Source organism: Phaethon aethereus (assembly GCF_964289735.1).
Source record: "Phaethon aethereus genome assembly, chromosome: 10".
Taxonomy (NCBI): domain Eukaryota; kingdom Metazoa; phylum Chordata; class Aves; order Phaethontiformes; family Phaethontidae; genus Phaethon; species Phaethon aethereus.
In genome coordinates, this window is record NC_138586.1 from 276,735 (window position 1) to 345,799 (window position 69,065).

The following is a 69,065-nucleotide window of genomic DNA, read 5'->3' on the forward strand; positions in this document are numbered from 1 at the left end:
TGCCGCATACGTGTGTGCAGGCACGCGGCCGCGGTCCAGCTCGCCCTGCGCGCCCGTGCTCCAGGATCCCGCCACGTCCCGGGGCTGCAGCAGCACCTTGCGCGTCCTCGCAGGCCACCCCAGCCGCCGGGACGTGTCCAGCTGCAGCTCTGCACGGACCCTCTTTGGGGGCACCCTGCCACCCCCACGGCACCCGCTTTCTCTCTCCCCTCCTGCCTGTTTCTTAAGGTTTCGTCCTTATTTCAGCAGGCAAAAGCGACCACCTTCCTTGCACCTCTCCTCCCTCTCCAGATCCCAGCTGTTCTTCCTCTTGTTTTCAGCCAGCTACTATCCTGGAGCTAAAAATAACAAGGAATTTACAGCCCTCGACCTTGAACTTGGCCAAGTGCAGTGCTCCTGCTTTGTGCTGTGTCAGCAAAGCGCTTGATGGCTCATCCCCTGGGTTTTCCTCGCATCTCTGCAAGTCTATGTTCCCCCCCGGGGGCACAGCGTTGGGGTGCTGGCCGGGTTGGTGTCATCTGTGAGAGGTGCTGCAAGTGGTCGCCTAAGGGGGGTGAGACGTGCCGTATGGGCATGGGGGAGCTGGGCGGTGTGTGATCCCAGCAGTTCAAGTCCCCAAGACGTCATGGGATTTGGGTTTCTTGTCCTTTCAAGTCACGTATTTTCACCGTCTCTCTAGTGACATTTCCTTTGCGGATGTTTTTAGCGTATATTTAGAAAAGTTTCCAAGTTTTCCCCACCATAATTGGGAATGCAGGAAACTCACTATTTCTGTGTCATTGTCTTTAAAAGGAAAACTGAGGTTGTCACGTAATTACGGGACTCCTGCAGTCAAAACCTTCAAGAAAGACACCCCACCCAGCTCCATCAGGTTTGCAGCGCTTCTTGCTATTTCAGCGACATAACGAGTCGTCATGTCCATCCACTGTCAAAAAGGAGTTTGGAGCCTGCTCCCCCCGCCCTAAGGAGGATCAAAACCTCAGATCACTTGGGGTCTGCGCTGAGCGAGGGCCACATCTGACCCTGCCTTGTCTGTGCCGATCACAGAGCTGCTGCCTCCGCCCCAGCTGGGCTCTTCCAGGGCTCTGGGGCAGCTGTGGTCACCAAATCCCCCCTTCCCTCTCTCTTCTCTTCTGTGTCCCCACCTATCCAACCCCCTGGGCATCCCCGCAGTCGCAGTCAGCACAAATCCGGTAGTTAAGGGTGAATTTAAGGAAAAGCACAACAGTGCTGGAGCTGCACTTTTCAGAAGTCACTTGAGTGCGTAGGAGCCTCCGTCTTGCCGACAGCGAGGGAAATGGCTTATTGAAACCACGGCCCTTCACGTGCCTGTTATGTGGGGCAGACCTGCTCCGGCTCAGGCAGGACTCCAGCACGGGAGATGGGGACAGGGAGGTGCCACAGCTCTGCCGGCCACCCTGCAGCACCCCTGGGACACGGATGCACCCACTGACACACCAGCGAGGCGTGTGGCATCCAGCCCCCTCGCCTTGCCCTTCTTCCCCCAAAAAGAGGTCACTGGTCGCGGGCTGCGTGCCCACCCCTGGGAGGGGACGGAAAGGACCAACCCTGGACCTGGCCGTGTGGACACGGGCTCCGCGCCAGTGCAGAGCGCTGGCTCTGGATGAGGCCAGCCTTCAGGGAGCACTCGGCATCTCGCGGAGGATGGGACAGACCACCAGACTGAACGGGAACGTCCTGCTCTGCTCCCGCCTGCTTTTGGAGGCTGTGACATGGAACCAGATGGATATGTTCATCCATCTAGGCGGATACGGTGTAGTGTGACCCGGCCTTCCCCTTCCCATGGTAACCCCGGTCCTGCTGAGGGGTCCCACCAGGTCCCCCAGGATACAGTCCCTGGTGTGGGACGGGACCGGTTCCTATACCCGTGTACCCAGTGACAGCACAGCGTCAGGCTTTGTCATCCTCTCCGTGCCCCAAATTAACACACAGCCCGCTCAATTGCTTCCTTGTGGGATGAGTTTGGAAAGTGTCCATCATCCAGAGAGGGAACACGCTGACATTATTGTGGGTTGACGGCACAACCCTTGCTGTGAAAGTGAAGCCAGGAGCCCCTCCGGCAGCTCGGTGCCAGGCTGGGCTAGTAGCAGCCTGCCTTTCTCTGCCTGGCTATGTCTCCCACCTTCCTGATGGGAGCAAAACTGTGGCTGGCTGCCCTCCTCCAGCCATGCCCAGAGGGCTTGCGAGTAGCCCGAGGCATGGCGGGGTGACACATCGCATCGTCGCTGTGATGCAGGGCCCCATTCCCAGCCTCCCTGCTGGTCCCATCCCTCTGTGCCTGCTCGGAAGCGAGTGGTGGGGGTCCCCGGCTAGCCCCCATCTGGAGGGGCATTCCCGAGGCAGCCTGTCCTGGGGCCACTGCTTGGCTGTGAGTCAGCGGTACGTGGGCACGGAGCAGCCCACTGAGCTCTCTGCTTGCCAGCGCGAACCCCGTGGTGCCTGGTGGCTCTGCCCGTGGCCGGGGTTATTTAGGAGGAGGTGGCTGTGGTGGCGGGGTGGCAGTGGCCAGGCGTCAGGATTGAGAAATGCCTTCCCCCATCCCCAGAGGAGCAGCCAGCAGAGAGGAGCCCCTCGCCTCTTCTTTCCTCGGTTTCCCCACCATGGGCACGGGGGTGCGGCTGGGACAGCAGCGGTGGGAGGGATGCAGCAGCCCAGCCCACGGCTCGGCCTCTGTTCCTGTGGCCCATCTCATGCGGGGATGCCTTCGCGCCCTGCCCGTGGTGTCTGGAGATGGGGCACACGAAGCTGTTCGAACCAAGCAGCCTGGTCTCATTTCGCCCAGCCCAAATGCCTCGCTCTAGCTCCTGAATACCTTGCTCCAGATTTTGACCCCAGGCAGCCCCAGGAGCCCATAGGAGCATCCAGTCCCTGCTGACGGGCGGCATTCCCGCCAGGGAGCCCGAGGGGAGGAAACGCTGGCCGTGATCTGCCTGACGTGGTATTTTCTCTCGCCGTTGCTGCAAGCGGCTGCTCCGCTCTTCCCTGATCGGCTGCTGACATCCCTGCTGCCGGTGCTGGTATCAGCCACGCGCTGTTTGCAGCCGTGACCGTGGCCTCGGGTGCCTTTGGGTCCCCAGGAAGCCGACCCCACTCTCGCCTGGTCTTAGCCAGCAGCAACCGGCATCCCAAGGGGTGGCTGCGAATGTCCCTGCATTTCTCAGTCGTAGCTGCTTCTGGTGCCTGCTGTCCTCTTCCCCGCTTGGCCCGGGGAGGCTGGGAGCGGGCAGCTGGCGGCTGTCCGGCTGCCGTGGTTGTGAAACCCATGAGTCAAGGCACCCGGGGGTCCGGCACCAAAACAACAAGCAGCTCCCCGGCCCTTTGGGGGGCGGGTGGGCGTGCTGGGAAGGGTGGCGAGGGTACAGGTAAGGCTGCAGGCAGGCAGTGCTGCTGCTGTTGCCCAGGGTATGCTGCTTGGGTGTTTTTTTGTCGGTGTTCTTTTCCCAGAGCAGGGGCAGTGAGGCTCAGCTCACGGGAAGGGAGCCCATGGGGAGCGGGAATGATTCACTGGCCATATTAAGCAGATTTATGAGGTTATTTCTCAAACGAAGGCTGAGCGTGTGTGTCATGCCATTCTGGCCCCGGCTGCATCACAGCACTGCTGCCAGCAGAGAGCCTGCCAAACCTCAGCCCTTCCACGAAAACAACTTCAGTGGGCAATAAAACTGGGATAAACACAGCAGCAGCGGCTTCGGAGCAGGTCTGTGCACGAGGCCATGCGTGTGTGCTTCCCGGGGCCAGGCTGTCTGTTGTTTGCAATCCATTGTGATGCCCTGGGACGCTCTTTGGGGATGGGCCGAAGGAAATCCTCCAAGCAGCAGGGTAATATTTCTGCAGCTCCTCTCTCCACCAGCACCACCTCTTAACCACGAGGGTTAAACTCGGGTGTCCATCCAACCTCTCCTCGGAGGTGCTGAGACTTTCCCATCGCCAATAAGCTCTCCCAGAAAACAACATCCATCCACCTGGATGGAACACCAGTGTCCCCTCAGCTGCCTCCCTGCGGTGCCCACGCAACCCTGCGACCACCAAGGCCAGCCCGGTGGCACTGCCTGGCCCGGGATGAGCCAGTGAGCTCTTCTGCTAAACTAGCAGAAAACGGGTCCTGGGACGTTCCTGCCTGGGATTCATTTTAAAACTACTAAAGAGGTGACAACCTTCCAAGAAATGTGTCTCTGGGAAGCTGCCCAGTGGGAAAGAGGACAGAGCCGGAACATCACAGCAATGAGGGAAGATTGAAAACAAGCTAGGATTAAAATATGACTATATATATAAACACACTGGGCAGAAAAGCCAGTGCTTCAGCCTGTGTTCTTCATTTGTTGTTGTTGTTTTTAATCTTTGATTTGGAAACTTGCTGCTATTTATAGCCCTCCCCTTTCCCCGCAGCGGTTAGCGGCGCTGATCCCTTCCAGATGCTGCTGCTTTGCAAGCCCACAGCCTGTGCCAGCGGGGCTGGGGGCCGTGGGGCAGCCAGCACCGTGGGGAGCAGGCTGGGGGTCGGGGGGAGCTGCAGCACACCAGCCCCGCCAGCGGCCAGCTCTGGCAGGGGATGGAGCCCCGGGCAACCCCGCTGACCTTCGGGGAGCCAGGGGTAATTTTGCAGTGTTGCAAAATTGAGGGGTTTTGCAGGATTAGGGGGAGCAAAATGCCAGCGATGCGTCGGTGTTGGGGTCTGGGGGCTGCCAGCTCCTCGGGGAGCCACAAGGGATGCCCAGGGAGCCCAGGCTTGGCTTAGCAAGCGACAATATTTCTTGCTGCGATGTTTTTTGAGACCTGTTTTACCATTGCCAGCTCCCAGCTGACGGAGGCTGAAGAGCTCCCTCCAGAGACCCCAGCCCTTCCCAGGCAGCCCCAGGTCCCGTCTGCAGTGGGGGCTGCCTGGCAGAGCTGGGCCCTGCCCGGGCAGGCGGGGGAGCCGATGTGGGGCTGTGGGATGCCCACCAGCTCTGCCCCACAGCTGCTGGCCAGTCCCAGCCCCTTTGGTCTCAGCGCTGCCAGCAATGGGGGCTGAGGCTGTCTGGGTCGCCTCTCCCCGCCTGCTGATGGACCAGCTGAGGAGGGGACCCCTCCAGCCCCATGGCAGAGCATGGGCACCCCAGCTGCACTCGAGTTTGCCCTCGGTGCCCACAGCGGCATCTCTGCTCTCCATCCCCACCCGGGGCCGCAACCCCCCCCAGGCAGGAAGGGGCGAGCGGCCTCAGCACCCGCTTGCGGGTTCGCTCCTCACGCAAGCTGTGCACGTGTGGGGAGCGAACCGCAAGCGGGTGGTGAGACAGCTCACTGGGGGGGTGCCGGCTGTCTGTCTGTCTGTCTGGGCCAGAGGAAGCGCTGGAGGTGACGCGGTGCCTGCAGGAAGTCTGCTTGCCCCACCGTCTGCCCGGCAGCAGCGCGCCCGCTCGCCTCCCGCGCGGCATCAGGCGCTCGTGTCAGCTGGGATTGCAGCCGTGCCCCGCGTCCCACCCCAGGGACAAGCTCCCACGTGCGGCGGCTGGTGAGGATTGCCACGCTGCCGCCGCTGGGTCCGCGCCTTCCCTGGCTGGTGCCCGTTCCGCGTCCTGGCGCACCTCCTGCCCTCTCCTCTTTCCAACACAGTGGGAGATTTGCAAACGAGCTGAACACGAGGGGGTGACGGGACCCTGGGGGGCAGCAAGTGCGAAGGGATGGGTGTTCAGGGCAGAGCAGCATCCCCAAAAGGGTGGAGGAATCCCCTTTCCCTGAGGCAACTACCCAACATCCCCGCATCACAACCCCCCTCCCTGTATCCTCGTCTGCCCTGGAGCTGCTTTCTGGACAACGAAAGCTTTTGCTGCTGTTTGTTTGGGAGCCATTTGGCTCTGCTGGCCCTTAAGGGGGCAGGGATTTGGCCAACTGGCAGCAGAATGGCTTTACTGTCAGAGTGCAACAGCGCGTCGGGATGAGTTGCATCCGCAGAGCCCGGGGTCCTGGTTGCCTGTGTGTCCCCAAATTGCTCTCAGGATGAAGAGGTTCTAGCAAGAGCCCAGCTTGGCACAAGCCCTGGCTCTCCGAGCCGCCCGCACTCAGCCGCTCGTCCCACGGGCATCCCCGGCTGCCCAGGGACCGGATGGCTCCTGGGGCAGCTTGGCATGAGCACCGCTCCTGCAGGCGGATGCGGAGCCTTGCGAACACCACCCTGCCCGGCGCCGTGCAGCGCGGGCTGCCCGGCTGTGCTGCAGCGGCGGCCAGGCGTGCTGAGCTTTGCGCTGGAGGCACTGTCCCTCCGCTCTTCTGGCTCTGAAGGGCCTGCGGGGCACACTGGGGCGGGGTGGAGAGGGCTCGATCCTGTCCCCAGCTGGTTTGGGGACACACTGCCCCATGCCCTCCAGAGAGCTGGGGGGAGGCGCGGCATGGGCACGGGCTTGGATCCTTGCCGCGGTTGTCCTGAAGGGGCTTGCACCATGGCTCCGGCATCAATCAGCCCTGGGGCGGTTGGGACCCGTCGGTGCCGCGCAGTTAAGCCCTGAGCTCATGCTGAGACGCTGCAGGGCCGCCTGACAGGTGATATTTTCCACATTCCCTGGAAAAAGCTGGTGTAAGGCTCCAGCCGCAAAGTGACGGGTGCTGCTCGTCACACCGTGGCCTCTCTGCCAGCCCCTGTTGCCCAGGCTTTGCCTCATCGCTGACTTCTGAGCTCACTTCCCCCAGCTCCCTGCTCCGCAGCCAGACCAGGTCTGTCCGGAAACCCCACGACTCTGGGGCTGGCCGGGGCATGGGGCTGGGCAGAACATGGGGCTGGCAGGGTCCCCGTGTGTGGGGCTGGGGGGCACAAGTGCAGGGCAGCACGGGCAAGGACTTGGGGATGAAGATGCAGATGGACGGGTGATGGAGCAAACCATCCCACCGCCGCATTCACACGTGCACCTAAGCAGCCCATGGCTGCAGTGCTCCAAGGGACCCCAGTGTCCCCGCAGGGCTTGGGCATGCCCTCGGCTGCTCCCTGTGCAGGCAGCCCTGTCCCTGGGAGGTCCCTGCTCTGTACCACGCCCTGTCGACATCTCACCCCACCTCGAAAGGCTGAATGAGTTGTAGGGTTCCCATGGAAAATATGAGTCTGGGCTTCCCTGCTGGCGCGGGGAGGTTTTGTGGTGACTCAGTGGCTGGTAGCCGGGGCAGCAGCACACAAACAGGCAGCGCTGAGCCCGCCGCGGCGGGGGATCCCAGCTGGACTGGGGCCAGGCGAGGAGAGGCCGTGGGGACCCGGGGGAGCTGGTGGTGGTTCCTGGTCCCTTGGCCAGGGGTAAGCACGGGGGTAAGGAGAGACTCGGGGTGTCCAAGCACCAGCCTTGGGCTCTGCTCAGAGATGGGTGCGGGTCCAGAGCCTATCTGAGAAACCCCAGGGAGCAGATCTCAGGGGTGCAAGCCGGAGGCTTTCAGGGGCCCACTGCTGCCGTGTCCCGGCGTGGGCAGAGTGGAGCTTCCCTGGGACAGTCCCTGGCTTCCCCCGGCTGAGGTGCGGCAGCCCTGGGGAGAGGCTGGGATTTTGGGTGCAGTTTCTCCGCTGTTCCTTTGGTTGGGTGCTTTCAGTGGTTGGCAATGGCCAGGAATACGGCAGCAGTGATGTTTGGTCCTTTCCCTGCCTTCTCAGGAAAACTGCTCCTGAAAAACGTCACACCCCAGCCCTGCCTCCTCCAAGAGTCCTCCGCACACAAGCAGACCAGCTTGTGGAACGCCTGTAGCAAGCTCCCACCCTGGGAATCGTGTGGAGAGGGGTCCCAGGCAGCCCCCTCGCCTGCCACCGGCTTGTGGGCACGGAAGATGCCAGACGACCGACAGAGAAGAAGGCCACAAAGGCGTTAGTGGCCCGGTGGCCGTTGCCTATAGGGAGGATGACAGTCTTGTCACGCAGAGGTGGCTGTGCACCACTGAGCACCCCCCGCCCCACCGCAACCACCTCGCCCAGCACCCCGTGCCCGGCTGTGCCACGGCTCTGCCGCCAGTCTGGGCTGCAGAACAAGGCTGTTTGTTTGTTGTATTTTGTGCATGAATTTGAGACGAAAAAAGGAGCGGGGGGGAAGTTAAGTGCCACCAAGCAGAATTGGTGGTTGCACCGGGCACATGGCCCTTCTGGGCTCGCCCTGGCCAGCGTAGCTCTGGAGTGGCTGCAGAGACTGGCCGTCAGCAGGGGATGATGCAGAGGAGTTGGCTCCATCAGGGATGCTCCTGTGGGATTTCACAGCCTCCTGTGGGATCGTACAGCTGCCTGGAGCAGGACAAGGTGCTGCGCTGCTTGCAGAGCCCACTGTGGGCAGCTCTGGGCCAGCATTTGAGCCAAGAGTGGGTTTTTAGGTCTGGTATCCCCTGCAGCCTTCCTGCAGACTGCAAGAATAAGATGTCAGACCCCCTGGTGCCCAGGGCTGTGGGGCAGGAAGGGAGAGCAAGAACTGGAAAAAGAGACTTTTATGTAATGTGAGTTTAATAGAGGGGGATTAGCATGCACTGGGGCACACCATGAGTGGGTCGGGAGAGCTGATCCTGGGAGGCAGAGGGCAATTTGCTCCATCTTTGCCCAGCTTACCCCACTCCTGCTCCCCTGGCTCATGAACCTCTGACAGCCTCAGCTCTGCATCTCCCCCGGGTGCCTCGACAGCGGAGTGGGGTTAACCTGAGGGCCCTGGGAAGCATTTCTCTGGGAAGCAGGGTCCCTGGATGGAAAGGAAGGCAGGCTGAAGGAGCCTGGAGAGAGGTGTCTGTGCCTGAGTTACCGTCACTCACATAGCGGTGACACGCCGGGGGTGATGTATGGCATGGGCTAAGCCAGAACTGGGCTGGAGAGGGTGGGGACACCCCATCTCCGAGCCTGAACATGCTGAGCGTGACCCAGGCTCCGCGTCCTGCGACCTGACGGGTGCTTTGGGAAAGCCAGAGATGCCCAGGCATGGTGAGAGGGTGACCGGGGAAGTCGTGTCCTCGTCCTGGCGGGGAGCCAGGCGGGGCTGGGGCCAGTGGCCAGCACTGAGTCATGGCCAGGAGAGGCTGGAACCGCGCTGGCCGGCGGACCGCAGGCTGCTGACGTCGTGCTCACCCCATTTTGCGGGAGGAAGCAGAAAGCGCTGAGCTGTTGCCACAGCAACAGCTGTTTTCCTGCACAGCCCCGGGGAAATCGTGCTCCCACGGGATGTATTTTTTTGGGCTGGTCCCTCCGCTTGCCCACCCCTTGCACGCACTCCTACGTCTTCCTCAGGGTACCACATGGGCTGAGTGGGCAGCAGCGGGTTATTTTAGGGATTTTCAAGCTATTTTGGGCAGCGGCTGTGAGACACCGTGGGCAGGCGGGAAGGGCCAGGCTTTGGTTTCTGCTCTCAGAGCAGTGGCCGGGTTGGGGATGGGGACGGCTGGGGCAGGGCAGGGTGGAGGAAAGCCCTGGGATGTCTGCGCAAAGCAGCTGAAGGGGAGCGGGGGGAGCTGCCGTGGTCGTGCATGGCCGTGCAGCGTGGCGGGGAGATGGAGGGAGTGCTGGAGAGGCTCCCGCCCCCCCGGGAACACCGACCGGGAGGCAAGGGCTGCAGGACCAGCTCCCAGCCGGATCCAGCAGCCATCTTGCCTACAAGGGACCGTGGTGCTGTGGAGAAAGTCCTCGCAGGGCAGCCCAGGGCTTTGGGGTCATTTTACGGACCCTTTCCCCTCCCGCAGCCTGAGTACCAAAGGGGGATGTAGCTGAACACAGCTGCGGTGCCTGTCCAGAGAGTGGGGGGACTTGTGCTGCGGACGCCACGCCAGCATGCCACCCAGCCTCACCCGTGCCTCGGTTTCCCCACTAATCCTGCCCCCACCCGGGCACTGCATGAGGATGAGGGTGCCGACTTGGGAGCACTGAGGCAGAGTGGGGGGCAGAGGTTGCTCAGAGGGTTTGTTCGCAGCCTCCCTCACTCGGGGGGGCTTGTGGTGGCACTGGTGACGCTTCCGTGCGCAGAGTGCCCGGGCTGAGCAGGCTGCCGTGTGCTGCCTTCCTGCAGACGCCCTTTGCTGTTGCTCAACCGCTTCCACCCGAGCGCTTCCCCCGGGCGCTGGGGCACGGGGCCGGCTTTGCGCAGCCACTTTCCGCCTCTGCTCCGCTCTTTCCGCATTCGGGACACGTGCAGTTTTCACTTTCGGTCTTGTAGAAAAGCCGTGTGTGGCCTGCTCGGCTCCGGGCAGGGATTAAAACCGCCATGGGGGGGAGGTGGCATCGCCTGGCTCCCACCAAGGCCTGCAAGGAGGGAGCAGCCTCGGCTCTCGCTCCTGCCACGTGCTGCCCTGGCACCGGCCGTGAGCAAGTGGGTGGGCCGGTCCCCTCTGTGCCAGGCCGTGGGGCTTCCCCGGCGCTCGGCTCCCCGGGCCGGCGCGCCCGGCCGGGCCGGCTGGGCCAGGTCTGTGCCGGCGAGGGCCGGGCACAGCTTCCCAGCAGGGAGAAAAAGCTTTGCTAGGGATAAGCCCGTTGCTCAGGGTGCTCAGGGAAGGAAAAATAGAGACGGAGGAGCCTGCTTTGATGAATTTTTCTCTCTTCCTCTCTCATTTTCTTGGTCAAGCCAGATGTTTTCATGACTGAGAAGCGAGTAATACAAAAAAAGTTTGTCTTTTCAGCACAAAGTCAACACTTAATGGCAAACAAGCCTGCTACGATGAAGATTGTGGAGCAAGCAATATCCCCCAGGGTCTGCAAGCACCAGCCCCAGTGCATGGGCTGTGAACAAGCCCCCTGGGACCGGTTCCAGCACCAGGGAGCTGAAGGCTGGGGAAAACCAGCGCCCGTGCCCACGGCAGCCTTCCCCTCCGTGCGTCTCCGTCTCTACCTGCCCTGCTACAGGCTTCTTGGTGGCATCTGGGTGGAAGCAGCCACCGGGAGAAGCCCAGAGACACCCACGTCCCCTCCCTCATGGCGGGCACGGTGCCAGGGGCTGTGCCGGAGAGCTGTGGGCATCACCAGGCGCCGGGGGCAAGAGAGCAGCGACCCATTGCTCAGCCCTGGGGATTTTTGCACTGCGTTTGCTGAGCTGCTGTTCCAGGCAGTCCAAGAAGTGGCTGGGTTTCCAAGAAACCCCAATGGCACGAGCTCCACCAGCCAGGCGCGCCACAGGTTGCGTGCCAGCTGCTAGCTGAGAGAGCCGGCAGCAGGACGGCGGCGTAGCCGTGCCACGGGCACGGCGGGCAGAGGCCGACGGATGGCATAGCATCAAAATTAAGTAAGGAAAAAAGAAGCCGCCGCGCTGATCCTGCTAGGAGGGGGTAAAGCAACCGGAAAGGAGCTGCCTTGGAACAGCACACCTGGGACTGCCTCTGCCTCGCCGCCTGAGCCCGGGCACGTCCTCCCCAGGGGCTCCCCCGAGCTCGGCGGGGGTCCAGCGCGCTCCGGCTCCGAAAGGAGGGGCTGGCCCTCGCCGGCCCCGGCGCAGCAGGGGAGCGGGCGGCAGGGCTAGCCGCACGCCGGGGGCAGGCCGGGCACCGCAGGCCGCCGCGCTGCCAGCCGCGCCGGGGCACGCTCCTCCCGCTCCTGCCCCGGCTGCGTAAACAAGTCCCGGGAACCCAGATCTGAGTCATCCGCTGGCTCAAAAACACCCAAACATGGTAACAGGCCGAGCAACAGCTCCAGCGAGGCCGGACCGGAGCTCGGCGGCGGTCCAGGCGCGGAAGCGGCTGTGGCAGGGGCACGGTGCCCGTGCACAGCTGGGGGATGCAGCAGCCGCTCCTGGGGCACAGGCCGGCAGGGCCACCCGGCGGCACGGCGCGGGGCCCCGAGGCCAGGCGCTCCTGCGCCGCGCCGCTGTACCGTCCCCCGCGGGTGCCAGCGTGCCCCGATCCCGCCCGCGCCGTTCACACGCGCAGCCCTGGGCACGCATCTTGCCCCAGCCCGTGCAATGCGCGAGCGGCAGCTTCAAAGCGTGTTCCCTCTCCCGGGAGGGGGACAACAGACGTGATGAGCATTAACTGTGTGGCAAACACCTGAAGAGACCAGCTTTAAACAAAAAATGAGCCCCGTTCCGCATGCCTGCCTTCGGCAGCAGCACGACGCTGCTGGGGGCAGAAGCTTGCTGGGTGCCTCAAGGCATCTTGATCCGGAGGTCCAGAGTTTAGAGGGTCAAAGCAAGGCAGGGGAGGGTCCAGAGCGGGATCCAGCTGGCTAGCTCCAGCTTCGAAAAATACAGGGCACAGAACATCGCAGCTTTCAGCCCAGACGTCCTCCCCACCAGGCTTCCTTCACGCTAGTCAAGCATCATCTGTGGGATCTTTTAGACCTGAAAACTGGGGGATTCCCAAAAGACACAAAGTTAGCAGAAGAACACTGCCGGTTTTCGGGTTTATGGCTTCAGTTAAAAATAATCAGTCCTGATGCAAAAATTAAGCTTGAAACAGGAAGAAAATGTTCTGGTTTTGGTGTGTCTGGGAGCTGATCCCCCTTGGAAGTGGTTTGGGCTGGAAAGTACCTTCAGCTTCTTCCTCAGCTCACCCGGGCTCCAGTGCTTTGGTCGGTACATGTGGGGACATGTGTTCCCCACTTCCAAATTATCTCTAACAACTAAGGCATCTGGATGGGATGAGTGGGGGTTCAGGGTGCCTGGACGCTTTTGAGGGCTGGCTCCTACCCCAGTGCTGAGGCCCCATCTCTGGAAGCTGCCCTGGAGGAGACCACCCTGCCAGCTCTCGGGCTGACGGAGGGTGGCAGAAGGTGTGAGAGCTGGTGGGCAGAGCAAGACTGCTCAGAAGCAGCTTGCAGGCTCATGGGAGGACGAGGAGGAGGCTGAAGACAAGCCTGCAGAGCTGTCTGAGCCACAGCAGCGGATAACCCATCAGCGATGGGAGCCATCCCAGCGACGGGGTGCAGTGGGAGAGGCTGGGAGCTGGGCGACCAGGCCAGCCGCAGGGTTCGGTTTCTCTCCCCAGCCTTCCTCATGAGCTTCCCGGCTCCCTCAGTCCTGCTGCGCTGGGGACGTAGGAAGGGAATGGCGTTTTTGTCCCGGCGCCCGCTTGCCTCTGCGATGGGAGCAGCAGGCAGAGAGCAGATGTGCTGGACTTACACAGAGCGCTGTGCCGGGCTCCTGGCACCCGGCTGCCCCAGATGCCGCAGGGATGAGCACGCCGGGCAGCTGGCCCGCAGCCGGGGGGGGAGCACACGGCCGGGGACCTCAGGGCACCCTCTGGGCCATGAAGTGATCCCGTCGCCTCCCCAGCCCCGGATCCTGGCCCCACTTGGCCGCTGGGGTCTGAGCTGAAGGGACCCCGGGGTGGCGGAGGGGGAGCCGGGGACGGTTCTTCCAGCCCTGGGCAGAAGCGTGGGGGATGGATGCAGCCCGGGGACGGGCACACTGGCTGCCAGACCCAGGTGCTGGTTAGGCACCCATGCACTGCAGGGGCATTTTCTCTTCTTGCCTGAATCCCCGCCAGCCCTGGAAGATCTAACCCGGCCCCAAGCCAGTGCCTGGATTAATTAGTATTACAGCTTTCCCATGGTGCTGCCGTGCTATTCTCAGCAGCCTCTGGCTGCCTAATCACATCCCCATGTGCGCATAGTCAGGCCCCACAGCTCTGCTCGGCTGGCAGTGCCCGTGGCTCGCCAGCAAGCCGAGCTTTTGTACCGGGCAGATAGAGGGGAGGTGAGCTGGCAGAGATGACTGGGGTAGACTGGGATCTGCTGGGATTCAGGACTGGGGAGGTCAGAATGTAGCTGGATAGAAACTTTCCAACAGAGCTTGTCTTTTGATAGCAAGCACATTTTGTGCAGGGCTGTATCAGCCTGCTCCGGTATCAGGAGAGCATTGGCGCTGCTGGCATTTTTGTATGGAGAAGCAACGTGTCTTTTTAACAGCTCTGACATGGCAGAGCTGTGATTCGGGTACCGGTGGGATGCCCAACCCAAGACCCTGGTGGAGGGTCTCCGTGCATGCTCACACGTCCCCGCATGTGTGCTCCTTCCCCCCTCGGCACGACGCTGCAGCCCCAGGGCGGCGGGGAGGGCTTCCGGGCAGCCCTGCTGCCGCAGCAATCCCCTTAGTTTAATCCAGGCCCGGCTCAGGGGAGGGATTTGCTCTCTGGCTGAGAAGGACCTTCCTCCCCTCTGCGCGGCGGCACGGCGGCAGGGCAGAGGTGGGACTGTCCAGAAAGGCTCCAGGGTGCTCCTGGGGCTCAGCCGCTGCCTGGCCCCGCGCTCCGGCTGTCCCGCTCCCCCGCGGCACCCCGAGGCGAGCAGGCAGCCTGGGGCTGAGGCAGTGAGGGCAGAGCAGGAGGGGCGGGTGACCTTCGCTGGGTGTGGGGTGCCTGTGCTGGGTGTCCGTGCGCTTCTCACAAGTGTGAAATTAGGGAAGAGTGAGCTGTTACGGGAAACTGGGGATTGTTTCCCTTTGCCCAGGGCAGCTGGCAAGTTTTTGGGCAATATTGGTTCCCAGGCACTGCTCCACCACACCAGGAGATTCGGCACACCCGTCTCGGTCTCTAGTAGAGCTGGGAGCCCCAGCCACGCAGCAGGACCCCTCCCGAAGGGAGCCGAGCCCGGGCGCTGCCAGCTGTGCTGCGCGCCAGCGCTCACGGGGCTCAGCTCTCTGGCAGCACCGGCTACGGCTGGAGAGGTGCTGGCACTAAGCCGCTGTCCCAGGGTAATCCCTGTCCCTCAGCAGCACACAGACCAGACCTGCTTACCGCACAAACCCCTAATTCCCTAATAATCTGGCCATTAACGGCAGCGTTTGCTGGGGCGGGAGGAGAGCTGGAAAGCCAAGCGGCCTCTTCCTATGAGCAGGACATCCTCCCTGGCAGAGGCAGAGCTCTGGCCAGTGACACCGGCCCTGGCTGTCCTCCACATGACACCCTGCCAGGCCCCTGGGGACGGGGTGAGCGCCTGGCAGGGCGCTCAGGAACGACCCGGGGAAGAGGCGCAGGCCCTGGATCAGCAGGGTGCTTTGGAGCTTCTGTCCGTCTCCAGCTCCATCTGTCTGTCCTGTTCAATCCAGACACCAAGGCACCTGCAGGCAATAAAGCAGAGTCCCAGGCTGTCGGTCCCCTGGAGAGAGGGGACAGACCGCAGGACAAGCACTTGCACTGAGTAGGTTCCCCTTCCCATTGCGCTTCCTGCCCTTGAGGCGGCAATTTCTAAGTGGAATGATAATGGCGATGATGCCAGCAATGATGCAACTGTAGCAAGCAGTAGCTGTTATTGTTATTGTTGTTGTTATTGTAATAACAATAATAACAATAATTACCCTGTCTGCCAGAGCCTGCAGGCAGCCAGTTGCTCGGTGTTTTGCCATTCAGACTCTTTACAGCGCTGCTGCCTGGATCCCAACCCCACTGCCTTTGGTCCCAGAGCCCCCGGGCTGCGCGGGGGGCCAGGGCTCTGGACGATATCAGCACTAGTGATTTCCATCCCATATCTGCCGCTGGACCTGAATTCCCAAAACGCTGTCACAGGCAGCTGAGCTTCTCACACCCTGCTCTCTTGCAGCAGGGTCTTACTGGCCTCTCCAGAGCCTTTAGCCATCCCAGAGGCCGCCTGGGAGGACGACGAGGCTTTGGTCTCTCTGAGCATGGAGCAGTGCGCGTGCCCAGAGGGACGTGCGTGTGTGTGCCGGTGTGTATGGGTGCAGGGCTGTGTGCGTGTCCCTGTGTGGGTGCAGTCTCCAACAGTGTCGGTGACACCAGGGCCAGCAGCAGCCCCGCCACCAACAAACAGGCTCTGTCTGCCGGGCAGCCCCAGCACCGTCCCTCCTGCCCCCAGCACTGCCCACGCCACGGGCTGGCACAGGGACCCAGGCACGTGTCCGTGCACTGTCCCACCCGGCGTGGGACGCCTGTGGGTCTGTCTCCCTGGAGTCACAGCCCCCGGAGTTTGCTGCACTGGGACCTTGGAGCATCCCCCCGTTAAGCGCAGATCCCTGCCGCCACGCCGTCTGTCTGTCTGTCCTGGGCTTATGGGAGCACATCCCTGTGCCCGGGGATGAACAGCTCAGTGCACCCGGCTGTTGTCTCTTGTCCCCCAGCCGTCAGCACAGGCTATGCCTGCGAGCCCGTCACCCGCTGCGTTACCACATGGATGCTTCCACCCCAACCGCTCCGTTACAAGCTGGGGCTGAGCCCCAGCACGTGGCAGGGGCTGCTCGGAGCAGGAAGATGCCCGTTTCCCCGGCACAGCCAGGGCTGGCATGACCCTGGGCCCCAGCCCCAGCCCCGTGGGGGCCCTGGCCCTGCCTCCCTGTCTTCCCTGACACTCCCCAGCCAAATCCTCTCTTTGTGCCTGGCTGGGGGCGGTGGGGAGCTGAGGCAAGGAGGGCTTTGATGTGCCACTTTGCTCGGCGCCACGGCTCCTGGGCACAGCGGGCTGGCACCGGCGGGACCCGAGCCGGGCGGCAGCTTCAGAAGCGCCTCCGGCTCACATCCCAGCACGGTGCTGCCTTGTTTTCGCCTGGCGAGGCTGGGACAGTCCCCTGCGCTCGGCCCCCGCTGGGATATGTTCCCAATAAGGCTCGTGGAGAGCAGTGGGGCCGGCGGCGGCGCTGCCCCAGGGGATCGGGGCCACGTGTTACACAGAGAGCAGGTGCTGCTCCGGGGAAGGGGAGACCCCGGGGGTGCCCCAAGGGGCCGCACAACTACAAAGCCTCCTCCTCCTGCATCGTTGGAGCCGTCCAAGAAATTGGTTTAATTGGCAGCCTCCATGGGAGGAAGCCAGTCCCGCCCGGGAGCAGAGGCAGCCGACAAGCAGCCACGGTGCCCAGCGGGCCCTCCCCACTGGCAAGCGCAGGGCACGGGCTGCCGCCATGGCTGCACGGGCACAGCCCAGCGTGCAGGAGCCGGCTGGCGGCACCGGTGTGGGGTCGACAACGCTGGGATGGAGACAGCCTGGAGAGACCCAGCTGCTCTCCTGCCCAGGACCGGCTCTCTGCAGCAGTCCCCGAGCTGCCTGCCTTCCTCTAAGGAGCCCCTTCACACCAAGGCAGGATGGCACCACAGCTCGGACCTTCACGGGACAGAGCCAGGGCTCCGCACGCCCCGTGCTCACACCCACTCATCCTGCACATGGGCTTCAGGGGTCTGACCCCCCTCCTTGGCTTAGCCCAAACCGAGGGGGACGTGAGTGAACAGGGGAGCTAAAAAGGGCCCCCTGATGTATGGGCTTTGCTGCTGGAGGAGATGCACCAGCCCCTGCACAATACATTCGCCCCAGCCCTGCAAGCGGGTGTCCCCAGCCCAGCGGTCACCCCAGCCGAGGGAGGTTGGACCGCGGGATCTGAGCCTGGACTCTGCCTTCGCCCCTGCCCTCCCCGAGCCTCGAACTTTCCACAGTCCGAAGGTCTCCCTCCTGGAGAATGAGTAACGGTGCTGGCAGCCAGCGGACCGGTGCCTGGCGGCTCCCGCCGCACCACGCCTCCCCTCCCGTCTGTGGGACCATCTTCCCCGGGCACCGTCCCCGCCGCAGTGACCCTGCCACCGTGCGGCCTGTGTCACCCGCCGTTAGCCGGCGCGGGGGAGCGCTTTGGGGTGCTGCGGGGAGGGCTGGAGCAGCCGGAGGGCTCCAGCACGCACGGACCGTCCTGCCTGCCTGCATCGCCCAGGCTTGAGCATCCTCGTGGGGCTTCTCCCGAAAGCGTGGGGCAGCAGCGGCTGCTCAGGCAGCAGAAGCAGTGTGGCTCTGGGCAGGCAGCGATGCTTGTGCTAGAGTTAAAAATGGGACCACGCTGATGTTTCACACTCCTGAGCACTGGGGTGCTCCTGGAGGGTCAGGAGCTCCGTTTCATGCCTCTGGGATCTCTGAGGCAGGTGGTTTGGCTCAAAGACGGCCAAGGACTATCTTTTACCTTGCCAGTGTGTCTTCTGCTGTAGGCATGAAAGAATTACCAAAATGATTGCGGGAACAGTACAGACAGGTTCACAGGGAAGTCTCTCCTGGGATGGAGGGGAAAGGCTGGAAACGTTGTGCTGCTTTGCACCGGTGCAAGTACAAACAGAGTCCACGCACCCTACGGGAGGGCAGCAGCTTCTTGCAGACCGTCTCTTGCCACCTCCTCTGAGCCTTGAGTGCAAGGTGAGATGCAAGCCTCACTGCAGCGAGCGGGGCTGACGGGGCCTTTTGCCCGGGGACCCCTTCTCTGAAATGCTGGGAGGTTCCACAGCAAAAAGCAAAGAGCTAAAACCACGGTGGGGACTCCAGCTTGTGAACCCACAGCCTGGGAGATCCCACAGCCTGGGAGATCTCCCGCTTCGGAGTCAACCCTTAACCCCGCCGGGGTCACAGCGGCCGGCTTCAGCAGGCAGAGCCCGGGCAGCGGCTGACGGTGTCGCCTGCCGTGTGCGGTCACACGGGGTGGCAGAGGGCTCAGACAAAACAAACACGCTCGAACGCCACGCTGCATCAGCGGCCAGCTCCGGGGCCCCGTACCTCCGCCTGCGCAGCAGCGGCCCATGACCCCGCCGGCCGCTCGCTGGCGGTGCCTCTGCAGCCCCGGCCTCGTCCCCTTTGCAGGGTCCCCTCTGCCCGGTTTGGGGCAGGAGCCCTAGGGGTCGTTCCCCAGAGCCAGGGGCTGCCGGGGAAGGGGCAGAAGCAGCCATGATGCCAGGGTGGTGGGCAGGCAGCGGGAGTGGGGTGTGACCTGAGCCCGCATTCTTGTCCTTGTACGGTGCCCGAGTGGCCGGGGGGTTGCCCTCCTCCCCGCCATGCCTGCCTCGGCAAACATGCGGGGCACGCAGGAGGTGATAGCAGCGGCTGCGGGGCAGCACCGTCGTGCCACTGCCTCCCCGGGGGCGAGCATCTCCTCCAGGAGCCGAGGGGGCCGTCAGGGCTGATCCACCGTCACGATGGGATATTGGCTTTGCAGGGGCAGTGAGGAGGGTCGGGCTCGTCTGGGGTGTCTTGTCCGTCCCACTGCAGCAGATCACCCTCAGGTGACGAGGCGGGAGGGTGGCCTCGCATGCCACCAGCTGTGTCAGCAAAAGGCTGTTGCAGGAGCCGGCGGGAGCTGGCACCCTGCCTCGGCCAGGGCTGTTTGTGTGTTTGTTCAGGGATGTTGTGCCTGATCTGTTCCTGTCCCTGTGGCTCTTGGGCAACCTCCCTCCCGGGTAATCATTGACAGGGTTGGGAAGGTTGGCAGAACAGACCTTAAACGTCGGCCAGAGAAACCTGAGTGCTGAGCTCAGGGGAAATTTCCACGGCAGTGTTTGGGGATGGTATTAACCTGGCACAGAGCTGCCCCAGTATCACCCATACTGAGGTCACCAGCCAGCTGCCTGCCCCTTCCCCGGGCATGGCCCGTAGGCAGCCCTGGGTTTGGGGTGGCAGTGGGATGTGGAGGGACAGGATGGAGAGCTCAGCCTGCCCCAGGGTGCAAATCTGTTATGCCCCTGGGATGCTCTCCAAGTGGTGCCCCTGGGGCTGGGCAGTGTGGGCAGCTTGCCTGTGCAGGCAGAGGGCTGGGCAGCTGTGACGGCGGGCAGACCCCTGGTGGGGGGGGGCATGGAAAAAGCTGAGCCGCTCGTGCTCGGGCATCTCTGTGCCCCCTTCTGAGATGGAGACAACCCCTCCATGACTTGTGCCTTCTTGTAAGTCCCAGCAAAGTCCTCCCGGAGCCTGGATGCCCGGATTTCCCACACTGATTTTCCCGGGGATTATGCTGTTTCTAATTATCAATTAAAGCAAATTGGCCAGGTCCCCCGGGCCCCTAAATCCTGGCTAATCCCTGGCACCTTCTTTAACTCCCATTGCTCATTCATTATGTGGCAGTCCCCTGGGTGGAAGTGTTTGCTCCAAGCGTGGCTCTTCCTACACGAAAGTCTTCCGGGTCCCTGGGGTGTTTGTCTGGGTTCGAGAACTTGCTGTTTCTAATTGATTTATTTGTTCTGGTGCTGTTTGCTCTGAATGAATCTCCCTTTCTTGGCAGGAATGAGGAAGTTCACTTTCTCGGGAACATTTTACTGCTTAGCAGCCTCCTTATCGCCTCTAATAGATCCCATTAACCTTGCAGAGCAGTCATGCCGGCTCTGGCACGGACAGGCAGGAGGAATCTCTGGTTGTTTTTGTGTCTTGTGCACTCTTTTCACCCTCCCGCGTGACTCGGCTTGTTTCCACCTTCCTCAGCTCCTCTTGTGATCGATGCTGTCGTTCGACATCGTGTCCCACTTGTCTAAAGACATAGTCCCCAAACGCCATCTCCTTCCCTCTCCTCTCTCGCTGTTCCCCTGAGCTCAGCTCCTTGGGGCTGGTCAACCTTCTTTCTATCTGGGAAGCTGAAATCCTTCTGTGGTTGTGCAACAGCAACTCCCATCACCGTCCCAGTCCTGGGAAGGGTCTACCCAGAAGATCAGCCTAGCACAAAAAGCCACCTCACCGTGGGAACAAAGCTGTGGCTCTCCATGTGCTGACCCACAGCAGACTGTGGGACGACGGCTCCCCTCTGGGCTCCCCTTTCTCCAGCTGGCTGGGGACGAAAGGGCGGCCAGTGCTGCCACGGCTCCTCAAAGCACGACACCTCTGTGTCACACGCCGGAACCTTTAGGGGCAGCTGGACCCAGCGTCTCGCCAGACGCATTTGACCAAGCTGAGGACATGGCTGCAGCCCACGGGCCACAAACCGTGCAGGTGTTCAGGGCATTTTTTTTTTTCCCCAATGGGAAAACTCACCCTGTGGTCCGCGAGGCTGCAGGGAGGACACGGGAGGGTGAAGAGGAGGAGCTGCTGGGGCATCCGCAGCAGTCCCTAGGGAGGCAGGGAGAGGTGCCGTGCCCGAGGGCAGGCGGCGGTGGTGGTGTCTCAGCCCGGTGCGCGGTGCACCCTGCATGCCCGGTGCATGGGGCTGCCAGCGGTCCCGCTGCCTGGCGACCGGTCGCTGTTTATTTCACTTCCTGACGCAGGCAACTGCCTGTGGCTGGGTGTCAGGGCAGGGTGCCGGGGACCACAGACCGCTGGGGAACACGGCGTACCCACCCGAGCACCCCTGCCCGTGGCCTCCACCCCGACACTGAGCCCCGTCCCTGCGGCACACAGCCCCTGCCCTCCGTGGCAGGCTGGGCTCTCGCTCTGGCGGGTCTCCACCCTGTCGGGGCTGCAAGGGTGACAGGGGGGTGGCAGTGAACCTGGGAGAGGGCAACAGCCCCATGATCTGCCAGAGGGCTGAAAACCCTGATGGGGCCGGAGGCTGGCACTGCTGGATCCCATTCCAGCACCATGCCGGAGGACGCAGGTCTGGGCTGGTTCCCCATGGTTGTATAAAGGCAGTGAGGTACGCGCCGGGACAGCAACAGCTTCTCTGCGAGGACTGCCTGTGCCGTTTTGGGAGGCACTGCCTGCACCCCACAGGTGCCGGTGCCTATGGGCAGGCAGAGCTGGCGAAGGGCACGACCGCAGCATGCCTGCGGCGGGCTTGCCAGCAGCTCTGCCAGAGCCTGGTCCTGGCATGCACGTGTGCTGGAAACAGTTCCTTTCCCCTGTGCCTGGCCTGAGCCTGGGGCCTGATCCTGTCTGCCATGTGGCCCCTGCAACCTCATCCCCGGCTGGGGACTATCCGTAGGAGCGTCGTGGTCTCATCCTGGCTCTGCCCTGGAGAAAACCCCTTCCCAGGGGACACGAAACACTGCAGAGAGGAAACTGAGGCATGGCAGAAGAGCAGGTACTGCTGAGCTGTGGGGAAGGAGGCCGGCTGGACCAGGACCCCTGGCTCTGAGCAGCTTCTCAACCCTCAGCAACCCCCTGGGCCCAGATGTAGCCCCAAATGGGTGACAGTCCCTCTGCTCACCCCCATCTGCCCTGCTGCAGGGGTCCTTGGGGGACGATTCCTGTGTGCCCCAGTCTTGCCACTGGCTCATGCTCTGGCTGCATTTCTCCCCTCTTCCGGCTCCTCCTGCAGGATGGTGCCCGGCTGGAGAGGGGCTGCTGGTGCCTGTGCACGCATCCTCAGGGCTACTGCAGGCAGAGCTCAAGCGGCCCTTGTTGCCCGCGTGCAGGCTCGGGCCGGCTCTCGCTCCTGCCGTGCACAGATCTCCACTGCACCGAGCCACCGCTTGCTCAGGCCTGGCAGCCGTGACTCATGCTGCTCTCCGCTGGGAACCTCTGTTTTGTAGCACAGCGTTCCCTTCCCAAAGGGTCCCTGGGCCTGGGGGGGGGTCCAAGCAGCCCGAGGTGGGCTAACCCCAGCCCGGCCGGAGCTGCGAGCTGATCTGGATCCACAGGGGGAACTGGGCTCCAAGGACTCTGTGGAAAAATCCCAGCCACGCGTTTATCTGCGAGGCTCCCGCGGGGCTGGGCTGGGACATGGCGTTCGAGGAGCAGGGAGGGACGCTTGCATAAGGCCGACTGCTTTTGGCAGCAGCCGAATCTTCCCAGATGGGCTCCCGGCATGCAGAGCCCAGCGAGGTGCAGCGGGGAGAGAGCAGGAACACGCAGAGTTGGGGGGTGTCTCCCCACATACACCTGACACTTGGGTGGACCTCCAAACCCTCCTGCTCTCCCCATGCTGCTCCAAACAGCCTCTGCGGCAGCTGCTTGCCCTCTGCATGCTGCAATGGGCATCAGCTACGCATGCACTCCCCGTCTCTGCAACAAAAAGCCCCCCAACCCCTTCCTCCATCACGCCCCTGAGCTGAGCCAGGCTCCTGCCTGGCTGAGCCCTGGAAGCTCAGCCTGCGCCAGCAGGGCAGGGGAAGAGGGACGGGAGAAGATCCTCATCCCGCCTCCCTTTCTCCCCATCTCACCTCCATCTCTACCCTCATCCCCATCTCTGTCCTCAGCCCCATCTCACCTCACGCCCACTCCCGTCCTCATCCTACCCCCCCCAATTCCATTCCCATTCCCATCCCATCCCCACCTCACCCCCTTCCCCACCCCAGGCACACCCTGGCCCAAGGACAAGGGGAAGGAGTGGGTGCACTGTCCCCCCTCCTCCCAGTGCCACATTTGCACCTCTCGTGCAGGTCGGGGGTGCCGAGGTGCGGGGCTGCGGGGGTTGCAGGGTGCGGGGGTGCCGGGGGTCCGGGGGTTGGGGGGGTGCAGGGGTGCGGAGGTACCGGGGGTGCGGGGTGCCGGGACCGGGCAGCATCACGCCCGGCCGGGCAAGCACTGCTCTGCGCAGCGGCAGCAGCTTCTCCTTTTTGTACAAACCAGCCGTTCCTTAGAACCCTGCGGCTGCGGCGCGGTGATCCCCGGGCAGCCCGTGATGGCCGCGACGCAGCGTTAACCCACCGCTGCCCGGACGGCTGCAGTCACCCACGTCCCCGCCACAGAGACCTGCTGAGCTTGACTCGCCCCCGGGAAGCGGGTAGGATGAGCTGGGGGGAGCTCAGGCCAGCCCCCGCCGTGTCCCGGGGGAGCTCAGCCCTGCCTGCCTCGCCCTGGGGCCCGTCTTCGCGTCCCCGCTGCTGCTGCCTGCGGTTTGCCTCCTCAGGCAGGATGCACCCTTGCTGGGGCAGGGGAAACGGGGGGCTGACCGGGGGGGCCGGGGTGCCACCCCACCCCGGCAGCCTCGCCGTGCCAAGGGATTAACGCTCTCGAGCCCAGGGGCTGGTGGGGCAGAGAGCCAGAGAGCGCCGTGCCATGGGGCGGGACGGGCCTTTCGCTCCTTCTGGGTGCTGCGCAGTGCGTACCGCTTCCTCCAGGGCCTGCGGCACACTGCGAGGGGACATCGCGTCCAGAAGGAACAGGGTGTTTGCAAGCCTTTTCCATAACCAGAGGGCCTGGGAAGGGCGTAGGGCGACTTCGGGTGATGCAGGGGTGTTTGCAGACCTCCTCCATCCCCCAGATGCGGCAGGAGCTGGGGAGCAGGCCCTGTACACCCCAGAGTGGGGGGCAGCCCCTTTCCCTTGGCTGCTGCACCCACAGCCGGGTGCTCAGCCCAAGGGTTCAGCTCCTCTCCTGCTACTCCCGGGAGACCCCGGGGACACCACCGGGGCTGGGCTCAGCCATGCACAGCTCTGCGGTGGCATGTGCCAGCAAACAGGGAGGGGTTTCTGGTGGGGCTGCCTGGTGCCATTGGCTGGCACTGTAACACACCACGCTGCGGGGACAGGAAAGGGCTCTGCCCACCCGTGGGAGAAAGGCTGATCTGGAGCAAGCGGTTTGGGGTAGGTGGGTTTTGCCGAGCCGTTGCGATGAGCGGGGTCTGCCTGGGTGCCACTGCCTGTCCCCTCTCTAAAAAGGAATGCGAGGGCTGTGGGGAAATCCCAGGGCCATGGGGAGGGAACAGAGGACAGGGAGAGGTGGCAAACAGGGCTCCAGACTCCAAACGCCATCACTGCATCTCTCAAATGCAGCCAGGGTGTGGGGTGCAGCAGGGCCAGATGGGGTACAGAGCTCATCGCTGAAGCCCAAACCTTCCCCATCCCGAGAGGTGCAGAAGGGTGGGAGGACAATCTCCCAGCAGCTGCCAGCCCAGTGGCACCCAGTTAGGTGCAGTCATTTATAGTGAAATGGCCAGTGCAAACACAGCTGGCATCCAGTTGCCCTGGGGCCAGCCCTTCCTGGAGAAGCTGTACCACCCAAGAGCCTGGCAGCACCGGGGTGTGTGTGTGTGCCCCCCCAGCTCGCTGCAATGCCTGTATGTGCAAGAGATGCGCATATACATAGCATGGGGGGTGCCTGAACCTGCTTGCACATGCACGCACCCAGCAGGGAAAGCAACCACACACACGGTACTCGCACACTCAAGGCACACGCATGTGCACACCGAGCCCTTGCACTGGTGTCTGCAGGGCTGCCTGCATGAGGCTGCGGTTGGGTCCCAGCCCTGGGACCGACAGGACAGGGAGGGGACAGGCGCCCCATAAAAGTTTCAAGCCCCACGGCCTGTGTTTTGCTGTTTACCCGGGGTTTCCAGGGAGCCAACCGTCCTCAGCTCTCCGGCTGTGCCATGACTCACAGCTGGGGCCGAGTCACCCTCGCCGCGGCAGAGACCGAAAGCAGCGCTGCTGGCAACCCTGGGCCTGGGGCACTGCCGACCCCCTTCACTGGGCTGAGGGTGTCTCCAGCTCGCCCAGGAGTTGTGTCCAGCGTGTAAAACCCTGGGGGAGGATACTGCACCTAACTTCAAACATCCTGCCAGCCTGAGGCTCTGCTGACATAGCTCCTGGCTCTCCTGGTACCCACCAGCCTTTAACCCTCACCCAAATAGCACAGCCACCCAGCATCCCCAGAGGTGGAGGGTTGGTTGTTTTCACCCCCCCCCCCCCCCCCACTCCATGGGATTGAATCCAAGGCTGGCTGTACCCTAGGACAGGGCTGGGGCACCCTCAGCCCCCATCCAGCACTATTCCACATCCTCTGACCCTCACTCCACGTTTCAAGATGGTTAAAAAAACCCAAACAAACGAACAAACAAACCAGTGATGTCTGAGAAGCAACAGAACAAAAACACCAGAGGAAAAGCAGAGCTGGGCTGCGGGTGCATACAGCTCCCCACAGTCTGGGAAAAGCCTCCTCACTGCTTTCCTCCCCAGCCTGCCCTGCACACAGGCATGACACAGAGGACAAAGACCTGCATGCTGAGGGCCCCCTTCCCTACCACACACCCAGCCCCCTGAGAAGGCGGTACCTGCTCACAACTCAAGAATCCCATCTCAGCTCAACCAGGGACTGACCCCCCAAAGGTGGGGAGCTGCCAGGTTTCCCCAGCTGGGGAGCAGGACCATCCCAGCCCCCCACAGGTTTGCAGTACAGCGTCCTCACCAGTCCCCTCCCAGCGAGCCCCAGCCCCTTCCCCAGTGAGCCACGCACACCCACCCTCCCAACACCTCCCTCTTCCCAGCCACAGACACACAGCTTTGGGTGCACGTTTATACAAAAAGTAGAGTTTATTGCCATTTCTACCTAGATTTACACAACTGTATCACCACTTCCGACGTCAAGAGGGACGTCCCGTCACTTCCCAGAGAACTGGCCGGGGAAGGTGGGGAGCCCAGGCCGGCTCCCCCCAACCCAGCGGGCTGGAGCACAGCCCCTGTCGCGGCTCTGCCCAGCAGACAGTCCGGATCCTCCCAGCGCTGCCGCACGGCTCCGTCACAGTGGATGCCAGAGAGGGGTGAATCCATCCGCTCCTTCGGGCGGCTCGCGGTGCTTGCCACCCAGTTACAGCTGCTCGCTATTCCAGTCTTGCCTCGAATCCCCCAGCTGTACAGGCATGGGCACAGCTGGCCCAGAGCAGGGCACCCCACAGCATCATGGGCACTGCTCATGCGTGTGTTTATACATAGATACAGCTACAGAAGATGCCCAAACTAATAAAACAAGCTTTTTTCCTTGTAATCCCCACACTGATGTGCGTACAGCCATGCACTACACCGCAACTGCCACCACGAGTGCTGCTCAGTCAGGTTTGGGTTCCAGCATGCTCCTGGGTGGCGAGCGGGACAAATCTGCGTTGCTCACTAAACAACGGTCTTCCTCCAACGTCAGGCTTTGCCAGAAAGAGGACCCCCCCCGCCGCACAGCACAGCAAAGGCACAGGACTTGGCGTGAGCTCCTTCCAACCGTGGATTAAAGTGCCAAAGGCCGCCTGGCACTGCCAGGGTGTCATGGACACCCAGGTTTCAGCAGAGCCTGGGATGGGTAGATTTACTCCTGGCACACAGCAGGTTGGATGGGGAGGGGTCAGCTGCCCACATCTCCCTCGCAGAAGAGCATCCTCATGCAGGAGCCAGCCGTTGGCTCTGCTGGCTTGCCGGGGTTGCCCGGGAGGGCACGGCTCAGTGCCGGCATCTGGCAGTCCTTCGTGTGAGATGAAGGTGGAAACGATTTTGCAGGAGATTAAGTAGAAAGAGTTCTGTGGCTCTGCCCACCCCGAGGACAGAGCCACCTTACACCGCAGAGCCCCCCGAGTGCTGGGCTGGGGCAGCTGCCCCGGGGCTCGGCTCCTCTGGGCACAGGACCTCTGTGGGGAGCCGGGACTGGAACTTCTCCAGCTGCTCGGGGCTGGCGAGGGTCTTCAGGAGGCTGTTTTCACGCTCCAGCTGGGAGTTTTTCTCCAACAGTTCTTTGATTTGCTCTTTCAGGACCTCTACCTCCTCCCGCACTGCGTACATCAGGTGATTTTTCACAAGATCCTGCAAGAGACCGTGGAAGAGACCCGATCACTCGACGTTTATGCCCTGGGGGTTGCTCCCACCCTGCCCTGCAAAGCCCTGCCCCAGCCACTCACCAAGTGCCACAACGGCTTTTCCCAAAGGCTGTCCCTCCCCACTCCAACTCTGCCACCCAGCGTAGCACCCCGAGGCCAGCACCCACAGCATCCCATAGATTCCTCATCTCCGAGGTCTCATCGCCCCTGGAGGCCCTCTCCAGCTCCCCTCCACCCCCTTGGGGGTTCAGCAGGCTACAGTCCCCTTGTTACCCAAGGGACCTGGCTTGGTCACCCCCACGCCCCCGGGGGTCCTGCCCCGGTTCCCCCCTCGGCAGGCACCCAGCACACTGCAGCACAGCTGGAGCCGATGAGCTCAGCCAGCCGCCGCAGGCAGGCAAAGAGGCTGCTCTGCCCAGCAACAGGCTGGGGAGCAGAGACACACCCGCCCGGGAGTGGGGACCCCCCTAGGCAAGAGCACCCGCGGGGGGGGGGTGTGTGTGTGTGTGTGTGTGTGTGTCATGGAGCGAGGTGCGCGGAGGGGGCAGCACTGCGGCTCACCATTGCCTGCTCGATCTTGTTGTCGATGGCCACCACGCTGGCTCCGGAGGCACTGGAAGAGAGCAGACAGGCAGAGCGTTAGCAGCGAGCCCCCGCGCTTCCCCGGGGGCCCCACGCAGCGGGACACCTCCTCACGCCAGGCTGCAGTGCACCGGGGCCTCCCCCTTCACTGAGGAGCAACGCCCCGCTGTGCCCCCGGAGCAAGGGTGCAGCCGGAGCCCCCTTCAGCAGGGGCAACGCAGCGGCTCTCCCGTGCACCCAGATGTCCCTTCACCTGGGGCAGGGCAGCCGGGCCGCGGCGAAAAACGGCGGGGCGGACCGCGGCCGGTACGCGGCTACCCCCACCTGTTGTCGAGCTTCACGGAGACCACGTCCCCCCCGAGCAGGGAGGAGAAAAAGGAGATGGAGAAGTTGTGGAGCTGGTAGACAGCCACCTCCATGGGAGACTGGTACATGCCGGTGCTCATGGCTGCGGAGACGGACGCTTCCCGACGGACGGAGCTGGGCGCACTGCGGCTCCGCCCGCCGCCCCCGCTTATATCGGTGGCGTCCGCCCCGTCGGGCGGGGCCAGCGCGGCCGGGCCCTCCCGCCGTCCCACAGCGCCGCGCCCGGTCACCGGAACGGCACCCCTCCCCTGGTACCGCACCCCTGCACCCTGCTCCCGCGCCCCAGCACAGCACGGCCCCCTCCCAGTGCAGGACCACTGCCCCCCAGTACTGTGTCCTTCTGACTCCGCGCCTCTAATCTGTATACCCACTCCGGCACCCCTCGTCTTCCGCAACCAGCCGGCACCCACCCCCCGGCACCCATCCCTCCGCCCCACATTCGGCCGCAGCCCACACGCCCCAGCACCTCCTCCCTGTGCTCCCCACACATGACCGGGAGGCGGGTTCAGCGGGGGGGACACACGACACCCGCCTGGGGGGACCGGGACACGGAGGAAACACGCTTTGCCCTCGCGTGTGCACCCCTGCAGGATCCCGCGCGGCTGGATCCGCCGGGGTGCAAAGGGGGGGGCGAGGGAACAGGAGCAGCCGTGGGCGTGCAAAGCAACACCGGGCAGGCGAAACGGGAACGGGAGCGGAAGAACAACACGGGCGCGCAAAACGAGCCCGGGGCACCAACGCCCGCCGGGCCGCCCCGCAACACAAGCCCGCGGCGCCCGCCAGGCGCGGCACAGCGCGCCCCCGCGCCGCGCGCCAGCCGGGAGGGCGCCGCCCCGCGGTCAGGGCCGGCACTGCAGCGCCCCCCCGCCAGCGGCGCGCGGAGGGAACCGGGGCGCCCCGCGGCGCGGGGGCGATGCCGGGGGTGCGCGGCCGGGGCCCGGCGCGCGCTGTGCTTGCGGCGTCCCCGCGTGCGCACACGCGTGTGCAAGCGCAGGGGTCACGCCAGATCCGCCACCGCACCCGCAGAGCGACTTGCACATAGAGCGAGCGCGTCTCCTCCGTGGGGCGCAGGCAAGGCCCCCCCAAGCCCCTCTAGCAGCGGGTGCGGGTCCCCCGGCGCTGGGCTGCCCTCCCCGGGCTGCCCTGCCAGCCCCGGGGCTTGTCCCTGGCCCCCGGGCCTGGACCCGGTGGGACTTTGCCCAGCACCCGGGCGGTCGCCCGCTGCTGCCCTCCGACCCCCCGTCCTCCGCAAGCCGGGGCGGGTGCTGACGCTGAACAAGACCCTGCGAGAGAAGAGCCCGCGCCACGGCACCGCATCCGAGGAAGCGCTAGTGCTGGCAGGGGCCCGTGCACCCCAGAGATGCTGCAGAGGACCCCAAATCTCCTGATCCAGCGGGTGCTGAAGGTGCCCAGCACCTGGCTGGCGAGTGCCAGCACGGGGAGCAGCCTGAGGAGCCCCAGCCGGCGGGTGTGCTGCCATGCCCCTTCCTCAGGGAAAGGGCTGAGGGTGGGCAGAGGGATATTTCCCCGTCAGAAAGGGAAACAGAGGCACAGTGCAGCATGGTTGCTGCTTAGAGGAAGGCCCTGCCAGCTTGCTCCCCAGAAAATCGCACCCCACCTCCCAGGGCAGGGTGAGGACTGCAATGTCGCGAGCAGCGAAGGACACGGGCACCCTGCGTGGGACGCTGCCGCCCGTGAACCACGGCCGGGCACGCGCAGGTGCCCTGAGAAACGCAGTTTTGATGTGCGGATGCGAGAAAGCATCTTCTCCTCCTCGGTGGGGGGATTGTGCATGGGAGGGGTGCTCCTCCCCAGGGGGCACGTGTGGGACCCGTTCGAGCCTTGGTCTGTGGGGGGGATGATGCACATCCCCCCGTGCCGGCACCAGCACCAGCCTGGCCCATGCAAAGTTGCTGGGCAGGGGCTGAGCTGGGGGGCTGGCGCTGCAGAGAGGGGGCAGGGGCTTGTTCCCCCAAGCCCCGGGGGTGGTGCGTGTCCCCCACCCTGCCCGCAGCCAGACCCTACTCACCAGTCCCTCCTCCTGAAGAGGCTTGGGGAGTATGGCGGCTGGAAGGCCATGCCGGTGCCTGCGACCCCTCTCCAGCCCCTCTGCTCCTCGGCGGCAGCAGCTCAGCTCCCGGCAGCGATGCTGGCTCTGCCCGCAGCCGTGGCCCCCCGGCCCGCCGGGTGGCAGGGACAGCCTGGGTGCCGGCCGCATCCCAGGGCCACGGGCACGGGGTAAACACGCTGGGCGGATGACCTCAGCCGTACTCAATCGGCCCTTTCAGGGGCCAGCGGGCCAGTGTGCCACCCCGAGCCACGCGGGTGCCGAGCGGGGAGCGGGCAGCTGCCCCCCTCCACGGGCAGATGAAAACGCTCTGTGTGTGCTTGTCCCCAGGGTGGCTGGCGGTGGGCAGGGTGGCAGCCCCCGGGACACGGGGCACAGCTCTGTCCCCTCGGCCAGGACAAGCCCCGGCCACCCACACCGGGGGTCCCGTGACTTCGTTTCCCATCGCAGCTCAGGAAAGGTGCCCATCTCACTGCGGAGAGGACAGGGGAGAAGGGGAGAGGCATTTTCTCTCCCGCAGCTGGGCGCGCCACTGGTTGTGCCACCTTCTGTCTCCTGCAGGGAGGTGGGCAGCAGCAGGGAGAGAGGGTGGGCAGACCCCAGCCTGCCCCTAGCGCTGGCAGCCGTGCCTCGGTTTCCCTACTTCCCCAATCCCCCATGCTACAGCACTCCCGGGCCTGGCCCAGCCCCCTTCCCAAAGCAAAGCCCTAAATCATTAGTGCCAGGGACCAAGGGCTCCAGGGCGCATGGACGGGAGCCTGGCTCGTGGCTCTTGCCCCACGGCTCAGGGTCCTGAGCCCTGCCCAGCCCCTTCCTGACACAGTGCTCGAGGACCAAGGGCTCGGGTGAAGCTGGCAACTTCCACGGCTGCTGGAGCGAAGCAGGGAAGTGCAGCGGCGTAGTACTTTGGGAGGGAATCACTTCAGCTCTGCCACCTCCAATATTTTTCCCATGGAGCTGGGACTATTGCAAAAATAAACAAAGTCAGTCGCTGACTTCCCTGCCGCCCCTCCCGGGGTCTTTCCCAGCCCTGACCGCAGCCATCACTGCTTGGGGCACGGGCTCCCTGTCTGTGAGGCTGGGAAGGTCTCCTCCATGAGACCCTCAGGTGAGGTATGCTTTTTAGGGATGGAAGTGCAGAAAGCTCCTCTTTCTCTTTCCTTCCCGGCACTTAATTCCTGAGGAATCCCAAGTCAGCCGGCTCGGCCGGGGGCAGGTTGGGCCAGGGGCTGCCGCCTCCCCTGGGCACAGCCTCAGCAGGGATGCAGCCCACCCCCCCGCAGCCCCTCGCCTGCACACCCCCTCGGGGGACACGGCTTCTGCTGCAGGCACCTCGGATGTGTCACTGGGTGCACACAAACACGGGCATACCTTGCAACCCATACATGCGCATGCACACGTGCAAGTCCCGCATGCACCTGCACGTGCACGGCCTGCACACGCAGGCACACCCACACAGACATGCCCACGCTCCTTGCATGCACATGCACATTTTCTAGCCCACATGGGCATGCACTCTGCACACAGGTGCACACCCTGCATGCACGCAGAAACTCGTGCATCCTGCACGCACATGCACTTGTTCACGCACACCCTACAAGCGCAGCCCTCCTGCACGCCCGCCCATGCATCCTGCATGTGCACTCCAAATACCTCCCCCCGCACACGCACGCGTTGCCCTGACTCACAGCTGACGCAGACGCACACCCGTGCGTGCACACACTGTGTTGGCAGTGCAGAGCGGGGGCAGCCCAGCTGTCCCCTCGTGCAGGGGGGAGGCACCCCCAGCCCATGGGGCAGCCCCACTGCAACCCAACTGGCATCTCAGGCGTGGGAGCAGCAGCTCTCATCTCTCTGCCGGACCCCGGGTTAGTAGCTCGGCTCTTGCCAGGGATCTGTACGGGAGCCCCTGTGGGCTGTCCAAACGCCTCCCGCAGCAGCAGAGTCCCGCGTGGGGCTCCAGCTGCGCCCCAAGCAGCGGGGGGCCCTTTCCCAGCCCCCCGTGGACCCGCAGACAGCCTTGCCGGGCTGCTGGCCCCACTCCAGCGGGGCTGCTGGGATCCGCTTCCTCTCCCACCGCGCTGCTCCGGCTCCTCCAGGGGCTGGCAGCCGCAGAGCAGGGTGGGCAATGTCTCTCCTCGCTCTTCCTGAGGAGCACGGCGCCATGGACTCGCTGCTACCCTATGGCACCAGAGGCCGCGGTGATGGGCGCCTCGGAGCAGGCTGGGTGAGAGGGGCCAGTGGTATGAGCTACATCCCTGGGGCAGCAGCACGGCAGCTCTTGCCTCATGTGTGCAAGCTACGGGAGGTTCGTCAGGCAGGGCTCCGGCTCGTGCCTGTGGTTATTTTGGGAACAATAACAGCAGCCACGACACAGTGTAACTGTGATGCTAATTGTTGCGCTTTCTGCACCCCCCCCCCCCGCCATGGCTGTCGCCGAGCAGTTAGGAGAGCAGTGGCCTTGCAGGACACCCCAAAGCTGCTAGCAACCCCTCAGCCAGCCCGCACACAGCCTGTGCCCCAGCCCGGGAGATGCCAGCCCCAGTCGCAGGGGTGACGTTCAGTGACCGTCCCCTCCTCTGCAGCAGGACGCGGAGGCAGGAACGCAGCGGGGCTGCAGCCCCTGCAGGGCTAAGCCTGGCTGGAGCAAGCGACGACAGGGAGCAGGATGACGGGACCATCTCTCTCGCCTCCTGGCACCCCACACCTGCCCTGTGTTGTGGGTCAGGGGACATGGCCCTGTCCCCATGGCCCCAGGGATGAGGTGTGCTGTCGCTGAGCCTCGTGCATGGAAGCCGTGCCAGTTGCTGTGGTCCCACATGCCGAAGGATGCCCTTGCCCCGCCAGCTTGCTGGTGGGGGCTGCAGGAGCGGTGCTGGCTCCTCAGCCTCTGCTCTCCCCCAGCTCCGAGCCGTTCTCGCTGCTCCGGGGCAGCGTTCCTGGCTTACTCTCTCCCAAGGACTCAGTTCAATGGGAGGAAAGCCCTTCAGAGGGTCTGAGGCGTGGGAAATGTTTATTGCCTGGCCTCGGAGAAACTGCAGAGCAGCACGGGAAAGGCACAGAGCCAAAGCTGCCCAGGCTGCTCCACAGAGACAGATCTCCAGCTCAAAGGGTCAGAAGCAGAGGGGGAGAGGAAAAGCCACTGCTTGCAAACACGCAGCTAAGAAAACTCTGCCTTTCACCTCCTGAAATCCTGCAGCTGTGGCCGTGCTGGCCAAGGGGACTGGGGATGCCAGCACCAGGGCCCTGCAGGAGCTGAAGGAGGGGTGGCCGGGGACATCGGTGGTGGCTGCGGCTTGTAGGAGGGCAAGGTGGGAAGGGCTGGGTGTGGGACAAGTCCGGGGAGCCCCCAGTCTTGCCCCACGGCCCTAACCTGGTGCTGGGGAGGGAGAGGTAATGCCGGGGGCTGGCCACGGCAAGCAGGCAGCTGTGTCATCTGCTGTCCCACTTGGCAGTCCCACCCCCAGCGTCCCGACCTGCGCCTGCCTGCCCTGCAGCGCTGGCGTGGGGCTCCTGTGCCAGTCCCGAGGCTGCGGGGCCAGAGCTGCTGGCTGCCCGAGCACACCAGTTGGCGAGCTCTTGGTTTCCTCATCCTGAAGGTGTCCTGGCCAAGCTGTTTACTGCAGACTTGGCACTACACCTGGCTCAGCCGGTGCCTTCCCGGGGCTGCGCCGGACCTGTGGCAGCCCCATGCAACCAGGAGCCCTGTGACATGGCAGCCTGGTTCATGCCCACCAGAGCCTCGCAGGGCTCATAAATACCTCAGCCCAGGTGTGTGCTGCTCCAGCGCAGCGGGCAGCCCCTCCTGGGTATGTCTGCAGGGCAAGCCCCTGCCTGCAGAGCCAGAGCTGCTGGCCTTGCTAGACCTAGTCCCAGGGCTAGGGGACACCAGAGCAACAGGGGCGGCTGAGCAGGGCGCTCTGCAATGCCGGGGAAGCCCAGGGAGGGTTTGCAATCAGGGAGGCCGATGGGGAACTTGTCCTCTCCTTCCTTCACCACCGACGGAGGCAGAGCAAGCTCCCGTGGGCAGCGGGGACCTGCGGAGTGCCAGGAGCCGTGGGGAGGGGACATGGCTAACCCCCTCGCTGGGCAGCAGTGCATGGGCAGGGATTGCGGCGTGGGGACTCCTCCAACCTGTTGGGCTGGAGGCGGCGTGGGGCGGGAGGAGGGAGCCCTGGCAGGCTCCCATGTCCAGCTGTTGGGCTGCCTGCTTCCTCTGATAAAGGTACTTGGCTGTACTCCCAGTTCTGTGTTTTCTAGCATGCGAGTGCACACCCCAGAGCCGGCCTGCTGAGAGCTGCAATTTTTCGTCTCTAACTTTATCACTGGCCCCCCTTCTTCCTCCCGTGCCCCCTGGTAGCAGCTGCCCCCCAGCAGCGGTGCGAGGAGGGGAGGTCAGAGACGACCTGGCTCTGGCACAGCCCTCCCCGCCATGCTGTGCATGGGAAGACCCTGAAGCCATGGCTTCCCCAGGCACGCTGGGGTTGGAGGGGAAGAGGAAAAAGGGCTGACCTGCTTATTACCAGCCCTGGACCACGCAGCCCAACCTCCCGCCTTGCCTGCGTTTGTCAGCACCAGCCCCACACTGCTGCCTGCGCAGCTCGGGCCACCCCCGCCGGTGCCCTGCCAGGAGCCATGCGGCAAACCTTGCTGCCCCACTGCTGCCCTGCTCACACCTGGGCCGAGCGGGGTCCCACAACCACAGCGTGCTGGGGGGAAGGTGTCAGGTATGGCACAGGCCAGCAAAAAACCCCGTGGAGTTCCCACGACCACGCAGGGCTGCAGGGTGGGGGAGCAGAGCCAGCCCCCGGCCACACTCCCCGCCTCCCGTGGGTCAGGGATGCCCAGCCTCAGGGAGGATGAGTGGACTGAACCCTCAGCAGAGTTTTCATGCACAGACCTGGCCACAGAGCAAGCATTTCACACCCATGGGCCCTGTGGGGTGGAGTTCAGTTTGGGAACTGAATGTTACCACCCGACGTTATCACCTCCCTTGGGTAGCCATGCCCTGCCCCGCAGCTCTGCTGCCAGCCCAGGCTATGAACCCCAGGCCTGTCCCCATTTCGCAGCCCACTGTATCATCTCAGACGGTACCAGCTGGATCATCCCCAGGTTCTGGCTGCCTTTCTCTGGTCCAGTTTCGGGGAACCGGGACAGAGGGGAGGCGGACGTGATGCCGAAGGGACCCCCCACAGCACCAGGTCCCCTCCAGAGTGCACGGCGGGTGGGGGGCTGCCAGCCTGGGCTCTGCCCTGCCCCAGCCCCCCGCGGGCGCAGAGCAGCTTTTCCGGCGATCCCCAGCCCGAGAGAGGACCCCCAAGGCACAGCCTCCAGCATCTGCAGGAATAAATCCCAGGCCACGTTGCAGGCAGGAGCGGGCGCTCCAGAGCCACGCTCGGTGCTGGCAGCCGCTGCCCGGCGTTGTGCGGGAGTGCCCTGCTCGCTAATTGGAAGGCAGCTCGTTATATAATGAGAGGACAGAGGCTGGGAAGCTGCGAGAGCAGTGTGTCGGCACCCCATGCAACCGAAAGCTGCTCTTTCAGCCCAGACTAACCCACGTTCAAGGAAACCCTTGAAACATTCACATTCCCCTTTCAAAGGTGCCGGAGCTTTGCACTCTTCTGCCTGGCCCGACGGGATGCCCGAGGGGAGCCCCAGCAGCCCCTCAATGCCCCTTCCCCAGGGCCGGCGGGCTGCACCCAGCGGGGGGGTGCGAAGCCCGGCCAGGGACAATCTGGTGGGGGTCAGGAGTGGGAGAGGAGCCGAACTCCGCTGGCGCGTGAGCCAGCCGCCCCACGGGAGGTCAGGCAAGGACGCGCGCTGGGGCTGCACAGTTTCAGCAGAGACGGTTATTAATACCCTGCCTGGCCTTTGCGAAGAATCCCGGGCATTTCGAACCGGGGATGCTTCGTTAAAACCCTTCCCTTGCTGACATTTCAGAACAATAACAACGTGAAATACAATAAGCTGCTGGCGGGACGTGTACCTGTGCTGCTGCCGTGGCCCTCCGCGTGCCCGGCCTCAGCAGCCAGCCATGACCTGGCTCGTGCCAGCCCTTGGGGACAACCTGAGACCACCTCCTGCCTCCAAACTGCCCAGAGCCGCCCTGCTCCGTGCCACCGGGGGATCGCCGCGATGGTCTCACTCGAGGCCGTGGGGATGTCTCGTCCTGCCCCGGGGCATCGGCCACCCCGCTGCCCGCCCGGGCAGGGCTGTCATCCCCAGGGGAGTCGCAGGCAGCGGGTGGCGAGGACTGGATCACACTCTAACCCCGGGGCCAGGGGGTCAGCAGGACAGGGAGGGGCCCGGGCTTCTGCTCTGCCACCAGCGCCATCCTGCAGCAAAAGCCCCTCAAATGTATATGTCTCTCTCAGCACACAGGCAGAGGATGATGAACCCCTGTCCCGAAGCCAGCAATGTGCAGCACCTGGATAAATATAACTCGGAGCTCATTGGCAAAGCGTGGCTTCGGGACAGGTTGCAGCCTTTAATGCCTCTCCAGCCCTCACCCCCCGCCACCCCTCCCGGGGTATCCTCTGCCCTCTGCAAATGGGGTCTCAGTCGCTTCCCGAGGACAGGATCTGCCCAGAGCCTCTCTCCCCTTCACAGCCACCTTACGTTGCATATACGCACGGTGCATATACGCACACCACGGTCATGTCCCTGTGCACACACGCAGCTGCCAGGCTCTGCTGACGTGTGCCCTGAACCCCTCTGTCCCATGCAGGTCATGGTGGTCCCCCAAAGTATAGGGTCAGGAGGTGGCCAGGGAGGTGGCGTCGCGTCCCAGCACAGAGGAGCACACCAGGGGCACGGTGTGCCCAGTGGGAGCTGAGATGCCGGCCAGGCTATGAAAGGCTTCCCCTGTGTGCCAGCCCCAGCCCCAACTGGCAGCTGAGCTCAGCATTATTGGCCTCAGCACCATGCAGGATCAGGCCACATGTCCCCAGGGAAGCAGGGAGCATGGTGCTGGAAGGGGGCAGAGCATGATGCTGGGACCAGGGCAGACCCCTGTACCATTCTCCAGCTCCAACCTCTTCCACACCTCAAGTTCAAAGCTTGAAATAAATCCTGGCCAGCATTTTCCCCATGGGGCCATGCTGCCCGTCCCTGCCTGCACTTGGGACACCTGCACTCTGCCCGTTCGGAGCTGGGCACACGCCCTGGCAGACAGGCAGCGCCTGAGCATCCGCAGGAGGCTGAGGTGATGGGGTTCTGTGCAGCCGGCGCTGGCATCACTAAGCTTCAGCTCAGCTGTGCCAGGCGCCCTTGGCCGTGGCCAGGGGCAAATGGTTTCATCCTGAAGGACTGGAGGTGCAGAGCAGGACTCTCCCGTGCTCCAGGGCACACTGGGGAATACCCTTGCTGGAAGGAGCTGGGTCTTGCAGAAGCCGGCAGGGATGGGCATGGTGCCGCCAGCCCCGCCGAGCTGTGCGGAGCGCGGTGTGCCACGGCTGAGCCCGGTGCCGGCTGGGCTTCCCTGGCCAGGAGTCCCTGCAAGCCTGGCCTGCGGGGACATTGCCTTGAAGCCTGCTGGGTTCCAAGGTGGGGGTCCCAGGGTGGCAGAGTGCCCGCAGTGGAAACCAAGGCAGGCACAGCAGACTGGCTGCCTGGCATCTTCCAGGCGGCTGGAGGATTTGGGCACGCCAAGCTCAGCCACTCCCCGGAGCCAAGACTCTTGCTGCTCAAGTGAAAGCTCCCCAGCATCTCGCCGGTTTGTAGGGCTCAGCAAACCATGCTACAAAACACGGGGCAGGCCACGTGCAGCTCTGTCCCACGAGAGCAAAGCAAACAAATACCCGGCGCACCGGTCCTGAGCGGGAGGGTGGCCCTCACAGCCCCCTCCCCGGGCAGACCTGCCCTGCGGGGCCGGGGAGGGCAGAGCGGTCGGCGGGACGGCTCCCCGGTCTCACACCCACACCTCTCTCACGCTCCCACGTGCTCCTGCACGCAGCCCCTCTCCCCGTCAATGCCCCCTTGTTGCTCCAGCCCACTCGGCCGGCAGGAATGTGCTCCCTGGCCCTGCCGCCCCGGGATGCCCTTTATGCCCTGGCTCCATCTCCTCCTCCGGCATCGCTCCTGCAAAGTGACACCCGATGGATGGGAACAAATGGTGCCGTGCCACAGATGCCACCCTGGCACCGCTGCCTGGGCAGCTCTTGCTCGCTGGCCTGACCTGACGGTGGGAAAGGTGGTGCTGCCCGGCTTCTCCCGCCCCAGTTCATCCTTCCCCCAGCCTCTCAGTGCAGCACAGCGCTCTCCCACCTCCCTGCAATTCCCTTGGCTCGCCCAGGACCTGGGGGAAGGTGGCCCCCAGCCCCTTTCATGGCTCAGACCAAAGGGCGGGTCATTGCCCACCCTGTTCGGCCGAGCAGCGGGTCCCGCAGTGCCCGGAGGGGGTCCAGCTGGGCAGAGGTGTCCCCTTGCTGCCCGGAGCGGGACGGGGCACAGGCTGGCCAGGCTGCCAGATCTTATCTGGGAGAGGCTGGGCAAGGAGAGCTGGCACGGGCTGGTCGATGTGGGCGAGCAGGTTGGCACATACCTCCTCTCCCCACCCCAGAGCCAGGCGGGGCCCTGCTTGAATCACACACCAGTACGCAGCCGGGAGGGTGCTGCTCCTCTCCCCCCGCAGCGCTGACCCCCTCCCACGCCGCCGGCTCCCCTCAGCCCCCCAGCTCCGGGCAAGGTGCCACGCAGTCACGGGGCTGCTCTCCCTGGCCCACGCTTGGTCAGGCTCGTGCCTGGGTCTTGGATGAGCAATCTTGGTGTAACACTGGCATTGTGGAGGGATGGCGGAGATCTTTCTGCCCACAGCCCCAGCATCTGTGGGGAGGAGATGTGTCATCCAGCCAGCTTGGTGGTAACTGGCCTCCCTGTACCTGGTGTTTCCATGTGAGCTTGGCCCCTTGGCACTGCCCAGGTCTTCCTGGAGCAGTTCATGATGCCCCACGCAAAGGCATGGAGGGGAGAAGCCCTTTTTGAACAGGATCCTACGCACGCCCCCGCGCAAGAGGGTTTCCTGCAGGAGTGTCAGCCCTATAGGCAATTGGTCCAGACCATCCCTGCCTTGTGCGTCTCTCACAACATCCCTGGAGTGAGCAAAGAGGATGGAGAGCCTCCCCGGGACCGCCCAGCCAGGGCGAAACCCCCAGAGGCAGGCTGGAAATGCCGAATGTAGGTCGTCTGAGACCCCCAGCACCAATCCGATCCTGACTTGCAGAGCCCAGGGCTTGATCCAGCATGGGCTGAACGGTCTCCAGCAGCCCCAGAGCCAGATCTGGACTCCAGGTGCAGTGGCTTGGTCATCCCGTGCCATGCTGGACTTCAGCCATGAACGAGCGTGTGCATCCACGTGATCTCCCCCTCCTCGCTCGCTAGTGTAGGAGCACATCAGCTAAAACAAGGGCCACAAACCTGCTCGGGCTCCCCAGTGCCAGCAGCAAGGGTGCCCTTATCAGGCCTGTTATCGGGGTGTTCCTCTGGCACCCACAATCCCCTGCTTTGTATGCTATCACCTCTTGGGTATCTTGGCTCATTCCCCAGGAGGAGAAAGTTCAGGCTGGAGCAAAACAACAGCAAACACAGGTGTGGGCACACCTGCCTCCAGTGCCCGGGGCTGTGCCCCCCAGCTCCCGCATGCCGTGCCACTCAGGGGCGAAGGGGGATCACCCAAGCAGTGTCCAGGCTGGCAGCAGGGTGCCTGGAAGCAGGGTGTGATGCAGGGACACCACGGCTTCGCACCACGCTGTGGCACAGCCTGTCATAAATGGGAATGCCCGGAGCCTCTCGGGACACAGCACACACCAGGGCACGGAGGACAGGCTTGGGCACTGCAGCAAGGGGCACCGAGGGACACAGACAGGGAGAAACCCCGGTCCCCTGGCACCCCCACTTGCTCCCCCCTCAGCAGACGCTTGCCGGGAGCACAGGGGGTCCTGCCCCAGCAAGGACAAATTCAGAAGCAGCAAGCCGTGCCCACATCGCTTGCCTCTCGCCCACGGGCACTGTCACCGCCTCCCCAGGCGAGCAGCCCAAATGCTTGGCTCCAACACCCAGGCCAGGCAGCCCGCGCTGGGGACGGCGTCTCGCTTCCCCTCTCCACACATGGTGCCCACTGGCCGCAGCCTCGCGGAGCGAAGGGAAACCTCTCGCTCCCGTTTTGCTCCCGGATGGGTGGGTTCGCTGCTCGCCGTGCAGCCGGGAGCCCAAGGCCCGGTGCCGGGTGCCTTGGCGGGCGTCCCAGCTCCTCCTTTCCCACCTGAGCGGCAGCTCGGCGTTATGTAAGTGCAGGAAGAGCGTCTCCGCCGAGGAGGGCTCAGAGGCAGCAGCCTGCTCGGCGTGAGACGCTGGCTGGGGTGAGGAGGCGTGCCCGCACCGCCTGGGTGGCTCGCACGCGTGGGGCGGCCACGTGTGAGCCCACCCGCCTCTCTGCGCCGGGCGAGGGGAGCGAAAGGCGGCTTGCGCGCCCATGCACAGCCCAGGAGCACGCCTACAGGTGCATGTGCATGCAGGGAGGGGAGGGGATGGCGAGGTGTCTGCAAATGCGTGGGTGCTGCCGTGCACCCCACCTGCACACTACCCCACCCACGGCGGAGCAATGAGCCCCCGAGCTGCTGCCTGCCCTGCCCGTCACGCAGATGCCTGCCATGTACGCACCGATGGGCCACGCGTCCCCGCAGCCCTGGGAGGGGGGATGTGTCCCACCTGCTGAAGCCACAGGCAGCTCCGGGTGCTACCACCCTGTGGCATGCCCGGGTCCAGCTCGGCTTTCCCAGGGCAGAGCTGGAGAGCCCCAGGCCTGCCAGCCCGCAGCACAGGCTGCTCCCCCCTGTCTCACCAGCCCCCCAGGGTGGCTGGGCACCAGGGCCAGAGCCGCCAGTGCAGGACCTGAGGCAGCCCTGCCCCCTCCACACCCTGGGGGCCCCCACGTCAGGGCTGGGGACCCTGGGAGGTGGCAGCCCTGGGAACCTCTGCCCGCAATGCCGGAGCAGGGAGGGACCCCGCTCTCCTGCCTTCCCCAGCCTCGGCAGGAGGAAGCCCAGCCCTCTGGCAAGTGGATGTGACCAGCCCCGAGCATGTCCCGCTGCTTGGGCGCAGGCAGCTCTGAGCTGAGAGGGAGCAGCTCGGTCAGGGGCAGAGTCCCTTTCCGGGGGTGGGAAATACCACCCAGGCCAAATCTGTCTCCACTCAATTTACTCCAGGGAGAGACAGGGAAGCTGCTGAAAGGGCAGGACCTGGCAGCAGGACTCTCGGGCTCTCTACCCAGTTTCTCACTAACTCTAAAGGTGGCTTTTGAGGCAGCACAGCTGTTTCCCAAGTAACAGGCTGCCCCTCTCCACGTGGGACGAGGAGGACGATGCCTGTTTGATGCTGGACATTGTCCATGCCCCTGCAGGCAATGTCTGTGTGGGTAAGATGTAGCCAGGGAGATGAACAGAGAGTCCAGGGGCCAAGACATACAGCTGGAAGCTGCTGTCATGGCCTGGACAGACACAGGGCACAAACAGAGGGGCACCGCTGGCCATCATGGGGCAGAGACACCCGGACCTGGGCTCCCTGTCACGTGGGGCCACTCATGCTTCTCCCCACCTAGAAACCCCCAGCGCTGCCACCCTACCCGTCCTCAGGGTCACACAGGTCCCTCTGCCCCTGCCAGCCTGGGGGGCTGCAGGCCCCACGTCTCGCCCCTGTACTGCCAGCTGCCAGCTCCCGAGCACACAGCCAGCCCGGGTACAGCTCCAGGGGCATCCAGCAGACGGGCAGCCCCTCGGCATCCGTCGGTGACACCCACCTGTGGAAGAGCAGGAGGATGGAGAGCAGGGTCTGGTCGATGTTTCTGTTGCAGATGCCCTGGTTGAAGAGGTAGCAGGGGTCCCGCACGACGGGCTCCAGCGAGTCCTGGCGCATGATGGAGCTCAGCTTGTCGGTGTTGAGGTTCTTGCGGACCAGCTGCTCCTGCAGCTGCCGGAAGCTGCTGACGGTGGGGCTGCCCAGGTTGTTGTTCTCGCCCCCGGCCCCCTCCTCCGGCCCGCTCCGGTTGGCCAAGTCCAGGCAGCAGCTGCAGCAGTCCAGCCCCACGGGCGACCGGCACTCCTCCACGGGCGACGAGGACATCCCGGGATCCCCCCGCGCGTTGCCACGGCGGCGCAACCGGGGCCGCTCCCGGGGCCGCGGAGGGCGAGCGGCGGCAGGACGCGCCCGGCTGCCGAGCGCCGCGCACGGCCGCCCGCCCCGGCTCCGCCGCCCGCCCCGCCCGGCCGCCCGCCCCGGCTCCACCGCCCGCCCCGGCTCCACCGCCCGCCCCGGCTCCGCCGCGCTGATTGGTAACGGCGGCCCCGGGCGCACGGGCCGCCCGCCGCCGCACCCCGCCCCGCCGCCGCCGCCCGCCCCGGGCACCCCCCCCGCCGGTGCTTCCCCCGGCGGCGCGGCGCACCCCACGCGCGAGTCCCCGAGGTGCTTTCTGCTCCCCCCCCCCCTCCACGCAGCCCTGAGACAGCAGCGGGCCCCTGGGGTGTGCACGCGCCCCGCGCCCCGTGCCCCGCACCCCGACCCGGCGGCGCGAGGTGGCCCGGGAGGGGTGGCCAGGGGTGGCAAGGGGCCGCGGTGCCCCCCCCCCCGCGGACCCCTGCCCCATTCTGTGCGTCCTGGGAGGGAGCAGAGGGGCTCAGGGAGGCTGGAGCGTGGCCTGGCATCACCCCTGCGCCTGCGGCAGGGGCACGCAAGAGCCCTCGCGGCGCCGGAGCAGAGGCAGAAGTGAAGGAAAAGGGGAGGAAAAGCCCCCCGTGGTGGCAGAAAAGCCTGGAGCAACCCGGCAGCACCGCTGTGGCTGGGAGCCGCTTAACCCAGAGCCAAAAAAAGGCACAGGTGGAACGTGTGCACGCAGGGCCAAGGGCGTGGGCAGAAGTTTTGATTTGCCTGCAGTGTGCTGGGGGCTCTGGGTGTACGCGAGGGGAAAAGGAAATTTCTGCAGGAGGGGAAAGTGACTTCCCTGGCACTCCTGCATCCCGGCAGGAGCATCTCCCCCACCAGTGAGCTGCACTGGTCTCTGTGGGATGGCGAAGAGCAGCTGGGGCACATCACGCTGTCGTGGTGGTGCTGGGACACAGGACAAAAGCGACAGAGACGTGGGGATGGCGGGGCTGTGACACCCAGGATGGGGAACGGGAGGGTGCCAAGGTCCCAGGTAAGGAGCACACTCAGAATCGGGGTGAGAGAGGCAGGACGGCATGTGGGGCGGAAGCTGGGCTGGGCTGCCACCACCAGCGGTCAATGAACCCTCCGAGCCAGCTGGGAGATCCCTCACCCCTTCGGAGAGGAAAACATCTGGGCAAAACGACCGGGAGCTGCTGAAGAAGGGTTGGCTGAGGACCTGAAAGGCAGCCGAGCTGCTTGAGGGAAGGAGCAGGGAGGCTTTTAAAAGCCCACCATGGGCAGGAGGGGAAGTGAAGGCAGCGGGAGGAAGTCTGCGTGGAGGAATTGCAAAGGGATTGATAGAAGGAGCTGCAGAAAGTAGCGATTGGAGGACAGCAGCGGGTCTGAAGTGCACAGAATTGATAAGAAGAGATAAACCAGGTCAAAATCCGGCAGGGCAAAACCACCAAAAGCACCAAGACAGCAAGGATCCTGGCAGCAGAGCAGTGCTCGCAGGAGATGTTAATAGGGCGGCTAATGCTGCTGAAGAAAAGGCAGAAGTGTTCGATAAACATTTCTGTTCCCTATTTGGCAAGAAGGAGGAAGATGCATTCGCATCACATGAGGATGAAGTGCTTTCCAGTCCATTAGTAACCAAGGAAGGCACAAGACAATGTCTGCCACAGATAAACAGCTGCAAAAGTGGCCAAGGGGACCTCTGGGCAGTGCTTTTCATTTGGTGTCAGTGCGGCAGTCCTGGGGCCGGGCCGGGATTCGGTCCTGCCAGTGGAGGTGGCACTAGCAGGCGGTCCAGGCGTGGGGCCGGGGTGGCGGGCAGCCCTGGGCTGATGCTGGAACCAGCTGAATTCTTGAAGGACGGGTGACCCACAGGCTGCCACAGGGGTGTCCTCTCTCTCTGTGGCACTGGTGGATGCTGAGGACTGGTTTTGGGGTGCTTCCTCAGCCCTTCCAGTTGTTGCCAAGGGGCTGAGCCCCGCAGGAGGGAAGGGGAGCCGAGCCTTGCCGATCTGCTCTGCATGGGGTGTGCCAGCAGCACTGGCACAGCCTGGCAGCGGGGCTGGTGAGGGGGTCCCTGGGTGACCCCACGGCTGGTGAGGGTGTCCTTGGGTGACCCCAGTGCTGCCAGGGCCCACGGGAGCAGGAGGGTGCTGAGCTTCCCTTTCTTCCATCCCTCCGGCTGGAAAACGGCCCCCGAAACCCGGGGAGGGGGGCCCTGCCTGGTGCCCCTGGGTGGGCTGAGGCCCCGGGCAGAGCTGTGCCCCACAGCCGGCTCTGTGGGGCGGGGTGTGGGGTGGGTGCCCCGCAGGAGCCGCGGGAGGCTGCTGCCATCCCGTGGGCACAGGGGGTAGGACACGTCACCCTGCCTGCGCCCGCGGCGGGCACCCCTTTAGCCCTCCACCCCCACGGCCCGGTCCCCGCCGTGCCCCAGGCCCGGGGGTCCTGCCCGCCTCCGGCGGCCGGTGCCCCGCCAGCCTGGGCGCTGTGGGGCCGCGGCTTCTCTGCGTGGCTGCCGTCCAGGCAGCCTGTCCTGGAGCGTTTTGGGGCTGCTGCTATTTTCAGCAGGTCACATCACCTCTCTCCTCCTGGAAGGAGCCTGGGGTGCAGGTCACCGGCTCCTTCGGCCGTCCGGCTGCTACCCCACGGCCCCTCCAGCAACCCTGCTCGGGCCAGCCCCCAGGCCAGCACGCTTGCCATGGGAAGGGCTGCCCCACACCAGCCCTGCTACTTCCTGGCTGTCAGCTCCTCACTCCTCATCCACAACCGGCACGTGTCACGGGCTGCCACATTTTTGCTTGCAAGCCTTGCAAGCCACGACGGGCTCCCTAAAGCCCCAGATCCTGGAGCCACGTGATAGGATGAGGCTATCAGCCGGGAGCAGGCATCCAGCCCTGCTGTTGGCGGCAACAGCTGAAAAGTAGGTTTCCTATGTTTAGCTCTGGCCTTTTTGGGTCCTGCTGTTCTCAGGACTGGGACAGAGCTGATTCCTGCCTACAGCTCTGCACACCCGCCTTCCTCAAGGGCACCCAGCTGCTCCGCGCCCCGGGCTCGGCAGCCTGCACCCCTGACACCGGCAGAGGCACTGCCAGCCCTAGGTCACGGCCGGCACAGGCGGATAAGCCAGCGGGGTTGAGGACTCATTCAGGGCTGGTGCAGACCTGGAGAGCGGGGGACAGCTGTGGCCGGTGCATTGCACACGGAGAGGCTCCACGTCGCGCTCTCGGCTCTAAATGGCATTCCCTTCTCCTGGCTGAAATGCAGGATGCTCTGCTCCTGGCTCGGTGCAGGGACCCCAGCCCTGCCTCTGCTTCTCCTGCAGCCCCCCAGGCTGGAGGGGGTGATGGGCTGGGAAGGAGAGCACAGGGGAAACGCGCAGGGCTGTGGGGGGCCCGGGCGCAGCCAGCACTGTGCCCGTCCCGGGCTGAGCGGCTCCCTCCTCTCTCTGCAGGGAGACCCAAGCCATGTGCCCTCTGTCCGGGAGCTGCGAGCTGCAGGGTCTGTCCAGGTCCTGCAGCCGCAGCCCATCTTCCCAATGCACGCTTTGGGGGAACCCTCCCTGGGTGGGTTTGGGGTAGGAGACTGCTCCCCGTCCTGATCGCAGGGTGTCTCCAGAGCCACCCCCTCTCCTTGCAGATCCCTGCTGCAGCTGGCTCCACACCAGGCAGGGCTCGGGGCGCAATCTGGCTGTGCCACTTTCCCCATCCCTTCCCTGTTGGTGCCTTGGAGGGAGCCGGTTTATGTAGCCGGGCCATCTGCTCCCGGGGAGCCCGCCATTTCCCGGCCACGCTGCCAGGCAGACCCCCCTGCGCCTCCGCGGGGTGCTAAGAATAACCAGCGCCGTCAGCAGCCGTGATATTTGCAGGCGCCCGCCGGTGCCACCCCCTCTCCAGGCTGCTGGGCACAGGATGCATCTGCTGCCTGACGTCAGCTGCGCGGGGGGACGGGGTGGGCAGCCTGGGGGGGGCCACGTGTGGCTGGGGGGGGGGCCGTCCCCCCCCCGCCTGAGCAGGAGCGTGAATGCTATGGTGGGACAGGGCGTCCTGCTGCCTGCATCCTTGTACCCAGCGTGGGGACCTGGCGAGCTGCTGGCCCACCTTGTCCTGCCTTCCCGCTGTCCCACAAGCAGATGCCTTGTCCCGAGCTCTGCAGGACCCCCAGGAGATTTGGGGAGACCTCCAGGGCTGGGTGACCATAGCTCTGCCTTCCTGCCCGGGCCCTGCTCCGCAGCTGCCGACAGAGCCGGAGCCACGTGCGGAGGGACGGGGACACAGCTAGGTTCTGCTGCCCAGCACGGGCTCCCCTCCACCCAGGGGCGTGAGACACCCTGGAGCTGCTTGTCGTGGTGCAGTGTGGTGTATGGGGCAGCTTCCCGGAGCACCTGAGCAGCCCTTTCCCCTTTGCATGGGGCCGTGGGGACTGGCGCGGCTCTCCTCTGGGCTTCTCGTCTGCCCGAACCCCAGCTCTGCAGCTGGCAGGAGTGGGGCTGTGGGTGCCCCCAGCTGCTGCCACTCTGTTTCGGGGGGTCCTGCCGAGCCCATGCTCCCCTGAAACCCAGCTGCCCTGGTGGGGATGGGGTCAGGCAGGGATGGGGCAAGTCGAGGGAGAGGACCCTGCCCCACTGACTGCAAATGTGGGTGTGATGCCCCCCCAGCCGCTGGCTCTGCCTTCCCTTGCGCAGGGGGGGACAGGCTGCTCCCCAGAGCTCTGCCCGGCTCTGCCCTGCCGACTCGCCGGCTCCTTCTCTCCCAGCTGCACCGAGTGAGAGGCTGTCACCCGGCGTGGCCGTCCTCGTGCCTGCTCTCCTGAGGGCAGCAATCCAGATGGTGAGAAACCAGGATTTGCAGGGGGAAAAAAAAATTGCCCAATCCTTGCCCTTGCCAAGCTTTTCTGGAGCTTTTCCCACACACAGCCTTTCGTAGCCCAGGTCACCTCCTCTGCCCTCACCCTGCAAATCCCCTGTCCAGACACCTCCTCCTCCCCTGGGTCTGGCTAGGGGAGCGCCTTCCCCCCACCTAGTTTGGGTGCCCACGGCACGGCAACCGTGGCCCGGCCCTGCCATTCCCGCAGCTGGGCCAGCAGAAAGCAGAGCCGCTGCTCCTTCTCTGAGGACCTGCAGGCTGCGTTTCCCCCAGCACCCAGACCGTGCCCTAAAACGGGTGGGCTTTGCTGGGGCACAGTGCTCCCACCAAGGGCTAACGCAGCCCCAGCAGCTGCTGGCACTTGCATAAGCGGGGAGGACGGAGCCTTCCTCCCCAGGCGATGGTGAGTCATGCAGCCTGCCGCGAGTCTCGGATGTTTTCCTCTTTGTGTAACGCTCCAGCAAATCATTTAAAATGCCCTGACAGGCCCCGGCCAAGGAGCTTCTTGGCACGTGGGCTTCCACGCGCTGCCGTTCCTCCGGTGCGGGGGCTCGCATGGCCCCGGGGAGCGACCCTGCGCTGAGGGCCAGCGCTTCCAGCTGGGCCAGAGGGTGATGATTTTTTTCAATGCAAGACTTTTCAGCTCATTTGGAAGGGGTTAAAGTCAAATTGGCTTTCCCAGGGGCTCGGTGCAAGCCTGAGGATGAAGCCTCGCAGTGAGGGGGTAAAACCACAGCGCAGCAACTTCGTGCTGCATCCGCTGGGGTGAGCACCCGTTGGCATCGTTAAACTGCCCTCAGGCTCCGTGAGGTGCACAGCGAAAGGGTGGCAGGAGCTTCAGGGGTGCACTGAGAAGGGGGCATAGAAATAATTGCGCTCCCACCCACTCGCTGCCGGCCAGTCCGGCAGAGCACGGAGCAAGCTGACGGCAGGCAAAGGGGCGCAGCTCTGTGCTGCTCCTCCAGTTTGGAAATTGGGTTTTGGAGTTGGCTGAGTACTGCCCATGGCCTGAAACTGGGGGAAGCCTCTGAAAACGCCAGGTGAGGTTTGGCCTAGAGGCTGTGCCCGGACGAAGCCACGCTGGCGGTTTGGGCAGATTTCATCAGTTTTTTGGAAATGTAAAGTAGGCTGTGCTTTCCTCTGGTGAGAAAGAATTGGGTGCGCTGGGGGTATAAAGTCCATGGCTGCAATTAGACACATCATACCGCCGTGAATAAAGCTTCCCGAGCCACCCTGCAGGGCCGCGCCGCAGGCAGGTGCCCCTCTCTCCTGCGCCCAGAGCTTCTCCCTAATTCACTCCTCTGCCTCGACTTCCAGCCTGCGGCTCTTGCCTGTTCCCATGTGCCTGGGGAAGTTATTCCCTCCCTCTCGCCTGCTGGCATTTCCATGCTTTAGGAATGTCACTCTCTTCCCCCCGACCTGCTGCAGGTGGCACAAACCCAATGCAACGTGCAGGAGGTGGCATGCGGAACATGCCCAGCTGGCAGGCGGAACAAAGAGGACACGGGGCATCGCTGGGGCTTGGGGAGAAGGTGGGCATGGCAGGACACGGAACACAGGCGATGCCAGACCGTACCAGGATCATCCGCGGTTAGGAGGGGACACGGGGCAGCTGAGGTGTTGCAGGGGATACAGGAGACGGTGGGACCCGTCCCACCTCCCCACTTCCCCATGGCAGTAGCCTGGAGGGGAACGCCAACGCCGCAGCCCTGAGCTCCTCCCAGGCGTGTGAGTGCCCGGACACATGCACACGCTCATGTGCACTTCCCCTCCCCTTCCTCTCTTCTCTGTGGGGCTTCACCATGCTCCAGTCATTTTTGGCAGTCATGGCAAGTACCAGGAATGTCTTATTTTTGGTGGCATTTGAAAGAATGTACAAATATTCAGCGAGACATTTCTGTCTTTCCTTTGGGACTTGCTAGCTCTTTCCCTGTGGCAATGAACTGCAGTTTTGAGCATTTTGAATTATGAACAATGCTTTTGGCTGTGAATCCATCTTTCCAGCCCTTTCGGAGGGAAGACCCTTGTTTAGATAGAAAGGCCCAAGTAGGAAGAGGTTTGTACACACTGAGAGGCAGCTTTGTAATAACCTATGGGACAGACCTGTCAGTGCTGTTGCTTCTCCTCATATCTGCTGGCAGAGGATGAGCCAGGCCCACAGAGCCCATCCTGACTTCATAGTTCAGCGCAACGTGTTGATGCAAGGTGGGAGATGGCCAAAGACTCCTCATTATATACCCACTCATTTATAGGGCAGCAAGACCGGCACCTGGACGTGGGTCGTGCAGACCCTATGTGGATGATGTGGGCATGGAGCATGTCTGGACATCACCTTTGGTCTCTGTGGCTGATGTGAGCTCTCCATTTGGAGATCCACCCCTTGGAAGCACCAGGAGAGCCAAGGTCTTGCAGGACGCATCTGAGGGAAGCAGACACAACCTTAGCTCCTAAGGACATGCCAGGTCATGGCTTCTCTTCACAGGGAAATCGTGTCAGAAGAGCCTCCGGGGCTGGAGGAAGGCCATCACGCACAATGCTCCTTGGGAGGGAGGAGCAGGGTGTGCAGCATGCCCGCCCTGCCAGCTCCTCCAGCAGCTTGGGGCAGCAGTGGTGGCATTAGCCTGACACCCTATTGCCTAGCAGCGGCTGGCGTTGCGGATCAGTCCCCTCACTGGTGCCACTGCAAACCTGATGCTGTCTCCCAGTCCTCTGGCGGGGCCCTCTGGGATGCTGCTGGAGATACAGGAGATATCCCTCTCCAGGCTCACCTCTGGGGGCTGAATGGTCGTGTGGTGGGAGCACAGGGGGGCTGTGGGTGTTATGTCTGGAGTGGCCCAAGAGCACACTGGGGCTCTCCTGCCTCATCCTGGCTGGCTACCAAGCAGGTCCTCATTCTCTGACCCTTGCCTGGAGAGGTTTTTTTGGGATACCACCCGACTCAGGCACCTTCCCCAGCACATTTCCTCTGCCCGGCCTCCTACACCTGCCTTTAAATCCCTGCTGTGGGCACGCAGCAGGCAGGCAGGCTTGAAGATGTCTTTGCCCCAGGTATCTGTTGCAGAGTCCCAAGGAGCAGTGGCCTGATTTGGCCCTCACTCATGGGGTCGGGCAGCTGGCGGAGGGTGAGGAACCCCTGGGAAGTCCAGCTGCCCCTTCTCAGCCAGCCCAGAGGAACCCACCAGTGCTGCAGGGAGAGGGGCTGCCCGTGTGCCCAGGGTCCCTCTGCAGCAGCACCTGCCAAAGGGGAAGACTTGGCACAGGGTACCCGCGGGAAGAGAGAGGAGCTGTTTTGGGAGCCTTGGGCACCCTGCCCCCCATGTGTCCTCTCCGGAGTGCCTGATGAGGATTTCTCCCACTCCGGAGCCCAGACTTCAGAAGGAAAAGGTGATCCAGCTTCTCTGTTCCTTTCAGGCATTGCAGCCTTATCTTCCATCCTCTCCAACCCCCGAAGCCCAGCTCAGTGCTTTGCGAGTTCAGCGCAGGCATCAGAGAATGAGGCCAGCTCCTGGATATCTGTGTCCTCCACGCTCCTGATGTCCCTCGTCTTCCCTGTCCCTCGTCAGGAGGGAGGTGCCAGTGCGGTGCCACGCTGAGCGGGGCTGAGTGGCTCCCGGCTAACGGGGGTGCGCGGTGCCGGGGCGACGGCAGCGTGCACAAAGGCAGCCTAAGGTGCGCCCTGCCTGCGCCACAGAGCCAATGCCAGTGTGGGGGCACAGGCAGAAAAGCTCCCCGGAGCAATAGCCCAAATGCCCCCCAGCCTTGTCTGTGGGGGCCTGGGGAGTGGGGCAAGGTACAGGAGGCAACAGTCTCCATGTCCAAAGCTCAGTAAGTTTCTGAAGGGTGAGTTGTAGGCGACTGCACCCAGTGCCAGCCCGAGCAGACGCTGTCTCCTGCAGCAAGGCTAATCCTCCCCAGAGAGGCACTTGTTTGCACAGCTGTGAAGCTGCAGGAGCTACTCGACCTTGCTGGGATTGCACATTAGGAAAGAGCTCTGCATGCCAGTGCACGCGAGGGAGGTAATCCTCCTCCTGGGACCTGCCCAGCCTGTGGCAAGGCCACGCTGTGCCGCGAGCTGGTGAGCAGGCGGCTGGCAACGGCAGCATCCCCTGGTTCTGGTGAAGAGGGTGACCATGAACAGCGTGGCTCGGGGCACCATCTCTGCAGGGACAGCTGAAACAGCCACAGCCACCACACTGAGCCTGGGAACCTGTTGGGATCCCATTGACTCGCCCCCTCTTCACTGGTGCCAACCCCACACAAAATCATCCCGTTGCCTTAGGACTGAGAGAGCCTTGGGCAGCACCAGGGGAATGTTCCCCCACCCCTGACCAAGGAGGAGGACTTACCCCATCCTTTGTCAGCTGTCCCAGCCCCAGGGACTGCGTTAGCATGTTAGCACGGGCTTTCTGTCTGCTTCCCTGCAGCCACAAAACCAGAGGAAGGAGGCTGCGTTACGGCCTGTTAAAAGTGTTTGATATTCCAGGTGCTGATACGGAACCCCTGTGGAGAGGAGACAGGGATGCTCCAGGGAGGAATGGCTCAGAGGCTGGGGACAGTAAATTCCCTACGCTCAGATCTGTGACCTGGCAGCAGGTTTCAGGTGCATGCAGGTAAATAAGCCAGTCCTTCCTTCCTGCAGCACTGGCCCGTGGGGAGAGGATTGCGTGGGTGGGGGATGGATAAGCTCTTGCTTCTGCCCTAGGGGATCACATCACTGAGGCTAACGGGGGCTTTTCGGGGCAGACGTGGCAGGACAGAGGCTTTCCTGGTGCTGGGCTGTCAGGGCTGGTGCCGTATGCCTGAGCTAGGTGCGGACTACTTGTGTTGGCTTCACTTCAGGTCTTGCACACCCAGCTCGGGGCATCCCAACACCAGAGCCTTGGGCCGAACCCTGAGGCAGCCACGATTCCCATGGAAGACCCATCCCACCATCCAACCTCCTTTGCCCCTTGGCTGGCAAAGGGACCCCTGCTCATGGCTGCATGTCCCCAGATGTCGTTCCCAGGCGGATCCTGGCTCCATGCCATGGCTTTCCAGCTTGCTGCTGTGACACAGTGACGGATCTTGGAAGCCAGGTCTGCTGGCCACCCCTGCCTGGCAGCCCAAGGAGCCTCTCCTGCAGCCGTCTGCCTGGCCTGTGCTCCTGGAGTGCTGGCACCAGCCGGGGACCAGTGTTTGCTCCACATGGGCTTACCCCCAAGGAATCCTCCGTCTCCCTTGTGGGGCTGGTGAGTGCCCCATCCCTCTCTGGTTTCTCCCATGAAAGCAAAAGAGCTGCTGTTCTTTACAGTCACTGGTGGAGGAGGCGTGACACAGCAGTGATGCTTCCAAAAGCACGTAACGCCGATATTAAAAAACAATCATCCCTGCAAAGCAATTCACTTCCCTGCAAAGCCTCTGCACTTATGGGATTGTTTCTTCCCTACTCTTGTTAATTTATGGGAGTTATTATGACTTATCAAAAAGACAGAAGCAGCACAGCCATGGTTATAATTTCTAATTCCACCTTTAATTAACACTGGTGATGGGTTGCCCATCTGTGGCACTGCCAGGAGCTGCCACACAGTAAATCCCCACCTAAGACATTCATTTGAGTGACCATGGAGATTAGGGCTTTATTAATATGAATGAAGTTGCATTATGTTCAATTGAGTGTGGAAACTAATTTAATCGTGCTCAATGCTTGTCCAATCAGTGCCAAAATCGATGGACAAAGTCTTGTTCTTGCCAAGTTTTCCCGTGGTCAGAGGATGAAGATGGAGACTGTCCAAATTATGGGCATTCCTGAGAGGAGCTAAGCCTGTTCTGGGTGCAGGGGATCAAACAGGGACCTGTGTCTCCAGCTGCCCACTCAAATGTCCCCAGGTGATGAGGGTTCATGGGGACGGTCCTGCTCACAGCCTGGGCAGGGGAAGGCAGAGCTGTTGCCTCTGGGTCCTTCCACATTGGGCCGGGTGGTGTGGGGCGATGCAGAATGGGGCCCTGGGGGCTCGCCTGGCTGTGCTGGGGCGGGGGTCAGAGGAGGTCACTGCAGCAGCAAGGGTGAACTGCCATTAGATGTTACACAGAGAATGAGTTGTACTAATTAATGACTCTGGTGGCCTCCACGTGCTGCCTTTGGGGAGGAGGTGAAGGGACTGCCGCGTCCCTGATCTGTGCCGAGGGAGACTCCCACCGTGGGCATGCCCACAGTCGCGGCTGGGACCAGGAGCTTGCTGCCGCTCCCTTGGCTGTGACACCACGGTGCACCCCCTGGGAAAGGACCATGACCCTCACACTGAGCTCTCTCCTGGAGGGTGCCATGGGGACGCTGCACCCCACAACCCTGCGTCCAGTTGCAGAGCTGCTGTGGAACCAGCTGTGCTTCCGCAACACCCACACGGCTGACCTGTGCTCTGTCCCCCGCCTGGCCCGTGTTTGCAGATCCGTCTGGGAGAAGATGACCTGCTCCTTTGGCTGACGCATGCCTCTGCATCTCGCTTGGGCCTCCCATTTGCAGGCAGTGGCATGAGCTGGGACCTTTAACACCCAGCCGGGATTGGCAGGCACAGTTAAAGCTCCTTCTGCTTTGTACTCGCGGCTGCTGGGGCAGGATGTCCTGGACGATGAAGACCACCCGGTGCACTAGCAGCTCACAGGCAAGATCAGCGAGAGCTGTTTGGAGCGGGGCGTCTTAGAGCGCTTCTGTGCCCAAGGAGAAGTGCTGAGCAGGAAAGACCTCCGCCTTCCATACCTGGCGTGTCTGCAGCTGGGTGGCAGATGTATATTGCCAAATAGAAAAGGCTTTCGTTAAATAGAGTCCAGCTCTGCCATCAATTACATGAAGCCTGGAGAGCGAGCGAAGATCTATCAGCACCAGCAGAGCCGTATGCTCGGGAGCAGGTGCGGAGTTCGGCGGCAGCAGCTGGAGCAGGGCTGGCTCTCCCGCATTGCGCATCATGGTGTGCTGGGCCAGGCAACGCACATCCCCACAGTCTGCTGCTTCTGGCTCTGCAGGCCTTGCGGGAATCACCCTGAGACGCCCCAGGAACCAGCCAAAACCAAAGGATAAAACTGCCAGGGGAGGATGCTGCTGCAGGTCCAGCCCAGCACACAGGGAGTGCGTCCTGGCTGCCTTTTCCCCGCTGCTGGCTCTGGTGCCTGGAGCAGAGGTGCCCGCTCTCTTCAGAGCCAGCCCTGCTGCCTGCTCTTGCCTGCTGGGCTCATGCTCACACTCGCTCTGTATGAGCCGGCGAGGCTGAGCCAGGCAGCTGGGGACAGGGCAGACGCTACGCGTGCGGCTGGGCGAAGTGACCTGCTCATACTGTCCGCTCTCAGAGCTGCAGCACCTCCGCTGCCTGACACACGCACAGTGCTCCCGGCCATGCCTGCGCCTGTGCACGCACACGTGCACACGCTCTCGCGCGCACGCACGCAGGCTGCGTCGGCCTCTTGCACACCCGCCTGCAGTAGACCGTGTCCTTGCTCACACGCACGCCCAGGCCACGCGTGCACACGCTCTCGCGCGCACGCACGCAGGCTGCGTCGGCCTCTTGCACACCCGCCTGCAGTAGACCGTGTCCTTGCTCACACGCACGCCCAGGCCACGCGTGCACACGGGCTGACACGCACAAACGCACGCTCTTGCAGACACCCATCTGTGTGCAAACACTGCCACGCGTGTGTGAACACACACGCGCACGCCGGCGCGTGCTTTTCGTGCCGGGGCAGCCAGCAGCGGGGCCGGGCGAGCGCGGGGCCGGGCGAGCGCGGGGCCGGGCGAGCGCGGGGCCGGGCGAGCGCGGGGCCGGGCGAGCGCGGGGCCGGGCGAGCGCGGGGCCGGGCGAGCGCGGGGCCGGGCGAGCGCGGGGCCGGGCGAGCGCGGGGCCGGGCGAGCGCGGGGCCGGGCGAGCGCGGGGCCGGGCGAGCGCGGGGCCGGGCGAGCGCGGGGCCGGGCGAGCGCGGGGCCGGGCGAGCGCGCGCGGCGCTGGGCTCCACCTGCGGCAGCCACGCGATGGCAGCAAGTCCCCAGTGCTGAGCCACCAGAGCCACCAGGACAGGCGAGCTGGGCTGGCCTGTGCCAAGCGGAGGGGCAGCGGGTTTGGGGAGCTTGTGGGGAGCAGACAAGGGCACGTGCTCCCTGGAGTGCCCGGAGGCAGGGCGGAGGAGGGCTTCCCTTGGGGTACAGCGTGGCCGGAGCCAGGGTGCCCTTCATCCAGCCCGGTGAGACCTTGACACGAAGGATGACTACCTGGGGAGCAAATAAAAAGGCAGAGACGGAGGGCAGCCGTGAAGCCAGGTCAGCAGGGGACGGGGCAGGTCCTGCTGCAAACAGCCCAGCAGTGCTGAAAGCTCCCCCGGGAGCGGTGGGCACAGCGCCAGCCTGCAAGCGGTAAAGATACCGTAGAGCGAATGATGCTTCTCTTTGGCCCATGAAGCACCCTCTTGAGACTCTGATGCTAATTATTGTAGACTTAAAGAAAGCACACTGGCTGCAGTCCCTGTGGTGGCCGCTTGTACAAACACAGAGGAGACAACAGCCCTTAAAACTGAATATGATTCAGGAGATTCTGTAGCAGATGGCTTCTGAGCAAGAAGACACACCTTGCCCAGAGTGTGCGTATGCACAGGTGCCCCTTTGACCTGATCCCAGGCATTTCTCACCTCTCTGGCACTTTTGGATTTTGCAAGAGCAAAGCAGGTCTCAGCCCGTCAGCTGCAGAAAGCCAGAGGAACACAGAGCTCCTCTGGCAACGGGGTTCCAGTGGATGCAGGATGCAGAGGAGGCAAAACCCAGAGAGCTTTGGCCTGAGAGGGTCAAGTCTGCAAACACCTTTGCATCCAGTGAAATGTCCCAAAGGTGATTCTGGGGATCAGCTCCAATGGTACCGCACAGGAGGAGAGGGGCAAGGGGAGAACAGACTGCTGAGCACACACAGGCAGAGAGGTTTAAAGCCTGCAACACTGCTAACTTACCCAGACCCAGCAAAGAAAGAAGGGTTGGGAGACCACGCAGGGCAATGAGAGCCAAGGACTAGGAGGCCCCAGGGCAGCACGGCGTGGCTGGTCCTGTTGGGAGCCAGGGCCACTTGTTTCCGTGTTTTTGAGGTCATGAAGCCAGCCCCCAGGGAGATGATGGGGGAGGAAATCCAGGCGGAAGGAGCTGTTTGAGCCATGGGAGCCTGATGCTGGTACAGCTTTGCAAAAAGCCTCCTGTTCCCACCAGGATTTCCAGTCCCGCTTGGGCTCAGGTAGATGCCCTTGGCGGTATTCCTCTGGGGATGTCTCTAAGCCTCAGACACAAATTAACGGGTTCTCATGAACTGAATGCCAAGTCCGAGGGGCTTAGAGAAAGCTGGGGAGAATGTCACCTTTAAGAGCTCACGTGTGAACCCGGTGCACGAGTGGCTGAGGTAGGGCGGGCGGGTGGCAGGAACGGCGTGGTCCAGCCTGGCTACGGCTGTGCAGCCTTCACAAATGCCCCCAACATGCAGGTGGAGTAACTGATGAGCTGGGAATAGCTCCTCAGAAAACTGGGGCATAGCAAAGAAGTAAGCAGTGTAAATAGTTTACGAATGAGATAAAGGTTTGTTATAAGCTTAATATAATTAAGGTAAATTGGCCATTACATAATGGTGAGACACGCACATTTAACAACGCCCTTTGGGCCCGTCTTACGTGTGTGGCCTTTATGAGTAAGAGCGGCTGGGATCCCATCTGCAGGACGGGGTAGGAAGGTGGGGAGCAGCGGGCAGAGCACTCGCACTGCGATCTGTCGGGCTCCTGTTCCTGAGCACGGCCTCTCTCGCCCGTCATCCCCAGCCTCCGGCAGCCAGGCTGGGTCTGCCTGCCCCTCGGGGGAAGGAATAGTCTTCAGCACAAAGCAAGAAAGCAAAGCAGGATGCTTTCCTGTCAAAGCCTCATTATTCAAATTCAGGCTCCTCTTCCCTCTCCAGAAAACAGTGTGTAAAGAAACAGCAAGACTCCAGCATCAGCAATCTCCTGGGAGAAACGTTAAACGTGGTATCATCTTAAGCATCAAGTTTATGTAATACAGGAAAGCCTTGCAGTCGTTTGTGCTTTGACTGGAGTCCCCAGGCAGACTTCAAAGGGGCCTCTCCCCGCGCCCCAGCCCAAATCTCTTCACTCAACGTGGGGTTTCGTCTAAGAAGCCGAACCCCAGCTGGCAGAGAGAGCCCCTTGGAAGTCGGGGGAGCTGAGAGGCCTGGAGGGGCGGTTTTGGTGTTAGCAGCGCATCGCTAAAGCCAGTGATCAACCCTTTCTGCTTGGGACTCGGCGTGACAAGCTCCCTCGCTCCTGTGCTGCTGTTTGCCAGGCTGGCCAGAGCAAGGCATGCGTTCTTGGCCGGGGCAAGCGTGCTGGAAGTGCAGGTGTGCTGCAAGTGTGCCTCAGGGTGCTGCCAGCACCCAGCTGGGCAGCCTCGGGAAGCTGGGAGAGGTCCTTTCTTACCTCAAAGTGTTGCTTTCCCTTGGGCACTGCTTTGGGAGACTCATGAGCCGGTGGTGCTCAGCACGACCAGGCAAGGACAGCCTGCCAGGTCCCTGTTTGCTCCCCAGGGTGAAAATAGCCCTGGCTGCCTGCTGCAGTCTGGTTTTTCCTTGACATCTTGCAGGGCTTCAATTTAAACAACGAGGGACCTCAAATCAGAATATGACACCAAAGGAAAGGAAAAGCCACAGCTGAGCCGGGCTGTGCCTGCCTCCCGGGGGCTGCCCTTGGAGGCTCCTCTGGAGCGTGGGCTTCAAGGACAGTGTGGAACACGGCTGTCTCGTAGGTGGACGGTCTGCTCCACGGGACGATGAAGTCTCCAGCCCCAGGTTGATTCCAGGGCTGTGGTTATCCTGGGGCTTGGTCTGGACCTCGCACTGCTACTGCCAACAGGAGCAAGCTGAACAAGAAGGCCCCCCCCCGGGGACCGCCAGTGAAGGTGGCTGAGCTGGTGAGGTTCAGAGGGGGAGTCTTTGCTCATGCTTCAGAGCTGCTGGATTTTAAGACCTGCCCATTCTCCGGTAGAAGGAAATTCCTCGGCATCCCAGTCCTTAGCAGCTCTGTCAGTGTTTGGTGGGGGGTACCTGGGGACAAGTGTGCCTGGCTGGGAAATGAGGATGTTTTTTTCTGCAGTGTGTTCCTGCTGCTGTGTGCTCCCAGCATCCTGTCCTGAATTCACTGAGGATCTAGAGGCAGGAGTGGTGGAGAAGGGCAGAAGTCAAGTCTATAATCAGAAAGGGGTGTTGCTTGGATACACTGCTAAGCAACCTCGGAGCTCTTCAGGGATGGAAATAACCTTCTTTTCCTTCTCCAGTTCTTCCTCTTCATTAGCATCGAGCTTGAGCAGTGTGCTGGGACCATGAACACCAGCCTGCTGCAGACTGGGATGCTGCTGTGGCCATGTGGAGCCCTGCCAAGGCTACGCGGGAGGGGACGTGCTGGCAGAGCACAAGGGGAGCGGCACGGTGTGACAGCACGCATCCCGCTGGGGTGCGGGCTGCGCTCGGCCAGTCTTTGTTCAGCATGGAGTGTTTTGCCCGCTAGTTGCCAGCGCGTAGCCAAGGCACACCCAGCCTCAGATGTCCCACCCAGCGGGACCGCAGGCGATGCCCGATGGACCTAACGTGTCTCACCTTGAGCTGAACCCAGCCTGACCCCTCTCAGCCTCGGGGATGCCCGTGCACGCTCTGGGCATACCCTGCCCCTGCCTGGGACTGCTCCCCTGCTCTGCCAGGGGCTGGGGCGGGGTCGCCAGGGCTGCGCGCAAGCGTGGGGACAGACCCCAGACCCCAGACCCCCCCTCCCTCAGAGAAGTCCCTGCCCATTAGCAGAGTGCCGCCTGCCTCAGGTCTCCTCCTGCAGAGCCGTGAGCCCCCGCTGTGCCCGCGCGCTGGGTGCGGGTGCCCCGCACGGGCGGGCTCGGGAAGAGGGGAGACAGCGGCTCTGGGAGGGAGGCAGCAGCTCATCCTCACTCGTCACCGCCGGAGCCGCGGCCCTGCACGCTGCCTGTCTGACCGCCCCGGCCCCGTGCCTACAGCCGGCCTCTCCGGCTCAGCTCCAGCCATCGCTTACAGTATAACTTTCAGGCTTTTAATTAAATCTCCATGAAACACCCATTTGAGATGCTTAATTTAAAGTGAGAGCTAATTAATTTTATGGGCCTTTGCCATGTCTGTTTTATTTCTGAATTGTTGCCTGGGATGTGATGGTAGGGAGCGCAGTGAGCAAGGCAGCCACCGACTCCTGGAAACCGTCTAGAAGAGTCACGGCTTGTAAACGTGGCTGGTAGCCACGTGCGAGGCTGGTAGCTCGCTTAACTTTCTCACCGGGCTCGCTCTCACTCCTCCAGCGAGACGGCCAGCTGAGCCGGGGGGGAAAGAGGAAGATGCTGGGTTGGGCCCTTGTCCTGGCTGTGTTGTGCCCTGGTCCTGCAGTGCCTGGATCCAAATCCAAGCACTACGTGCCAGGAACTGGGTCTGCTCCACAGCAGTGTCCCTGTTTCTCATGGACCAGCTCAGCATGACATGATTTTTCCCCCCTTGCAAGGACCTTTTTCCCCCACTTCCAAGCAGAATTAGGACCAAAGATTTGCCTTCCAGTGCTGGCTTCCAGGAGACACCCAGCTCCACTGCAAATACCCCCACGTCCGTGGAAGCTTGGTGGAGCTTTTCCAGCAGCATCTGCACAGTCTGGGGATGCTCAGACCAGCCTACCCTGGCCTCCCCATCCCTGGGGTGTTGCGAATGCTGGTCCCAGTTGGGAAAGCACCCGCGTGGCAGCCAGCCTCCACCCACCTGGCTGAGCCTCACGGCCGGGGGCTGCCACGGGATGGCAGTGGCCCACGGCACAGCCCCTTGCCGCTTGCCGCGGGGACGCTGGGGGCCAGAGCACCGGGCACAGAGAGCAAAGCTCTTGCCCAGAGCAGCCCAGGGCTGAAATGTGTTGGCTGGGTTGGGGAAGGGGGAAATTCCCCTGCTGGAGCCGACACCGTCCCTGGGGCGGGGGGGGCTGTCTCTCCCATGCACCACGTCCGCCAGGGAAGGGCTACGGGCGGCTCTGGTGAAGGTCTGCAGGTGCTGGGGCCAGCTGAGCCTTTCGGCACTTTGACCCTGTCCCTGCAGAGCATCCTGCCAGCGGTGCCTCCGCCGGAGGAAACCAAGATGGGCTTGTTTTCAAGGGCCTGGCAGACCTGCAGTCTCCTGCTTTACTGCTGACTGTAAAGGGCCTGGTATTAAACTGTGATTGAAAACATGAATCATCTCTCTAATTAAACAGAGTTGCTCTGTGCCAGGAAATCTGTCTCTTTGTCAGGATCTTTGTTTTTAAAGGCGCATAAATCTCAGGCAAGGCTAAAGATTGGCTCCCGGACCCTTTATCACAGAGCGGCAGTGATTTATCCTGTGCACCCTGGCACCAGAGAAAGAATAAAATTAATAATAAATACTCATTTATAAGCCACAGTAAGCCTGAAAGTGTCTGCTGAACACCCTCAAGAGCAGCATTATCGTTCTGGAAACTGAGCTTGCTTTGGCTCTGATAAAGTCTTGCCAAGGCCAGCCTTGCCCGGCAGGACGCAGAGGGCCAGGCCACGCCGGGGCTGGCCGGCAGCAGATGGCCTCTCTCGGTGGGGACCACGCGCTCGCCCACCACGCCGGCTCGTGGGATGGACAAGGAGCAAACACAGAGCCCACAGAGGGCCGGTTTGTGCTTCAGGCCTTGCACAGCGACACGTCAGCAGACGCGATGCACCGCTCCGTAGTGCGCTGGCTCCTGCTGGGACCAGTTTGGGCAAGGGGGAGGTTGGTGCTTGTACCCCTTCTGAAGGCTGGGCACAGCCTGAACCGAGGTGGGTTAGGGGTCCTCTTGCTAGCGCAGGCTTCAGGAGCGGGATGCAGGCCCCCCGAGTCCCCGTCCTGACCAGATCTGGGCTTGCGGTGGCCATGAGCCACCTCTCCTCTTTGCCAGGCCTCTGTATAACGGGGGGGTGGGACTCGCGCCGGCCTCATCAGGGCGTCGTGGTGGAAAAGCACCGTTTGCAGAGAGCCTGGGCACTTGCGCGTGCGGGTAAATCCGTGCAAATGCTGCTTGCAAATTTCTTCCCAGAGTACGGGGAGAGATGGAGGACCGCGTCGGGACGTTGACGTCACCACGGCTGTGGCACCGCTGCTCCGCCTTGTCACCCAGCGGCAAGACTCCCCTCCCGGTGAAGCTCCTCCGGGCCCAGCGGGCGGCAAGCCGGCTCCGGCAGTCCTGCGCCCAGGCTGCCCTGCCCAGCTCCTGGGAGCAACCTCCCGGCTGGTGTTAGTGCCCTTTACTCGCAAAGCCTCGCTGGCATTTACAGGGGGTCCCCGGGGAGCTACCTCGAACCCGCCGACACCCGGGTCAACACTGACAGAGCCTGCAAGAAAGGAGCGAGAAGGCGCTGGCAAATAGTGCGATGTATTCACCCAGAAAGATACCCTGAGCTGCCGTGAGCAGCCTCCGAGCACCGCGAGGAAGAAACGTGGAGCAGGTCAGAGCAGTAGATGCTGCAGTTGGAGCTAGGTGTTAATGTTCCTACAATGAGGAGGAAGAAAACCCCTCCCGGACCTCCTGCCCCTCAGCCTCCTCGCAGAGCAGCTTTATTTGCATTCGTGTCTTCAAGAGCTGAGCAGAGCAGCGCCTCAGCACTGCGCTCAGCAAGCGCGCTTGCAAAATGGATGCAGTAACGCCGGCAGCAAAGACCATTAAGGATGGTTGATACCCCCCGGGATGCCAGATGAAGCTGCTTACAGCCCGGGCTGCAAAGAAGGTTTGCGCTGCTGCTCAGCTATTGCGGGACACGTCCCCCAGCCCAGCTTTGCCACTGTGGATGTGGACCCAGGGTCCCCGTCTGGGCTTTCAGAAGGTACTGAAGTCGGGATTTCACTGCCTTACAACCTGGCCATATCAGCCCGCCGCTGGACACAGGAGGGCTCTGGAGCCCACCAGGGTGCTGGTGGTCCATCTCCGTGCACTGCTGCGACTGCGTCCATCGTTGCTTGAAGGCTGTGGAGCGACCAAACTGCTCTCAGCTCTGTGCGAGGCTCGGGGCTCAGTGAAGAAGCTCCAGAGGGGGGTGGTGAAGATGCTGTGTCCCCAGCTACCTACTTCTCCCGCAGCAAACCAGGCTGTGATCTCTTCCCCACAGCCCAGTATCACAGCACAGCCCCAGTGAGCTGGGCTGGACATTACCTTTTGCTGGCTTCAGGCCGCAAGCACTGGAAGGGGTGGACAGTGGGGGTTGTCATCTCCAAAATACCATTAAATTGGTTGCCCAAACTTTCCACTACGGCCTGCCTGGTACCCCTGAGCCACTTCAGTCCTGCTAGTGTTTGCAGGGAGAGCTAGGAACCCCGTCCTTCCTTAGGCTCTGGGGTACATCTCCATCCGTATCCCAGGGGGAGGTGGGGGGCAACCCGCTCTTGCTGCTGCCCTGGGGTGACTGGGCACTTTTGAGGCTAATACCGGAGTGTTAGCCACCAGCCAGAACCGGGAACGGGGAGGGATTTGCACCCACGTCCGCACACACAGACGAGTGCTTTGTCCTGTGACCCACCGTGCCCAGCGCCGGGGACGAGCACGTGCTGCCGGGCACAGGGACAAGTGTGTCCCGCTGCGGAGCACGGCTCCCCTGGGGCTCTGCAAACCAGCCCCGCCGTTCCCAGCGCGCTGGGTTTGTAACGGGTGTCTTCTACCCAGTGGCAGCAGACACTATGGGATAGCTAGAGCTAAAGACCGGTACCTTCCACTGCTACGCCTGGGAGCTGTGGTGTGTTTGCAAGTCTTTCTGCCCACGATGCCAGGAAGGTCTCCTGCGTAGACACTGATATAAAACCTACCAGCTCCCTGGGTGATTTTAAGCGACTGACAGGGAGGAAACAACTTTATTGCCTTAAAAAAACACTGACCATCCACGCTTCTGACGCAGACCACACGGACGTCTGCAGAGAGCGAGCCGCGGACCGACAGCCTGGGCAGGAGAAGGCAGCGGCCAACGGCAGCCATCGCCCGCTCGTGCAGGGAGCAGAGCGGCGCTGGAGTTGTGCCTGAGCTCCCCGCAAAGCACTGCGGAACACCGTGCTCCCTTTCAGCCAAACCGCCTTCAAACCACAATCCGCAGCCCGTGCTGCCGAGCTGACAAATTGCAACCCTGCCAGGTATTTTCTCCTACTTTAAACAAGGGGTTTTCAAAGAAGATGGGTTTCAAAACCCACTTGAAAAGTGAAGAATAACAGGCAGGGATATCACTGACAGTACAAAAAGGCTGGGGGAGGGTGAGAATGTTGCTGGGAAGGTTTTTTAGGTGAGCGAACACTCTGGGTCATTCAGACTGCGTTTTCAAGGCAGCTCCTGCTTATCTGGGGGGATGTTCTGGGTTAGCTGTAATAGCCCTGGACGTCTTGATTTCTGCCCAGGCTCCCCAAAAAACAAACCGGGTGAGTTACTAGAGAGAGTTTTAACAAACGCTTTTGATGGTTTTAACAAATGTTTGCTGTCTGGGATACCCAGCACAGCCAGTACATCAGACCATGTCCTGGCCAGCGCGAATAGATTCAAGCAACATGACCCACATTTTTCGTTGGCCACTACTAATAAGACAGCCAGAGCTCTAAGTGTTATATTCACACAGGAGTCACTTGCATCTCTCTGGCCTGGGGCCGTGATGGAAAGGGAGGTCTGGAGCTGCCTGCGTGACACCCCAGCGACAGCCGTGAGGGCTCCGCGGGGCTGTACATGGCCAGGCATGGGTGCTGTGCATGGCTCGGGGGGGGATGCGGGTGGCAGGACCAGCTAGGCTGGACTCTGTGGCCCCAGAGAGCTGTCAGTGCAGTCCTGCCGTGTCTTTTGGGGACCACCACAGCCCTGTGCCTGTCCCCCCCCGACGCCTTCCCCGCCACCCCGAACCGTCTCTGCTCCGATTCTGTCAGTCTCGGGGCTCTTTGAAGCTGGCTCTTCCAGGGTGGGCTGTCAGACCAGATGCGGTTTGAAGCAGGAGCTCCTGACACGCTATTAGTGCGCGGAGATGAGAGGAAGTTTGCAGGAGCCGTGGGAGCCGCAGAGCGATGCTGCGAGGAGCAGCTTTCGAGCAGCAGCGCTCGGGAGCAGGAGGAGGGCTCCGCGTGAGCGCTCCAGCCCATCCACCCGCCTCGGGCACCCCAGAGCAGGGGCCAAGTGCTGGGCGTGCAGAGAGGCTGGGCTGGGGCACGCGGAGGAGCCACGGCACCCAGCACCCCTCAACGCCGTCCTCTCCGCAGGGCCCAGCCCTCGCCCTGCGCCCTGCCACCCCCCCCATGCCATGTGGGGCTGGTGGCAGTTGGGGGGCAGCTTTGCCATAAGACCAGCCCCACTTGGAGGCAAAGCTTTTGCACTCTGCAGCACTGGGAATTTTTGCTGCCGCATTTACGCACTCCCGTCACGCACCACAGCCTCCCCCGGACCAGGAGGGGAAGCTCGCAGTTCTTGTCATGCTCCCTCTTGCAAAACAGTGTGGATCTGGGCAAAGCGGGTCAGTGAAAGGCTGGGCATGTGCTGGTACCTCTCTTCCTGGGCTGCAGCCCACAGCAGCCAGCAAGCCCAGCATCTTCTGGCAGCCGGAGCTGGCTCATGACTCCTCTTGGGTGCGGGGAATATAAGAAGTACTGCAAGTTTCAGATTAATTGCCAGTTCGATAACTTGTGTACATGAATATTTAATTAGCTGTGTCTCTAATGAATATGCATGACATGCAAATGCAAGAGGGAACAAGCAGCGAGCTGGGTTGTCGGCACAAACACAGGGGGAAGGCAGAGAGCGGGAGGCAGAGCTGGAACCGGCGGCCCCCGCTCTTTGGGGACCCACTGGCCCCCGCCGTCCGGCACACTGGGACGGTGAACAAGAGGAGCTATGGGGCTGCAGGAGGTGACCTGGCGCTGGCAGCACAAGCATTTGGGGTCGTGTGCGCGCGCGGTGCTGAGACCCGCGGCCACACGTCTCTGCGATGCGCAAGTGTGCTTGCGCTGTGCAAGGTGGGCTGGTTCCTTGCGGCAAGGACTCTCCCCAGTGCCCCCTCCAGGACACGGTCTCTCAAAGAGCTCCAGGGAGAGCAAAACTCCTTGCTGTGACCACCGAGCTGCTGAGGTGTCTGCACCAGCGTGGGTTTGGGTCCAAAGCATCAGAGCCGTGAGAGGGGCTGGAGCTGGGGGGGACAGACCGCTGGGCCGGGGCAGTGGGGCTCCCTGCATCGCCTGCCCCAGCACCGCACGCCTCCTCCAGCAAACCGCGGCAGCAACAGGGATGGATGTGGAGCGAGGGCTTGCAGGGAGTGTCTTATCTCTAATTATTGTTGGGATTGTTATCGTGATTAGTGTTAGTGGAACCTGGCTGCCAGAGGCGGTTACTGGGGTGTTATATATCCATCAGCACAGCTCTTTTTATGACTTGTAATTACAGCATGAAATAGCTTTTTTTTTTTATTTTGGCATTAGGAAGAACTATTATGATGTGGGGATAAGACTGCTGCTCTACTTAATTTTCTCATAAAGAACAGTGGCAGTCGGTGGCTCCCGAGGCACGAGGGCCACGGGGGGACCAGGGGAGCCGTCTGTCAGCTGGGCCCCCGCCTCCCACCAAGACCCCATCACGGCCCACGTGGGGCTTTGGCGGGCGTGCAGCACCCCTGGCGAGGTAGCCCCATGGGGCCAGGTCTCCACTGCTGTACCACGGGTGACGCTGCTTTTCCTAAGCTTTCGTGAGAACAGCTCAAGACAAACAGTATATCCTGCCTCAAATTTTCCAGAAGGATTATTTTGGTCCAAAACAGTATTTCACATCAAAATATATGAATTACGTACTCTGGATTCCTCCCAAGGAAGAAACAAATGTCTTGCCTGAGGCTCTGCCCTGGTAGAGGATCACCAGCCTAGGCTGTGGTGTAAATGTGGTGGTGAAGAGTCAGTCTCACCCCCAGGGCCTGGGCAGATGGGGGCTCGTGCAGGGAGCACGTCTGCTCACCCGCCCTCCTACTGCAGGAGGTGATGAGCAGATGCTCTCCGTCTGCCTTGCCCATCACCCTGATGTCTTGCAAGCCTTGATCCGGTTGTCCATCGGCCTTCTTTCCACCTGATGGAGCCCTGGCCTCCTCCTCTGGATCTTCACAACCTCCCTCTGGAGATGGGTGTCCAGAACTGTGCACTGCTCTCCAGGGACATGAGCTAAGTGTACCTTAGCCTCTGTCTTGCTCCCAGCACCCTCTCAGGTGATATCAGAGCCCGAGACAGATTTTTTCTGGCTGCTGCTGGACATGGAGATGGCTCCAAGGTCCTCCCTGGTCTGTAACCAGCGGCTCCGAGTTCAGCATCACATAGACCTGACTTAGACTGTTTTTCTCTGCGTACGTTTAGGGACGCCAGCCCAGGGCATCTGGTCTAATATGACTCACACAGTTACTTTAGCTTGATTTACCTCCTCTGATCGATCTGCTGTAGAAAACCACAAGACTCCCCAGCACCTTTGACAGTAAAGACCAACACAAAGAAATCACTGACCTTCTCCGCTGTGGCCTCAGCATCCCCAAGCACCTATTGCCCCTTAGCCATCAAGCTGGTCCTACCAATTTCAGCACCTCTTGCTTTTGGTGGATTTCCTCTCTTTGATGCTGTTTCTTTCATGTTTTTGTCAATTTGTCTCATTTTTGCGTGGTTTCCTTCCCTAAAATTGAGTAGATGCACACTGGATTTCTTTGGCCTGCACTGTCCCTCTGCAGCATTAAACCTAATTGTACTGTGGTCCCTGTAACAGAGCAGGATATCACCCACGGATACAGCTCGAACCAGGTCCTGTGCAGCACCCCACACGAAGTCCAGAACAGGATCTTTTATTGGGGGTTTTAGACAATTTTGTTCAGGGAATCACAACTTGTGTCCAAGAATGTCACCTCTGCATCCGTCCCCACCTGTCTGTCCTGACAAGCAGTCAGATCTGTGCAGGGTAGCTGAAGTCTCCTGCTGCCATCTTCCACTTGAAATTCGCAGCTTCTCTAAACCTAGTTAAGTTTTCCACATCAGCCCTATCATTACTACAGTCTGGGGTTTTCCCCCACAGGCAGACTGATTTGCCTTGCTTATTTACTGTGATGGCACGTCTCCCTCCAAGGCTCCTCGGAGGCACAACTGCTCCCTGGTGCATCCACCCCTAAATCAGATCAGCCTGAACCAGGGGCCCTTCTTGCTGCCTTCCCATGACCTCCAGTTTAAATGCCCCTCCCCAGGACTTCTCTGGTGCCAGCTAAGCTTTCCTGTCTCTCCTACCAAAAGACTCCCAGAATCGAAGTTGCCAAATCCCTTCTCTCTGCTCTGGCTTCTCTCAGGCACGGGCTGTATTCAGGGAATGCCGACAGCTTCGCCACCTGCTTCTCATTCTTGGAAAACCCCCGGCACCCCCGAAGTCTGCAGCTCTGCCCTGAGCCCAGCACAAAGTACAGGCAGAGGCGAACAGGCAGCCCAGAGAGGCCAGCCTGAGTCATTTCCTGCCTGCTCTGCACCCTGTCTGTCCAGCCGCGGTCCAGCCAGGGCGTCCAGCCGCAGCATCCCGGAGCCTGGCGCGAGGAGCAGTGCAGACGCGTCACCTGAAGGTCTCTCACCTGGGAACAGCTCCCAGAGCCACAAGCAGGTACCGTCCTGTGCCTTCTGGTCCGCAGGCAGCTCGGCATCCCTGCTGCGCCGGCATCCCCCCAGGGCAGGGCTCCAGGGCCCCCAGCGTCCCGTGGGACCCAGCTGCATGGGCGCAGCTTTGCAAGGCACTCCTGTGACCCATGGCACGCACAGGCGCCGAGCGGGAGACCCCAGGCGCCGGGCGGAGGTGGGGGCTCTGCGTAGCTTTGGTGGGGCCCCACTGGAGCCCGTGCACCGCTAACCACAGCGCAGCATCTGCACGCCCCAGTGGATCCATTGCTGCCTAGTGAGTTTGGTTTGGCTCGGGGTAAAGAGCTGCCTCCTATTCATTCATGTTACCAGGTTAATTTGGCAGCTTTCTAGACATGACTGGCCTGAACGTTGCTATTAAGGAGCTCTAGATTATAAAATGCTCAGGGACTTTCTTATCCCAGCTGTGATCTGTTCCACATCTTGCCTCTCTCGTGGCTCTAGCCACGTCGCAGAGTACCTGCCAGGAGCCCGGACGCAGGCTCTGCCCAGCTGCCCCCGGCGGTGCCTGGAGGGGGGTCCCCTCCCCTGCCCGTACCCGCCAGGAGGTGGAAGCCCACAGCAATCTGCTCTCCTCCTTCCCCTCTTGCTCCCTGCCCACGCCGTGGTCTCTGCAGCAGCCGAGCGGTGTTTTGCTGAGGCCTCGTTACAGAGGTGGGCTGGTGTGGGCAAATCCCCCAGCCCGCTGCTCCCTGGCACGTCAGGCTGGAGCTGCTGCTAGAGAGCCCTGTTAAAAAATGCAAGCTCTGGAGCGAAGCGGGGCAGAAGGGCTGCCGGCTCGATGCAATTACTGCTGACAGCTCCTCCGAGCGAGAGCATGAGAGAGTCGACAAATACTTTGAAGTCCTGGACACTTTGTGATGGAAAAATCCCAGGCTCTGAAGCTCCCAGGTATGTTTAGCTTTAGGTATTATAGTTCTGGTCTTATGGGCTCAGAAACTCACATCCACTCTGAACAGCCAGTCCAAAGGTCTCCTTTCTCCAAAGGGAAGGAAGAGTTACCTCCTGTTAATCTGTCCAAATGTAGTCAAAACTAGATTCAGAGAAGGTCTTGGTTCCCCTGGCAGGGCTTGAGGCAGAGCAGCGCTCTCTTTTTCCTCCCTGAAAGTGGTTCAGAGAAACAGCATTTAATAAGCAGCAAGGATTAAAGCACCTTTGGGGGAACACCCCCATCATAAGTTAAAAGCAGCTGGTTCAGGATGCTTAAAGCCCAGATTTTCTTCCTGATGATGATCACTGGGCAAGGCGAGCACTGAGGACGGTGTTTGCAGTATGAGCAATGTTTGCATTGACTGGATGGCTGCATCTTAGCAAGCCAAAGGTGCCA

At 62.5% G+C, this 69,065-nt stretch overlaps 1 protein-coding gene across 2 annotated transcripts; it reads right to left on the reverse strand.

Moving 5' to 3' along the window:
* Window positions 1-26,766: 26,766 nt before the first annotated feature.
* On the reverse strand, window positions 26,767-42,156 carry TSC22D3 (TSC22 domain family member 3; the record flags this gene model as incomplete). Of its 2 annotated transcripts, none has more annotated exons than XM_082004318.1 (3): window positions 26,767-27,012; window positions 27,588-27,639; window positions 41,834-42,156. In XM_082004318.1, the coding sequence occupies 3 exons, from the start codon at window positions 42,154-42,156 to the stop codon at window positions 26,767-26,769; spliced, it is 621 nt and encodes a 206-aa protein (XP_081860444.1). The 2 variants fall into 2 exon arrangements, with proteins under 2 accessions (XP_081860444.1, XP_081860445.1); XM_082004319.1 differs by lacking the exon at window positions 41,834-42,156 and adding an exon at window positions 27,933-28,054.
* Between the last annotated feature and the right edge of the window lie 26,909 nt (window positions 42,157-69,065).